A 71,602-nucleotide genomic window follows, 5' to 3' on the forward strand; every position below is an offset into this window, starting at 1 on the left:
ACTTCCGCTCCCGGTGGTCGACTAGGTGACGGCCACCCTGAACGTTTTACACCAGGGCTCCTTCCAGGCACCAAGTAGGGAATTGACCAAATTCTAACAGAGCTCAGTGCACAGGTACATCCACGCCATCAAAGAGGCCCCATACACCCGGTTGGCTCAATACATTCACTTCAATGTGGACAGGGTCCACCAGGGCAGGCAGCGGGGTTCCTGTTCCAATATCCCTTTAACCCGGTTTTATCAGAAATATATCTATGTCCATCTTGAAACCATTTAATGACTCAGATTCCTCCGCACTATGGGGCAGCGAGTTCCACAAATTCACCACCCTCTGTGAGAAGTAGTGAATCCTCATCTCAGTTTTAAATCTGGCGCTATCGGAGGGCCAGAGACAGATAGTTGGGATTTTTAAAGTGCCGTTGTAAGTGAATTGGGGAATAGGTTTTTCCAGGGATGGATACAGAAGGGGGTAGGGTTGGGGTGTGGAAGGGAGATGTGGGTGGGGAGTGATACAAGGAAGTGATCAGAGATGGTCTTATCTGTGATTGAAACTATGGGAGTAGTGAGACCACGTGAGATGGTCAGGTCAAGGGGGAGGTGGGAATATGGGTTGGAGAATTGTGATTGTGATGATTTAATCCCAGCAACTTTCAGTCTCTTTTCTGTTTTGAATCTTGTAAACTCAGAGATTCCAGATAAAACTGCTCATTTTAAAATGATTGATAATTGTCTTTGAATCCAATGTTATGCTGATGTGTCATTGATTGACAGGCCAACCAGCCAATCATGACAATCACTTGCTGAAATGCAGCCAATCAGCTGATGGGGAGGAGGGACATTTTCAAAGCACACACGAGACACAGACTGAATATTCTTTTTTTTTATAAATGTTTTTATTCAGTTTTCGTATTTTATATTGAACAAATTACAAATTGTTAGGAGAGAGAAAAAAAAAACAAACAAAAACAAACACGCAAAAATTAACATACATATTACAGGTAAGCATCTTCGTAGTAGTAACTGCGCCCCCCCCCCCCCCCTCAACATGTTTATTTAGCTTGGTTTTGGGCCTTAGCTAGCCATCGAACCCCCGTAACGAACCTGTAGCCCCCCCCCCCCCTCCCGCTACCTTCCCCCGACTATTCTTCCTCTTGTACATTGGCCACAAATAGGTCCCGGAACAGTTGCATGAATGGCTCCCACGTTCTGTGGAAGCCGTCGTCCGACCCTCGGATGGCAAATTTGATTTTCTCCATTTGGAGAGATTCCGAGAGGTCGGACAGCCAGTCCGCAGCTCTGGGCGGTGCTGCTGACCGCCAGCCAAACAGGATTCTACGGCGGGCGATCAGGGAGGCAAAGGCAAGGGCATCCGCCCTCCTCCCCAGGAATAGATCTGGCTGTTCTGAAACCCCGAAGACCGCCACTATCGGGCATGGCTCCACCCTCACTCCCACCACTTTGGACATTACCTCGAAGAAGGCTGTCCAGTACTCCACGAGTCTGGGGCAGGACCAGAACATGTGGGCGTGGTTGGCCGGGCCTCTTTGGCACCGTTCACATCTGTCTTCCACCTCCGGGAAGAACCTACTCATACGGTTTCTTGTTAAGTGGGCTCTATGTACCACTTTTAGTTGCGTCAGGCTGAGCCTTGCGCACGTGGAGGTGGAGTTGACCCTATGCAGTGCTTCGCTCCAGAGTCCCCACCCGATCTCCATCCCCAGGTCGTCCTCCCATTTCCTCCTTGTTGCGTCCAGTACGGTGTCGTCCCTATCTACCAGTCGGTCATACATGTCACTACAGTTCCCTTTCTCTAGGATACTTGCGTCCAGTAGGTCTTCCAGTAGTGTCTGTCGTGGCGGTTGTGGTACGTCCTTGTCTCCTTTCGTAGGAAGTTTTTGAGCTGCAGGTACCGTAGCTCGTTCCCCCCAGCTAGCTGAAATTTCTCTGTCAGTTCGTCCAGTGTTGCGATCCTGTCGTCCGTGTATAGGTCCCTGACTGGCAGTGTCCCCCCGTCCTGCCTCCACCTTTTGAAGGTGGCGTCGGGCAGTGCTGGTTTGAACCTATGGTTGTTGCATAGGGAGCCCTGTTCGACATTTTGGTCAGGCCAAGTTGCTGCCGCAGTTGGTTCCAGGATTGGAGGGTGGCTGTCACCACTGGGCTGCTGGAGTGTTTTTTGGGTGGGGATGGGAGTGCTGCCGTGGCGAGGGCCCGGAGGGAGGTTCCCATGCAGGAGGCCTCCTCCGCACGCACCCACTCAGCTTCTGGCTCCTGGATCCATCCCCTTACTCGCTCGGGCTGTTGCTGCCCAGTGGTAGAATTGTAGATTCGGGAGGGCTAAACCCTCCCCTGGTTTTTGTTTTTTGTAAGACCTTCTTTGGGATCCTAGCATTTTTACCCCCCCATACGAACGCCATGATGAGTTTGTCCAGCGCTTTGAAAAAGGCCTTGGGGATGTAGATCGGAATGGATCTAAACAGGAAGAGGAACCTGGGCAGTACGTTCATTTTGATCGTCTGAACTCTCCCCGCGAGGGAGAGCGGGAGTGTGTTCCATCTTTGCAGGTCCTTTTTAACTTCCTCCGTCAGGCTGGTGAGGTTCCATTTGTGGATCCCTTTCCAGTCATGGGCTATTTGGATCCCCAGGTAGCGGAATTTATGTCGGGCTTGTTTGAACGGCAAGCCCCTTTAGTGCTGCCCCCCCCCCCCCCCCCTTGCGGGTTGTAATGGGAAGATCTCACTTTTGCTCATGTTGAGTTTGTAGCCCGAGAAGGCTCCAAACTCTTTCAGGAGCGCGATGATTCCGTCCATGCTGCTTTGTGGGTCCGAGATATAGAGGAGCAGATCATCCGCATAGAGTGAGACTCTGTGCTCTCTACCTCCCCTTCGGATCCCCCTCCAATTTTTTGCTGCCCTGAGCGCGATTGCTAGCGGTTCGATTGCTAGTGCGAACAGCAGCGGGGACAGTGGGCATCCTTGTCTGGTGCCCCTGTGCAGCTGGAAGTATTGGGAGTTGGTATTGTTGGTCTGTACACTCGCCATGGGAGCGTTGTACAGGAGCTTTACCCAAGCTGGTGAACCCTGTTCCAAGCCCGAACCGCTCCAGTACCTCTATGAGGTATATTCCATTCGACTCTGTCGAAGGCCTTTTCTGCGTCCAGGGAGACGATCACCTCTTGTGTTCTCTCCCCGGAGGGGGTCATTATCACGTTCAGCAGGCGCCTGATGTTCGCGGTCAGCTGTCTACCTTTGACAAAGCCCGTCTGGTCCTCTGTGACCACCTCAGGTACACAGTCTTCTAGCCTTTTGGCTAGGATTTGGCCAGTATTTTGGCGTCTGCATTCAGCAGAGATATGGGTCTGTATGACCCACATTCCGTTGGGTCTTTGTCTTTCTTAGGTATCAGCGAGATTGAGGCCTGTGCTAACGTGGGTGGCAACGTGCCCCTAGCTAGCGAGTCTGTGAACATCTCCCGCATGTGCGGGGCCAGCGCTGTCGCAAATTTTTTGTAGAAGTCCGCCGGGAATCCGTCCTGGTCCCGGCGCCTTCCCCGCCTGCATGGAGCTAATGCTCTCCATGATCTCTCCCAGTGCTAGTGGTGCTTCCAGATCCCGTTTCTGCCCTCTCCCACAACTGGTATGTTCAGTCCGTCAAGAAACCGGTTCATCCCAGCCTTCCCCGTTGGGGGCTCTGAGGTGTACAGCTCTTGGTAGAAGGCCTTGAAGGTTTTGTTAATCTTCTCTGGTTCTGTTTCCAACGTGCCTCTGGTATCTCTGATTTGCGCAATTTCTCTGCTGGCTGCCTGCTTTCTCAGCTGGTGGGCCAACAGGCGGCTGGCTTTGTCTCCGTGTCGTATAGGGCCCCGCGTGCCTGGCGAGAGTTGGTGTACTGCTTTCCTGGTGGAGAGCAGGTCAAAGTTCCTTTGTAATTCTTTTCTCTCCGCCAGGAGTTCTACAGTCGGGGCCTCGGAGTATTTATGGTCTACCTCCAGTATGGAGTCGACCAGCTTCTGCCTAGCCACCCTTTCCTCCCTATCTCTTTGCGCTTTGTAGGCTATGATTTCCCCTCTTAGTACGGCCTTAAGCGCTTCCCAGAACGTGGAGGGTGAGACCTCCCCGTTTTGGTTGATCTCAGTGTACTCCGCTATGGCCTGCGCTATCCTTTCGCTGAAGGCCTTGTCAGCTAGTAAGGCACCGTCCAACCTCCATTTGGGGCGCTGGGGCCCTTCCCGTCTCTAGCCGCACATCCATGTAGTGTGGAGCGTGGTCTGATATCACAATTGCGGAGTATTCCACCTTGTCTATCTCTGGAAGCACCGTTTTCCCCACCACAAAGAAGTCAATTCTGGTGTACACGTTGTGTACTGGGGGAGAAGAAGAGAATTCTTTCTCCCCCGGGTGGGCGAATCTCCAGGGGTCTACTGCTCCCATCTGCTCCATATAGTGGCTGAGTCCCTTGCCATGTTTGAGGTTTTCCCCGTTCTGGGGTTTGATCTGTCCGTCGTTGGGTCCTGTACACAGTTGAAGTCCCCCCCCATGATTAGTCGGTGCGTCGCTATGTCCGGGATTTCTGCCATGGTCTTTTGGATGAAGCTCGTGTCGTCCCAGTTGGGCGCGTACACGTTAACTAGAACTACCGGCGCCCCATCCAGGGCCCCGCTGACCATGACATACCGTCCCCCTGGGTCCGTAACCGTCTTTGTCGCCCTAAACATTGTCCTCTTGCCAATCAGGATCGCCACCCCCCCTGGCCCTTGCCCCATAACAGGAATGATAGGTTTGTCCCACCCAGCCCTTTCTTACCCGCAGTTGGTCCTGCTCCCTCAAGTGCGTCTCTGGAGGAAGACTATGTCGGGCCCTCATGTTTCTAAGGTGGGTGAGGACTCTAGATCTCTTCACTGGGCCGTTAAGTCCCCTTACGTTCCAGGTGACTATTCTGGTGGGGGGCTTCTTGCCCCCTTGCTCCTGTGGGGTTAACCATATTTGTCCGGTGGACGCGCCCCTGCCCTCTGGGGTTTCCCTATGTTAGGGGGCCGTCCAGGATGTCCACTATCACTGCTCTCCCCATGCGGTCGGGTCCCTGCGCTCCGGGGTTCCCCCTTGTCCCGGGGACACCCGCCATGGCCGTCCACTTTGTGTCCGCCACGCGGGTAGTCCCCTGCACTCCGGGGGGCCCCTTCACCCACAGACCGTACTGGGTGGGTGCTTGCAGCAGTTCCCTGTTTCGAGCCCTTGTCTGTGGCACTTTGTGGCCCTATTCCCGTACTGGCCTCTTTGTCCCTTCGTCCCTGCGTTTCCCCTCCCTGGTCTCTCGCCCCCCGGGTGCCCCCCCCCCCCGCTCTATCCCTTTCGGGGATACCCCTGTGTACCCCTCCATTGCCCCTCCTCCCCATTCATGTCCCCATTTGCTCTTCCCACCTATTGATGGGTGATTCCCCCCCTCCCTGCCTGGCGCCTTCCCCCTGTTTGGGGTGCGCTGCGGCCCTGCTCTGTTGCGCGCCCCTTCGCTACCTTTCCTGCTAGCACGGTGGCTCCCCCTCTCGGAGGTTGCTGTCCCGCTTCCCTCTCCCTCTCCAGTACTCTACGCCGTTCCATCGTGCCGGGGCCTGGCCTCCCACCTGGAGCGGGCCCTAAGGGCATTGGTTGTTTTCCCGTTCTGGTGTTCCTGCCAGGGGGAGGGGCTGGCTTTGCCTCGCCCCTCCCCACCCCCCCGTCGGCATGACGTGTCTCCTTGCCATGGGCCCCTCGTCCCTACTTCCCATGGCGTTTTTTCCAGCCCGTGCTCCTCGACGAATCTATTCGCCTCGGCAGGGGCTGTAAAGAATATTCCTTGTGTTGGTATGTGACCCAGAGTTTTGCTGGGTACAGCATACCAAAACGTACTTTTCTTATAGAGAGCTGCTTTCGCTCTGTTGAACTCCGCCCGTCTCTTAGCTATGTCCGCTCCAAAATCCTCGTAGATTCGGATGGCGTGCCCGTCCCAATTGCAGGCTCTATTCTCCTTGGCCCAGCGCAGGATTGTCTCCCTATCCCGGTACCGGTGCAGTCTGGCTATAACTGCTCTCGGTTTTTTTCCCCTTCCTTGGGCTTCGGCGCAGTGACCGATGAGCTCTGTCCATTTCCGGTGGGGTGGGAAAAGTTTCCCGCCCCACTAAGGAGCCCAGCATCGCAGCCACGAATGTTGTGGGATTTCTACCCTCTATCCCCTCTGGCAGGCCCACTATCTTGATATTTTGCCTTCTCGAGCTGATCTCCTGGTCGTCTACCCTGCCCTTCAGGCTCCCCTGTGTTGCACTCAGTTTCACCATTCCCCTCTCCAGGATATGACCCGGTCGCTCGCGTCAGTCGCTGCCTTCTCCAGCTCTTTAATGGTTGCCCCCTGGGCTTCCAGTATCTTCCCTTGGCTTCCAGTATCTTCCCTTGGGCATCCACTTTCTTCTCCAATCTGGTCAGAACCTGCTGCACCCCTGACATGGCCCTGGTCACTGCTGCCTGTGCTGCGGCCTCTGCGTCTGCTTTTAACTCTGCCTTGAATGCCTGCAGCTGCTCCCTCACCACCTCGGCAAAGGCTTCCTTCCAATTCACGCCCCCCTCTAACCCCAGGGGAGGTTGCCCGCCCGTCCAGCTCTTCTGGATGCGGCGAAGCATCCTTCCCGCCGCTTCGCGTGTTGACTCGTTCGCCCGAGCTGGCTTTCCCTTTGCCCAGTCTACTTCCGGTGCCCCCTTTCTCTTGGCTCCTTTCTGGCACTTTTTTCTCCCCCTTGCCCTTCATCTTTTCTTCTCTCCTTGTTCTTTTTTTTCCCCCTTTTCCGCACCCTATTTTTATTTTATTTATTATTATACTATATAGTATATATATATATATTATATTTTTTTTTTTTTAATTTATTTCCCCTACCCCTTTTCTCTTTACCAGTTTTCTTTTGGGAAGAACAGAAATACAAGTCTCTTTTTTCTTTTTTCCCCACTCAACCAGGAGAGAGAGTCCCTTTGCTTGCCACGTGGTGGTCACAGCAGTTGGGGGGGGGGGGGGGGAGGGGCGAGTGGGCCGGTGGTCGCTGCTGGTTGGGGGGGGGCCGGTGGTCGCTGCTGGTTGGGGGGGGGGTCCCGCGGCTGCTGGGGGGAGGGGGTTGTGTCCCCGCTGCTGCTGGGGGGGGGGGGGTTGTGTCCCCGCTGCTGGCTGGGGGGGGGGGGGGGTTGTGTCCCCGCTGCTGGCTGGGGGGGGGGGGGGGGGTTGTGTCCCCCTGCTGGCTGGGGGGGGTTGTGTCCCCGCTGCTGGCTGGGGGGGGGGGGTTGTGTCCCCGCTGCTGGCTGGGGGGGGGGGGGTTGTGTCCCCGCTGCTGGCTGGGGGGGGGGGTCCCCGCTGCTGGCTGGGGGGGGGGGGGAAGAGAAGAGGGGCCGCCGCCGCCGCACCGCTCCTGGCCCGCGTGGGGGGGGGGGGGGGGGAGAAGAGGGGCCGCCGCCGCCGCACCGCTCCTGCCCGCGTGGGGGGGGGGGGGGGAGAGAAGAGGGCCGCCGCCGCCGCACCGCTCCTGGCCCGCGTGGGGGGGGGGGGGGAGAGAAGAGGGGCCGCCGCCGCCGCACCGCTCCTGGGTCGCGTGGGGGGGGGGGAGGGAGAGGGATGGACCTGCTGCTGTTGGGCCCCCCTGTCGCCGCTTCCGGCTCCTCCGCTCCGGCTCCTCCGCTCCCGCTCCGGCTCCTCGTCTCCTCCTCCGGCTCCTCCTCGCTCCTCCGCTCCGGCTCCTCCGCTCCCGCTCCGGCTCCTCGGCTTCCTCTACCTTTTACAGATTTACATTGTCAGAGAAAAGACTTGAATAAACAGCCCAGCCAGAGGAAGCTGGAGAAATTCACAGGGAGAATGGAGGTTTATTAAAACACTTGTGGAGATTTTCTCAATAACAGGAGAATGCTGTCCCTTTAAACAGTGACTAAACCTTAAATTGTAACTGCAGGGTGAGCAGGAAGGAGGTCTGCTTTCCTGAAGCACAGACTTCAGAGGGTCACATTATTTTTGTACAGCTGACAGTCTTCAGAATCTTAGAGAGGTTTTACTTGGCATCACGAGTCTACACTGTCCCATCAAACATTCCCAGGACAGGTACAGCACAGGGTTATGTACAGAGTAAAGCTCCCTCTGCACTGTCCCATCAAACACTCCCAGGACAGGTACAGCACGGGGTTAGATACGGAGTAAAGCTCCCTCTATACTGTCCCATCAAACATTCCCAGGACAGGTACAGCACAGGGTTAGGTACAGAGTAAAGCTCCCTCTGCACTGTCCCATCAAACACTCCCAGGACAGGTACAGCACGGGATTAGATACGGAGTAAAGCCCCCTCTACACTGTCCCATCAAACACTCCCAGGACAGGTACAGCACGGGGTTAGATACAGAGTAAAGCTCCCTCTACACTGTCCCCATCAAACACTCCCAGGACAGGTACAGCACAGGGTTAGATACAGAGTAAAGCTCCCTCCACACTGTCCCTATCAAACATTCCCAGGGCAGGTACAGCATGGAGTTAGATACAGAGTACAGCTCCTTCTGTACTCCTTCAGTAATGTGCCTTAACCCCTGCCCCTCAGAAGTGTCTCAGACCCAGTCCCGAGAAGGAGAGAGTTGTAATTCAGTGCTGACAATGACCTTTGCCCTCCCAGCTCACCCCTGTTCTATTTAAAGTTGTGTCTCCTCTGTGGACTGTCTCTAACACTCTACGCACATTCTGATCTCCTGATGCTCTTGCTGAGGGCAGAGGAGAGGCTCACGTGGGTGAGGGCACAGGAGAAGCGGGCGTTGGACTCCCAGGCAGAGCCAGAGAGGGTCAGCAGGCTGCTGACACTGTAGGTGTTGTCCGAAGCTCGCAGGTAGTTGCTGGTCTGAACCCCGTCCGAAATGGCTGCACCATCCTTCTTCCACTCCACCACCAGCTCATCGGGATAGAAGTGATTGGCAAGGCACACCAGGGTGGCAGTGTTCTTGGTCTTGACCTCCTCCAGGGAGGGGGGCAGCAGGGTCAGTGTGGGTTGTGAATTCTCACGGCCTGAAAGTGAAAAGCAGGAATTTTAATCGCTGCCATTGTAAAGGATTTCAACTTCCCAAATATTAACTGGGATCAAATCAATGTCAATGTATAGATGATCCTGAATTCTGACAATCCATTCAGAGGAACATTTCTAACTAGCACAAAACAATCCCAAGAAGAAAAGGGGCAGTTTTGGACAGTTTTAGGGCATGAATCTTGAAATTGGTTCAGTGTCAGAGGGAACGTTAGGTGTAAACCGGTTAAATCATTTTGAAATGTTTCTGAAACATTTGTAAAGAAGGTTACTACAAATTCAGCACTGAAATGGTTAATAGTGAGAGCATTTAAAGACGCAATGTCCCTTTAAGTGACTGTTAACCAGTCAGGAAGCTCGTACTATTGATCAGTATGTTTGAGGGAACAGGTTGAACATTAAAAAACCTCAGATCACACACAGATCTGGAAAACTTTATCCCAGAACATTCGAGCAGACTTGGAGCAACACATTTCACAAAGGATTCTGATTGGCTGTTGTGGTGAATGTAATATAGATGTATATATGTTAATTCACACTGTCTTTGTAAGCGCAGTAGCGCTATCCTACCACTACGGGGAGTAGCGCTGGGAGTACTCAGGAACTTGTGCTGGGCTCCACCCTTGGCTCCGCCCACGACTCCTCCCCCTAGTGCAGCTGTATAAATACCCATGTCCAGAGTCAGCCTGAGTTCACTACGAGTTCATCGACAGGTAACAGGCTGACTCTGAAGTAAGTCGATTAAAGCCTAGATTCACATCGGAAACACGTGGCTAGTAAATTGATGGTTCCATCAATTTAATTGACTTAAGAACAGTAAAGATCGATTATGGAATCGGCCCTCAAGCCTGGACGCCTGGAACTCAACCCGCAGGATGCAGGGCTAAAGAAATCTTTTCCCACTGGATCAGGTGCTTCAAGGCCTACCTGGCCGAAGCGAGCACAGCCAAAACTACAGAGGATCAGAAGCTAAGTCAACTGCACGCGAGGGTGAGCCACAGAATCTCTACGCAACTAAACTCGGCCAGTTCATATACTGCAGCGCTAGCAGTTCTTGAAAAAATGTATGTAAGGCCCATTAATGAAGTTTACGCTCGCCATGTGTTCACGACTCGCCGTCAGCGGCCTACGGAATCACTCGCCGAATTCCTAAGAGAACTTAATAATTTGTCCAATGCCTGTAATTACCAAGCGGTTACTGCGGCTGAACACAGGGAATTGGCGGTACACAATGTTTTTGTAGCGGGCCTCAGATCCAAATAGGTGCGCCAACGACTGCTGGAAAAGGGGGCCCAGGACTTAGAAACGACTGTGGAAGCTGCTACCACGATGGAGGTCTCCTTCCGCAGCCTTAACTCATTCCCCGCGGACCCCGCGACCCAATCATGGGTCCCCGACCAGCGACTCCCCCAGGCCTGTGCTACGCGGCCGCCCAGCCACCATGCTGCCCCAGCCAGCCACTATGCTGCCCCAGCCAGCCACTATGCTGCTCCAGCCAGCCACTATGCTGCTCCAGCCAGCCACTATGCTGCTCCAGCCAGCCACTATGCTGCCCCAGCCAGCCACTATGCTGCTCCAGCCAGCCACTATGCTGTTCCAGCCAGCCACTATGCTGCTCCAGCCAGCCACTATGCTGCTCCAGCCAAACGACTATGCTGCTCCAGCCTGCCATTTCTGCGGCCAGAGCCAGCACCCGCGGCAGCACTGCCCGGCCCGCAACGCGACCTGCAGCAGCTGCGGGCGGAAAGGCCATTACGCAAGAGTGTGCCTCGCTAAAAGGGCCCCAGCTTCCAACTCCCCAGCGACTCGCAGTAATCACTCACCTCACTCGCAGCCCTGCGGGGCCTGAAACGCTGCGGCCTATGCCCCGACTCCGCCCCCTCCAGCCACATGCGATCCATGGGGGGCGGCCATCTTGGAAAACCTCCACCACGCAGCCGGCCACATGCGACTCATGGGGGCCGCCATCTTGGACGCCATCTTCCTCGCCGCCCGCCACTTGCGACTCATGGGGGCCGCCATCTTGGACGCCATCATCCTCGCCGTCCACCACGTGCGATCCACGGGCCCAATCGGCAACTCCGCGCTCGGACAATTTAGCGGAGGAATTCGAATTAGACTATGAACTCAGAGGGCAGTCATCACGGGGCCACTCCAGCACAGCTGATCGAGCCGCCGGCTGTTTAGCACAGGGCTAAATCGCTGGCTTTGAAAGCAGACCAAGCAGGCCAGCAGCACGGTTCGATTCCCGTAACAGCCTCCCCGAACAGGCGCCGGAATGTGCCGACTAGGGGCTTTTCACAGTAACTTCATATGAAGCCTACTCGTGACAATAAGCGCTTTCCATTCCATCTCAGTCTCAGGACATTACTGCAGGAGTTCCTCAGGGTCGTGTCTGAGTACAAAGAATCTTCAGCTGCTTCATCAATGACGTTCCCTCCAAAGTAAGATCAGGAGTGGGAATATTCACTGATGATGGTTCAGTGTTCCGAGTCATTCGCAACTCCTGCAAGACTAAAACATTCTGTGTCCATGTGCAGCAAAACCCAGACACACTTCAAATCGGGGTTGGTAATGCATTCATTTCTGTGCCATTCACTGACTAAATGCCGCAAGACCTGGACAATATCCAGACTTCGGATGACCAGTGGCAAATAACATTCACACTACACAAGTGCCAGGTAGTGACCATTTGCAGGGCAGGGCAGCATGGTAGCACAGTGGTTAGCATTGTTGCTTCAGAACACCAGGGTCCCAGGTCCAAATTCCCAGCTTGGGTCACTGCCTGTGCGGAGTCTGCACGTTCTCCCTGTGCCTCTGTGGGTTTCCTCTGGGTGCTCCGGTTTCCTCCCAGAGTCCAAAGATGTGTGGGTTAGGTGAATTGGCCATGCTAAATTGCCCTTAGTGTCCAAAATTGCGCCCAGTGTCCAAAAAATGTTAAGTGGGGGTTACGGGGATAGGGTAGATACGTGGGCTTCAGTGGGGTGCTCTTTGTTAGGGCCGGTACAGACTCGATGGGCCGAATGGCCTCCTTTTGTACTGTAAATTCTATGATCTCTGACAAGTGAGGGTCTAGCCATCGCCCCTTGACATTCAATGGCATTACCATCGCTGAATACCCCACAGTCAACATCCTGGGGGTTGCCATGTAAATACTGTGTTTACAAGAGCAGGTCAGAGGCTGGGAATCCTGCGGTGAGTAACTCACCTCCTGACTCCCCAAAGCCTGTCCACCATCTACAAGGCACAAGTCAGGAGTGTGATGGAATACTCCCCACTTCCCTGGATGAGCGCAGCTCCAACATGATTCAATAAACTCAACACGATATATAAGACATATCAATCCACTTGATTGGCACCGGGGTCCTAACCACCAACATAAAAATGAATTCCCTCAGCCATGGGCGCACAGAGGCAACAGTGTGCACATCTACAAAATGCACTGCACCAATTCACCAAAGCGCCTTCGATAGGACCTTCATCAACATCAACTCAACATCACCTCCTGCAAGATCCCCTCCAATCATTCACCATCCTGATTTGGAAATCCTTCACCGTTCTCTCAGTGTCCCTGGGACTCCCTCCCTAACAGCACTGTGGGTGTACCTACATCACCTGCGGCGGGTTGAAGAAGGCAGCTCACCACCTCCTTCTCAAGGGTAATTAGGGATGGACGTTAAATACTGGCCTCGCCAGAAAGGCTCACGGCCCATGAATGGTTTGAAAATAGACGGATTTTGTAGTGAGGTTGGTTCTGAGATGAATATCAGTCTGAACTCAACAGGAGGAGAAAGTAACAGGAGTTATAGAGCTTTTACAACACAGAAAGGGGCCGTTCAGCCCATCATGTCTGTGTCGACCAGCTACTACCTATCTATTTAATCCCTTTTTCCGTAGCCTTATATATTATGGCGTTTCGAGTGCTCATCTAAATACTTCTTAAATGTTGTGAGGGTTCCCGCATCAACCACATATTCAGACAGTGAGTTTCAGATTCCCAGCACCCTCTGAGTGATAAAGTATTTCCTCAAATACCCTCTAAAACTCCATCTCCTTACCAGAACTCTGTGTCCCCAGTTATTAAGCCCTCTGCTAAGGAGAAATGGTTCCTCCTATTCACCATATCGATGCCCCTCAGAATTTTGGACACCTCAATCTGCTCCCCCCTCAGCCTTCCCTGCTCCAGGGAAAACAACCCCAGCCTAACCAGCCTCTCTGAGAATCGCAACTGAGAGTCTCCCCAAAAGCCTGGAACACTGAAGCCACTGGATTGTGAGCCCTGCTGGACCTATTTGTCATCAGAACTTTGCATTTGGTCACGGGGCGGAGAATTCGTTTTGGCGGACGGAATCGGGACCGGTGCCTATTTCGGAAGTCTCCGCTCCCCCCCCCCCCCCCCCCCCCCCCCACCCCCCGGGAATCGGCGTATCATTACCATTGCCGAAAATCAGGCCATTGCCTGGGGCCTGCCCTGCGATGCTCCATCCCCGACCGGCCAAGTTCTAACATCGTCCCACCATCTGAGATCCTCGCGTGGTGGCTGAGGACTCAGTCCAGGGCCGCCACAGTCGGGGGAGGGCCAATCGGCGGGCAGGGGGGAGGCTCCATTTGGGGCTGGGGGCAATGTGTACGGACGGTCCGGGGCGTGTGAGCGGCCGATGCGGGGCACTATTTTGCCTGTCCAGGTCCGTGGGCTGAGTCCGCCATGGAGCACGGTACGGCCGCTGGAGGCCTCTAACCCGGAAGTGCGGGGGCCGTATCGGCAGCTCTACAACAGCTGGCCTCTAGCACCCAGCAAAATAGGGAATCTGTGGCCTTTTGATGCCAGTTTTCCTGGTGTAAAAGACAGTTTCCCCGATGGCATGGGGGCATAGTCCCAAAAACGGAGAATCCAGCCTGGGGTTTCCCATTCTGTCCACCCCACGCCGTTGGTGAACCCGCGGGTGTGGGCGCACTGCCGGCAAAGCGGAGGGTCCTGCCGACAGAGAATCCTGCCGGGAAATTTTAATTTTGGATGATAAATCTTTCAGCTGCTCTTCATATGTGGACATGGAGGAAAACCTTCAGTGAGCTGTGGACACCACAGGGACTGGAGTGTGTAGTGGGCAGTGAGAATCATTTGTTCAGGTTCCTTTCTTGTATTTATTCTATAATATAGTAAACTGTGGGATGTGTCAGTACAGGAGGTGGGGCTGTGTGTATTGAGGTTTTTGTAAGGCTCTGTATCACTGTGTAGGCTTCATCTTGCAGACAGTAATAATTAGCAACATCCTCATTTTGTACATTGCTGATGGTTGGAGTGAATGTGTTGGTCTGTTGACTGCCGGTGAATCGGTCGGATATTCCTGTGAGTCGAGTTCTTGCATCATGTATCAGTAGAACCAGTTTCTGACCTTCTCGCTGTTGATACCAAGCACAATTATCACCAATGCCTTGACTGGCCGTACAGGTGATGGTTGCTGTCTGGCCCAGGCTCAATGACAACATTGATGGAGACTGGGTCATGATGATGTCTCCACTGATACCTGAGGGGTAATAGAGAAACAGAGTGAAGTAAGAACTGTCACAGAAAGAGCCTGTACAATGAGATATTGTTGGAGACACTGACGTAATGATAAAACTAACAAATAAGTTTGACACTCCACTGAACTAACTCTAGCAATAAAGCAGGAGAAATAACTGGATAAACTGTGGGCGCAATTCTCCGCTCCCCAGGCCGGGTGGGAGAATCGCAGGAGGGCCGCTCTGGCACCCCCCCCCCGCGATTCTCCCACCCCTCCCCCCCTCCCCAAATGGCGCTTTGCGTTTTGCGACACGCCGTCCGGAGAATTGCGGGTCGCCGATTCTCCGGCCTGGATGGGCCAAGCGGCCTGCCGTTCCCGACCTGTTCACGCCGGCGGCAACCACACCTGGTCGCTGCCGGCGTGAACATGGCGTGAAAGGTGAGCTTGGGGCCTGTGGGGGGGCGGAAGGGGGATTGAGCACCACGGCCGTGCTCGGGAGGGGACTGGCCCGCGATCGGTGCCCACCTATCGTCGGGCCAGCGTCTCCAAGAGACACACTCTTTCCCTCTGCCGCCGTGCAAGATCAAGCCGCCACGTCTTGTGGGGCAGCAGAGGGGAAGACGGCAACCGCGCATGTGCGGGTTGGAGCCGACCAACCTGCGCATGCGCGGCTGACATCATTAGGCGCCGCCGGCCACGTCATTCTCGGCGCGCCGCCTTAAGTTTGACGAAACGCCACTCCTAGCCCCCTGGGGGGGGGGAGAATAGGGGGCGAGGAGCGGCCTCCGACGCCGTCGTGAAACACTCCGGGTTTCACAACAGCGTCGGCCGTTGCGGAGAATTCTGCCCTGTATCTAAGCTACACGTGGTGTCTAGGCTGAGATCCTCTGTACTACACTGCTGTTATCTGGTTACTCCTGTATGGAAAGAGAGCTAGAGCTTCTGGGAGCTTCATTATATAGTGGGTCTTGTAATGTCCTCTAGTGGCAGTGCCACAGCTAGGTGTTATGATTAACCCTTTAGTTACATGTCTGTCTAGATATCATTACAAGTATCTCTCCCTCAGTCTCTCTCTCTCTCTACCACAGTCTCTGTCCCTCAATCTCTCAATCCCTCTCTCACTCCCTCCCTCAGTATCTCTCCCTCAGTCTCTCTCTCTCTCTCTACCTCAGTATCTCTCCCTCAGTCTCTCAATCCCTCTCTCACTCCCTCCCTCAGTATCTCTCCCTCAGTCTCTCTCTCTCTCTCTCTCTACCTCAGTATCTCTCCCTCAGTCTCTCTCTCTCTCTCTGCCTCAGTATCTCTCCCTCAGTCTCTCAATCCCTCTCTCACTCCCTCCCTCAGTATCTCTCCCTCAGTCTCTCAATCCCTCTCTCACTCCCTCCCTCAGTATCTCTCCCTCAGTCCCTCAGTCTCTCTCACTCCCTCCCTTAGTATCTCTCCCTCAGTCTCTCAATCCCTCTCTCACTCCCTCCCTCAGTATCTCTCCCTCAGTCCCTCAGTCTCTCTCACTCCCTCCCTCAGTATCTCTCCCTCAGTCTCTCAATCCCTCTCTCACTCCCTCCCTCAGTATATCTCCCTCAGTCTCTCTCTCTCTCTCTACCTCAGTATCTCTCCCTCAGTCTCTCAATCCCTCTCTCACTCCCTCCCTCAGTATCTCTCCCTCAGTCTCTCTCTCTCTCTCTACCTCAGTATCTCTCCCTCAGTCTCTCAATCCCTCTCTCACTCCCTCCCTCAGTTTCTCTCCCTCGGTCTCTCTCTTTCTCTCTACCTCAGTATCTCTCCCTCAGTCTCTCAATCCCTCTCTCACTCCCTCCCTCAGTATCTCTCCCTCAGTCTCTCTCTCTCTACCTCAGTATCTCTCCCTCAGTCTCTCAATCCCTCTCTCACTCCCTCCCTCAGTATCTCTCCCTCGGTCTCTCTCTTTCTCTCTACCTCAGTATCTCTCCCTCAGTCTCTCAATCCCTCTCTCACTCCCTCCCTCAGTATCTCTCCCTCAATCTCCCTCTCTCTCTACCTCAATATCTGTCCCTCATTCTCTCTACGCCTCCCTCCCTCAGTATATTTCTTTTGTAAGGGACAATGAAAGGAAGCTACACTGAGTTGTGGAGAAAACAAAGTTTATTTTATTTAACATGTTAACTATTATATACAGCTCCAGTAGTTCCCGACTGGGTCTCCTCTCATCGGTGCCTAACTTGCTGACTCTATTTAAACGAAGGCACATGAACTGTGTTAAGGGTCTCCCTGCCACCTTATCTAGGAGCTCGTATTCTCTGCAAACTCCACATGCAGTGGATAATCCCTACCCTTTGAGACCATGTGAGTTATAACACTGTCCCTCAGTTTTCCTCTCTCTCTCTGTCTTCCTGTCTGTCTCCTTCAGTATGTTTTCCTCCCTCTCTCTCTCTCCATCAGTATCTGTCCCTCAGTTTCCCTTCTCTATCTTTCTTCCTCCCTCTCAGTATCTGCCTCTCAGTTTTTCTCTCTCCCTCTCTCTGTCTGTCTCCATCTTATTCCTCGTGGTCTGAATTTTGTTCACGTGCTTCGTGCGTGATTGAGGGGTCTGGTTTTTTTTAACTTTAAAATGCCCAATTTATTTTTCCCAATTAAGGAGCAATTTAGCCTGGCCAATCCAGCTAGCCTGCAAATCTTTGGGTTGCAGGGGTTAAACACACAGACATGGGGAGAATATGCAAACTCCACATGGACAGTGACCAGGGGCCGGGAGCGAACCCAGGTCCTCAGCGCCGTGAGGCAGCAGTGCTAACCACTGCGCCATGCGCTGCTCGAGGGGTCCAGTTTTGTTTACGTGATTGGTGTGTGATTGAGGGGGTCTGGTTTTGATCACATGTTCGGTGCGTGATTGAGGGGATCTGGTTTTGTTCATGTGTTTGGTGCGTGATTGAGGGGATCCGGTTTTGTTCACATGTTCGCTGCGTGATTGAGGGGATCCGGTTTTGTTCACGTGTTTGCCGTGTGATTGACGGGACCGGAAATAGCCGTGATTTCTGCTCCTGGCTGCCCTCGCATCTGACTCGTGATGTCACACTGGACAGTCAATTAAAGGGTGGCTTGTGTGAATCGGGCCCAGAGATTGGTACCAACAGGGCCGGGCATATGGGGCGTATGGCGGGCACCGGCTCAATGGAAACCTGGTGGTTTAACTTCAGCAGAGGCATTTCCCCGATGGCTGCCAGGGATTGGTGAGGAATCTCAGGGAGCCGTCCAGCAGAGGGTATAACAATTAGCATCAGTTAGGCCTCAGCATCAACTCGCTGGGCACGCTAGTTCTCAAATGAGAACTTCTTAGCGAGAGGCCCCAGTGATCCTCCAATCACAATGCCCCCATGATAAAGCTGCCCACAGTCTCACCAGTCCATCCAGACTCCACATTGACTATGTGAAGATTGATAATTCTGACATATTGTCTTCCTCCCTCAGCTGAGCCATCCTCAAGATCCGGGACCCAGAGGACCACCGCGTGTCACCCAAGGTCGAGCAATGGACAGATCCACCAGCATAACCCCCTCTCTTGTAACCAGGCACCAGCTGAGATACAGGCAGGTCAGTGACCATTCAATCCTTTGGTCCGATGGTACTGCACAGGGCATAGGGCACGACACACTGACCTGAGGAGCTGGCGGAGGAGGAGTGAGCAGGGTGCCGGCAGTCGGAGGGTTGCAGGAAGTCAGGGTCACGCTGAGTCCAAGGCTGCTGATCAGCCTCTGGAGTTGCCAATCAGTCGGCAGATGCTGGATGTACAGTGGGATGGGCAGGAAGATTTGACGGAGATCCCTGAGGGTCTGTGTGCCGTGGTCTCTGCACAGACGAGTCCATGCGGAGAGTGAGCCTTGTGACCACTGTGGGTGTCAGTGAGTCTGATCGGGGGGAGGGAGGGAATGTGGGGGGGGGGAGAGTGGAGGGAGGGGGAGGGAGCGAGTGGAGGGAGGAGCAGGGAGGGAGGGGAGAGAGTGAGCAAGGGGAGAGTGAGCGAGGGGAGGGAGGGAGTGAGGTGAGGGAGGGAGCAAGGGGGCGAAGGGAAGGAGGGAACAAGGGGTGGAGGGGAGTGAGAGAAGGGTGGGAGCGCAGGGAGGGAGAGAGCGGGGAGGGAGGGAGCGTGGAGGAGGCAGGATGCGAGGGGAGGGGAGGGAGGGAGCGCGGAGATGGAGCGAGGGGAGAGCATGGAGAGGAAGGGAGCAAAGGGAGGGAGCGCGGGGAGGGAGGGAGCGCGGGAGGGAGGCAGGGTGCAAGGGGAGGGGAGGGAAGGAGCGCGGAGATGGAGCGAGGGGAGAGCATGGAGAGGGAGGGAGCGCGGGGAGGGAGGGAGCGCAGGAGGGAGGGAGGGAAGGGAGAGGGCGCGGAGAAGGAGGCAGGGTGCGAGCAGAGGGGTGAGGGAGCAGGGAAAGGGAAGGAGGGAGGGAAGGGAGGGGGAGAAGGGAAGGAGGAAGCAGGAGGGAACGAGGGGAAGAAGTGAGGGGAGGGAGTGAGCAGGAAGGGAGGGCATGTGGGGAGTGAACGGGGGAGAGAGGGAGTGATGGGAGTGTAGTCGCGGGAGAGGGAGGTAGAGGGGGAGGGAGGTAGCGGGAATAGGGAGGGGCACCAAGACACAGCTCTCTCAAACGCAAGGTTATAGCCTTGCCTTACAAGGATGGTCCGCCGAAGATTCTTTCAGTTCCTCAGTGTGATATGTGATTTTTGTGTGATTGTTAGAGTATGTTACGTTCTTGATTTGTTACTCTGAAAATAAATACATATTGATTTTGTTTGAATGTTCTGAGCATTATTCATGTTTTCCATTGGTGCTGGACATGGTGGTGGGAGAGATGGGAGGGGATGTAAACTTTCTGACAGAGATTGTCATTCGATACCAGGGGGGGCGAGGGCCAGAAATGTTTGGTGAGGAAGCTGTGCTCTTGGGGTGAGGTTGACGCTCTGAATCCAGGCCCCCCTGGTGTTCCTGCCTCCCTGAATTTCCTCACCTCTACCTCCACGCCCTCACCTTGTGTCTCCTGGCTCCTCATCAGATCCATCAGTAGATTCATCCGCTGTGACCTATGGAGCTGCCTCACTAACCTCATTCTCCATTGGGTAACCCCTGCCAGGGGCAGATTGTGCAGAGAAGGCAGACAGTGACTATAAGCCACGCGCTCTGGAGGATATCGAAGTGCTCACCCTGATCAGTCCAAGCAGCAGAACCTCATCTTCGCCCTTGTAGAGACATGTTGTATCTCTCCTCCACCATGGCCCTTGGATGACGGAGTGATATCATGAGCCACCTTTTCCTGGGATATCCGTTGTCTCTTGTGGTGGTTGTGTATCAGTGTAGATGCAATACAACTGAGCAAGCACTAGAGGGAGCACGGGAGAGCTATAAATACACAGGGACAGGAAGTGAGGACACACTTCACAGAAGGGGCCTTGGCAGCAGGACTGGCAGACACAGGCAGGCAGCATTTGAGGTAGCTGTAAGTTAAGCTCTGAAGACAGAACAAATTCACAATAAAGCATCTTCTCCAACTTTGAGACTACGAGCTTCATTAAGACACAAGGAACAACACATCTCCCAGCAGCCAACCATCCAGCTGAGCTGGAGCCATGAACAGCCTTGTCAACTGGGAGTGTCACAGGGTGCAGACATCATGGGAGCCAGGGTATCTCTCATAGATTTGCAGGATCTGTGTCTTGTGATCACAGACTATCTGCACGTTCATGCAGCGAAGGCACTTTCTGTTCATGAATGCACCCAGCTGACCCTCTGGCTGTATGAGTGTATCTATGACACCCTGAATGTGTGGGAACCCAGCGATTAGTGTGAAGCCTCTGGCTATCTCAGCCTTGCTGGCTTCGTCCATCCGGAAATGATTGAATGTCCTGACCCATCTGGAGAGAGTGTCAGTGACCAGCTTGATACAACTGTGGACAGGTGAATGAGACACTCCACACTGATCCCCCACTGACCCCTGGGCCGATCCGGAGGCTAAATTGTTGAGGGTTATGTGCCTGGCTGTCCACTTGGAGATAATCTACCCAATCATCTGGCCACAGTCCCCCGGGAAAGGCGGAGGGAGCCTGCTTCAGCTCGGGACCTCAGAAATGTTGAGGGAGCTGGATTACTGCCTGTGGATTCTGGCAGCAGGACAGTGGCATCTTCTGCAGACCCTTCAGCCCTCAATCCCTACTGGCCCTGTGCCTGCACCTCTCCTCCCACAGGACGCTCCCTGGGACGCTGCCCGTAGACACCTAGCCCCCTCTCCCTTCTGCCCCTCTCCCCTCTTCAGAGGAAGTCTCACCAGCAGGGAATACAAACCCCATTTGCAGAGATGCAGACGGCAGTGTCTCCTGCACTGAAGGCTGAACTCACCAGAAATCCTCCCAGAGAGTTAATGAAACAAAAGTGTCCTTAATGAAAAGCTCCCAAAGCAAATCATCCAGCTGAAACCTCAGCAATAATCCAGCAGCAAACTCTCACCGAAACTGCTCACTATTCAAACTGCCAATGCTCCCGTCTCCTGTTATCCCGCCCTGGAATGAGAAATCCAGCAAAACGGAATGTCCGTGCTGCCTGTGAGACGCCCCCAAAGTCACACAGGCAGCGGGAGATCAGATTCTGTACAATTGGCTGGGAACAGCAACGTAGAATTCTGAGCGGAGATAAACGGTGCCCTCTGGTGGAGGAGCCGGGAACAGCAACGTAGAATTCTGAGCGGAGACAAACGGTGCCCTCTGGTGGAGGAGCCGGGAACAGCAACGTAGAATTCTGAGCAGAGACAAACGGTGCCCTCTTGTGGAGGAGCCGGGAACAGCAACGTAGAATTCTGAGCGGAAACAAACGGTGCCCTCTGGTGGAGGAGCCGGGAACAGCAACGGAGAATTCTGAGCGGAGAGAAACGATGCCCTCTGGTGGAGGAGTCGGGAATAGCAACGGAGAATTCTGAGCGGAGATAAACGATGCCCCCTGGTGGTCAGGCAGGGAACAGCAACGGAGAATTCTGAGCGGAGAGAAACAAAGTCCTCTGGTGAACGGACCGGGAACAAGGACACCGAATCTTCAAACTCCAGCTGGGCCGATCAGGACTGATGTCAGCAAACATTTCTTCACTTGAAGACTTGTGGAAATCTGGAACTTTCTCACTGAAAAAAAGCTGTTGAAGTCAATTCAAAATGTTCAAACTGAGCTTGATGGGGTTTTCTTACACAAGGTTATTGAGGGTCATGGAGCAAGCTGGAGAAATGGAGTTAAGATTCAGATTGACCATGATCTAATTGAATGGTGGGACAGGCTCGAGGGGCTGAATGGCCTCCTCCTGATCCCATGGGCGGGATTTTCCCCTACTTGGCGGGACGGAGTGGCTGTGAACCACTCCATCGTCGGGCCGCCCCAAAGGTGCAGAATCCTCCGCAACTTGAGCGGCTAGGCCTGCACTTTTAAGGGTGCGGAGTGGTTGGCGCCCGGCAGGCTGGCATGGAAGGCCTTTGGCGCCACGCCAGCCGGGGCCAAAGAGACTCCGCCGGCCAGCACGGGTCCGCGCATGCAGGAGAGCGTCAGCGGCTGCTGACGTCAACCCCGCGCATGCACAGGGTGGGGTTTCACCTACGCGTCTAACATGGCGGAGGCTGATGGTCGGCGCGTAGGAAAAGAGTGCCCCCATGGCACAGGCCCGCCCGCAGATTGGTGGGGCCCGATCACGGGCCAGGCCACCGTGGGGGCACCCTCCCCAGTGCCAGATTGCCCCACGCCCCACTGGAGGAGGGGACTCCACAAATATCCCCGTCCTCAATGATGGAGGAGCCCAGCACTTCAGCCCAAAAGACAAGGCTGAGGCATTCACAACAATCTTCAGCCAGAAGGGCCGAGCGAATGATCCATCTTGTTCTCCTCTGGAGGTCTCCAGCATCACAGATGCTCGGCTTCAGCCAATTGGATTCATTCCACGTGATATCAGGAAAAGGCTGTAGGCACTGGATACTGCAAAGGCTATGGGCCCTGACAACATCCCAACAATACAGTAGTACTGAAGATTTGTGCTCCAGAACATTGTCACACCCCTAGCCAAGTACAGCTACAACACTGGCATCTACCCAGCAATGTGGAAAATTGCCCAGCTGTGTCCTGTACACAAAAAACAGGACAAAGCCAACCTAGCCAATTACCGCCCCATCAGTCCACACTCGGACATCAGCAAAGTGATGGAAGGAGTCATCATCAGCTATCAAACAGCACTTACTCAGCAATGACCTGCTCACTGACGCTCAGTTTGGGTTCCGCCAGGGTCACTCAGCTCCTGACCTCATTATAGCCTTGGACTAAAGCACTGAATGCCAAAGGTGAGGTGAGAGTGACTGCCCTTGACCGAGTTTGGCATCAAGGAGCCAAAACAAAACTGGAGTCAATGGGAACATCACTGTAGGAGTTCCTCAGGGTAGTGTCCTAGATCCAACCATCTTCAGCTGCTTCATCAATGATCTCCCTTCCATCATAAGGTCGGAAGTGGGGATGTTTGCAGATGACTGCACAATGTTCAGCACCATTCACGACTCCTCAGATATTGAAGCAGGACCTTGGCAGAGAAGTGGCAAGTTACAATCGCGCCACACAAGTGCCACGCAATGACCATCTCCTACAAGAGAGGATCTAACCACCACCCTTTGACATTCAATGGCATTACCATTGCTGAATCCCCACAATCAACATTGTGAGGGTTACCATTGACCAGAAACTGAACTGGACAAGCCACATTAATACTGTGGCTACCAGGGCAGGTTAAAGGCTAGGAATCCTACAATGAGTAACTCACCTCTTGACCTCCCAAAGCCTGTCCACCATCTACATGGCACAAGTCAGGAGTGGGATGGAATACTCCCACTTCCCTGGATGAGCGCAGCTCCAACAACACTCAAGAAGCTCAACACCATCCAGGACAAAACAGCTGCTTGATTAACATCCTATCCACCAGTTTAAACATTCACTCCCTACCCCGCAGACGCACAGTGGCAGCCTTATGTACCATCTACAAGATGCACTGCAGTAACTCACCAAGGTTCCTTCGACAGCACCTTCCAAACCCATAACCACTACCATCTAGTAGCACAGGAGCAGCAGATATATTGAAACACCACCACCTGGAGGTTTCCTTGTGTGACTCAAATCACATCATCCTGGGTCAAAATCCTGAACCTCCCTCCTTAACAGCACAGTGGGTGTACCTACACCACATGGACTCAGTGCTCAGTGAAGGCAGCTCACCACCACTTCTTCAGGGGCAATTAAGGATGGGCAATAAATGCTGATCCAGCCAGTGACACCCTCATCACATGAATGAATACATTTTTCAAAGTGTAGCCTCAGCCTCTTCTCTATTCTGTGTGTGGAAGTCTGGACCCTGTCGCCAGGATATTTGACAACAGGAACCATCACCACTTTGTCCAATTCTGTCCCCAACCAAAATTCCCCGCACAACCTGAATTTATCTTGTGCCGTAATGTATAAAACCTCTGACTTCCGGGGGTGCGGGTGTGCTGGGCAGTCACAGGAAAGGTGTCTATCCTCTAAACTTCAGATTAATTACTTTAGACCTGAAGATTGGCCTCTGAGCCAAATAAAACCCTTCCCACCCTCCCCCAAAAGCACCACAGGCCCAAGGTATGCCCGCAAACATGCAAAGGGGCCGAAAAGATAAAGAGGGCAGCAAGAGCCGGGAAAGGAAGGATGAAGCTGCAGACAGGGGGAGTGAGGCAGAGAAAGTCATGGGAGAGAGAGGAATGCCGCCGAGACAAACACCAATTTACTCACCAATAGGACAATGGATGGAGCTCCCAACACAGGAGATCCTAAAATACACAGACACCATAAAGAAAGAAATCATGGCAACGGTAAAGTCAGCGGTTGCGGACACCTTCAAAGAGGCGCTGGTGACGACGGGTGCGAGTTCTCGAGAAGGCAGCCACCGACCAAGGAGACCAATCGACCCGCTGGAAGCGAGCCCAGGGAGCGCTCAAGTGGAAGGTGGAGGACCAAGAGAACATGTCTCGCTGTCAGAACCTCAGGATTGTGGAGCTACCGGAGGGCACCGAGGGCAGAAACCCAACAGGCTACGTGGCACGGATGCAGGGTAAGCTGGTCGGGGATGAAAGCTTCCCCAAGCCCCAAAGTGGACATAGTCGACAGGTCGCTCCATCGAAGCCTAATTATCGGCATCTCCAGCAGTTCCAGGACAAGGAACGGATCCTGAACGGGGCACAGACTACGCAGTCCTGCATGTGGGAAGGGCACTGAGTCCGTGTCTATCAAGACATTGGGGCAGTCCTGGCCAAGTACAGCTGAATTTAAAGGAGCCAAAAGAGCAAGGTATAAGGTATGTGCCATACAACCTGAAGGCTTCTCTATTCACCGGGCGGACCGCACGGCATCTTCAGGCAAAGCGAAGGGTGGAGGGGTTTGCCTCCTCATCAACTCCTCCTGGTGCTTGGATGTGGCGACCCTGGCGACCTACTGCTCCCCAGACCTGGAAGGTGTGGTGATATGCCTGTATATAGTTACCAATGTGACCTCTAATCAGCTGGTGGCGATAGAGATCTACCATGTGACTTGCGACGCCCACCAGTTGGTAGTAAGTCGTACAAGAGGATAGTCGCACTTCGAGTAGCTCCGGGAGGATTCACTGAATGCATTTAGTAGCCATCGTCTCTATTATAGTCTGTTAATTATCTTACCATGTGTTTGTTAATAAATCATTTTTTCTAGTTAAAGAACTAGATGTTCTGTGTAAATCATTACCACGGTTATAACACAGAACACAACAGAAGGGACAAAGGGCAAGAACTGACCACAACGGTGAGTCCTAATCACGGCAGGCCAACGCCAAACAAGCCCACCCGATCCATTCCCAGTACAGTTCAGTGCCAGGGGGAAACTATAACGGGGGGGCAAAGCTACGCAGCGGTGGCAGCCGATCGCCAGGGGCTCACAAACAGGGGCTCCAACACCTGTACGTAGGCTCTATCTCAAGGGAACACAGTTAGATATCTGCTCTACAAGAGCTCTTGGGTCTCCCGTTGGCATCGGTCGGTTTTGTCCTTGCTCCCTGCTCTGTTCCTTCATTTCCCCTAACATTGCACTCTGTAAGTATCCTTTTTGTTTGTTTTCATGTTGATTTTTTAAAACGTTTTTATTAAGGATTTTTTGATATTATACAGAACAATGGTGTGAACATACATTGAAAACAAAAATATATACATCGGTCATCTTCCATTATTTACATCAGTTGTCTTTCGTTATTTACAAAAGTTACAGCTTCTTGCTTTACGTTCTCCAATCGACGTTTATTTCTAGCTGGACCCCCTCCCTCCCTCCTTCCCTCTCCCCCTTTTCCTGACCCCCTCCCCTTCTAGTCCTCAGGCGTGCTCTCATCAGTTCTTATATCCAGTTCCTGATTGGTTAGTGTGAACCATGTATGATGTAATGTGCTGGGCGTGGTTGGGCTCAATGCCTGTTTATATCCCCAAATCTCACCCCCCCCCCCCCCCCCCCCCCCCCACCCTCTTTTGTTTGCATTCATTATTGTACCATGGCTTCCATCTCCCTTCCTCTGTCTTATTGGCTGTTGGCAACAAACAATCTTGGAACAACTGGGTGAATGCTCCCCACACGTTTTGTGGAATCTCTTTTCCGACCCCCGGATGGCAAATTTAATTTTCTCTACCTGGAGAAATTCCGATAGGTTGGACAGCCAGTCTGCAGTTTTGGGTGGTGGTGCTGATCGCCAAGCAAGCAGGATTCTCGGGCTGGTGATCAGGGAGGGAAAGGCAAGGGTGTCAGCCCTCCTCCCCATGAAGAAATCTGGCTGGTCTGATACCCCGAAGACCGCCACTCTCGGGCATGGCTCCACCCTCATCACCACAACCTTGGACATTGCCACAAAGAAGGCTGTCCAGTACCCTACTAGTCTGGGGTAAGACCAGATCATGTGGGCGTGGTTGGCCGGGCTCCCTTGGCACCGTTCGTATTGGTCTTCCCTCTTCTGGTTAAGTGGGCTCTGTGCACCACTTTCAGCTGCTTTAAGCTAAGTCTTGTGCATGCGGGGAGGGGGGGGGGGGGGGGGGGGGGGGGAATTGACCCTGTGCAGTGCTTCGCTCCAAAGTCCCCACCCTATTTCAAACCCTAGGTCTTCCTTCACTTTTCCCTTGTCTCGTCCAGTGGTCTACCTGCCCTTCCTATTAGTTGCCCATACAGGTCGCCACGGTTCCCCCTCCCTAAGATGTCCACGTCCGATAAGTCCGTCCTCCAACAGCGATCGTTGCGGGGGTCGTGGATATGTTTTTGTTTCCTTACTTAAGAAATTTACCTGCATGTCTGAGCTAGCAACCCCCCACCCCCGGTCAGCTGGAACGTCTGTTAGTTCCTGTAGTGTTGTCAGTCTGTTGTCTGCGTAGAAGTCCCTAACTGTCAGTGTCCCCCTGTCCTGTCACCACCATTTGAAGGCGGCGCCCATTGTCACCAGAGTGAACTTATGGTTGTTGCAGATGGACATTTCGGTTAATCTGAAGAGCTGCCGTGGTTGGTTCCACGACCGGAGTGTTGCTACCACCACTGGGCTCGTTGAGTATTTGCACGGTGTGGATGGGAGCGTAGCCATGGCCAGTCTTCGGGGGAAGGATCCTGTGCCACAGCACTCCTTGATTCACACCCACTCGGCTTCTGGCTTCTTTATCCCTTTACCCTCTCTGCGATTGCCGCCCAGTGGTAATATTGCATGTTTGGGAAGGCCAGCCGCTTCCCCCCCCCCCCCCCCCCCCCCCCCCCCGGTTCTCTGCAGGACCTTTCGGGGGATTCGGGATTTCTCGGGGGTTTTAGAGATGGGGCCTTAGGGATGTAGATCGGTATGGATCTGAACAGGAAGAGGAACCTGGGCAATATGTTCATCTTGATCGTTTGCATTCTCCCTGCTTGGGAGAGTGGGTGCATGTCCCACCTCTGCAGGTTCCATTTATGGGTCCGTGTCCAGTCATGGTAAATTTGGATCCCCAGGTAGCGGAATCTGTGTCGGGCTTGTTTAAATGGCAATCCATCCAGCTCTGCCCCTCCCCCTTGCGGGTTCACCGGGAAGATCTCACTTTTGGTCAGATTGAGTCTGTAGCCCGAGAAGGTGCCAAACTCTTTCAGGAGCGCCATGATTCCCTCCTTGCTGTTTTGCAGGTTCGAGATCTAGAAGAGTAGGTCATCCACATAGAACGAGACTCTGTGCTCTCTACTTCATGTTGATGTTATGTGCTCTGTTATACGTAAAATTCTTCTCTCAATAAAAATATTTTTAAAAATATGTACAAAACATCCCAATATGTTTCACAGATCAACAATAAGGGGAATGGAGGAGGGGATGGGGAGACTTTAGGACAATTGATCAAAGGATTGGGTGAACGGATGGAGTTTGATGGAGGAGAGAGAGACCTGGAAAGGGGGAAGGATTAAGGGTGAGAGTTCAGAGAGCATAGAACCATAGAGTTCCTACAGTACAGAAGGAGGCCATTTAGCCCATCGGATCTGCATCAACCCTCTGAAAGAGAAACCAATGAGGCAGGCCCCCCACCCTATAACCCCATCTAACCTGCACATATTTGGATACTAAGGGGCAATTTATCATGGCTAATCCACCTAACATGCGCATTTTTGGATTGTGGGAGGAAACCAGAGCACCCGGAGGAAACCATGCAGAGACAGGGAGAAAGTGCAAACTCCATGCAGGGCCTCAGCATCTGAAGGCTCTGCTGTCAATGGTGGGATGAAGGAAGTAGCGATGGGCAGGAGACCAGAGTCAGAGGATGGAAGGGTGAGGGAGGGAATGTGAATCTGCAGCAGGACACAGAGGTAGGGAGGAGTGAGGCCATGGAGGGAACTGGAGGTCAGTGAGGTCAGAGGTTTAGGTCAGCAACATCAGGATTAACAGTTCAGTGGTCAGGGGTAACAGATCAATGAGGTCAGGAGTTGTAGGTCAGCCAGGTCAGGGGTAACAGCTCAGGGTTAACAGGTCAATGAGGTCAGGGTTAACAGGTCAGTGAGGTCAGGGGGAGTGCTGGAATGGCACTTTGTGAGACAGGGTCTGGACCCACTGGATTTGGGACAAGTTGGAGATTATGAAGCGTGGATGAAGGAAGCCAGGAGACAACATTGGAATAATGGAGTTAGGAGGCAGGACAAGCCGGGATAAGGGTTTCTGTGCGCAAGGGGCTGATGTAGTGTAGAGACGGACAATGTTATGGAGATGGAAATAAGAAGCCTCTGTGGTGGACAGGATGCGGAGCCTGAAACTCAGCTCCTGGAGGACCAGGGGGTCCAGTGGGAAGGAAGCTCATGTTTACTGGTCCGTATTGGAGGGTCCAGTAGGAAGGAGTCCCATGTTTACTGGTCCCTATTGGAGGGTCCAGTGGGAAGGAGTCCCATGTTTACTGGTCCCTATTGGAGGGTCCAGTGGGAAGGAGGCCTATGTTTACTGGTGGAGGGTCCAGTGGGAAGGAGTCCCATGTTTACTGGTCCCTATTGGAGGGTCCAGTTGGAAAGAAGCCCATGTTTACTGGTCCAGTGGGAAGGAAGCCCATGTTTACTGGTCCTATTGGATGGTCCAGTGGGAAGGAGGCCTATGTTTACTGGTCCCTGTTGGAGGGTCCAGTGGGAAGGAGGCCCATGTTTACTGGTCCCTATTGGAGGGTCAGTGGGAAGGAACCCATGTTTACTGGTCCCTATTGGAGGGTCCAGTGGGAAGGAGGCCCATGTTTACTGGTCCCTATTGAAAGGTCCAGTGGGAAGGAGTCCCTTGTTTACTGGTCCCATTTGGAGGGTCCAGTGGAAAGGAGGCCCATGTTTGCTGGTCCCTATTGGAGGGTATAGTGGGATATGGACAGAACAGTTGATGTGCAGCAGTTTCTTTATGTTATAAATGTGTGATTGTCCATCTTTGGAGAAGTCACAAGATGGATAAAGGGGAACCTGTAGATGTAAAGAACACGGAATTCCAAAAGGTATTTGATAAGGTGCCACATCAAATGTTACTACACAAGATACGATCTCATGGTGTATGGGGTAACATCTTGGCATGGATAATAATAATAATCTTTATTAATGTCACAGGTAGGCTTACATTAACACTGCAATTAAGTTACTGTGAAAATCCCTGTTCGGGTACATGGATTCAGAATGTCCAATTCACATAACAAGCACGTCTTTTGAGACTTGTGGGAGGAAACCGGAACACCCGGAGGAAACCCATGCAGACAGGGGGAGAATGTGCAGACTCCACACAGACAGTGACCCAAGCCGTGAATCGAAATCGGGACCCTGGCGCTGTGAAGCAACTGTGTTAACCGCTGTGATAATGGATTGGTTAGTTAACAGGAAGCAGAGAGAGGGGATAAATGGGCCTTTTTCAGCTTGGCAAACTGTAACAACTAGTGGAGTGTCACAGGGATCAATGCTGGAGCCTCAACTATTCACAATCTATGGGCGCATTTTAACAGAAATGTCTCTAAGTGTCATTTGTGGCGGGTTTTGTTGGGAGTTTCCACCTGCCTCTGTCGGCGAGTTCCCACCGCTATCTAACCATACTTAGTCACCCTTTTGGGCTCTGGAGAGTTTTTCACCGGTTTACCTCACACTTAGAATTATTCTCATCACTGGGGAGCTGAACTCAGAGATCGAGCCTGAGTTCCCTGGAAAGGATGCCCCAATCTCAAAGTCAGCTTGTGGGTCGTCCCCCCCCCCCCCCCCCCCCCCCACCCACCCATGGCCAATGTCATCCCCCACACACAAATGGGCACTACCCTACATTTTGGAGTATAACGTGGGTAAATGTGAACTTGTCCACTTTGGCAGGAAGAATAGAAAAGCAGTAAAGTATTTAAATGGAGAGAGATTGAGGAACTGGCTGCTACAGAGGAATCTGGGTGTCCTGGTACATGAATCACAAAACGTTAGTCTGCAGATCCAGCAAGTGATCAGGAAGGGAAATGGAATGTTGGTATTTATTACAAGAGGAACGGAAAATAAAAACAAGGGGGAAAAAATCCATTGAAGCTTTGAAGAATGAGACATGATCTTATTGAGACATATCAGATTGTGAGTGGAGTTGATCGGGTGGCTATCAGGTGGTTGTTCCCTCTTCTGGAGGAGAGAGAGAAAGAGGAGGAGACAGAGGGACAAAAGAAAGATAAAGTGAAGGGGAAAGATAGAGAGAGACATGGAGAGAAAGAGAGGGGGTGAGTGCAAACATGGAACATTGCAGGAAGAACAAGGCAGAGAGAGAGAGAGAGAGACAGTCTGAGGAAGATAGTGAGGGTTGGAGTGAGTGGGAAGAGGAAGTGAAGGTGCTGACGTAGTGTCTCTGCCTCATACCATTTACATACTGAGGAACGGGCAGTCAGACTCTCACAGGCTGCAGCTTTATAAAGCAGAGCCCAGTGAAGGGAGAGTTTATCAGTAACCAGGCACAGGGACAGGAGCAGACACCATGATTTCAGCCATCCAGCTGATCTGGCCTCTGGCATTCTGCATCGCAGGTACAAATCTCTCTCCTTCCACCTTGAATATTTTCCTGCTCTCCATTTCAATCCAATTCTACTGACTTGTGATTGAAGGGAAAATGCTGAAAGCAGAGGAACAGTCAGTGTCTCCAACAATATCTCATTGTACAGGCTCTTTCTGTGACAGTTCTTACTTCACTCTGTTTCTCTATTACCCCTCAGGTATCAGTGGAGACATCATCATGACCCAGTCTCCCCCGGTGCTGTCAGTGAGCATGGGCCAGACAATCATCATCACCTGTACGGCCAGTTAGGATGCAACTGGTGATGTTGAATGGTATCAACAGCGAGAAGGTCAAAAACCCACTCTGCGGATCTATAATGCAGTGGGCCGATTCACAGGAACATCCAAACGATTCACCGGCAGTGGATCTGGAACACGATTCACCCTGACAATCAGCAATGTGCAGAATGAGGATGTCGCTGATTATTACTGTCAGCAAGGAAGCAGCTTCCCCATACACAGTGATATAGGGCCTTACAAAAACCTCAATACACACAGCACCACCTGCTGTACTGACAAATCCCACAGTTTATATAAAATATTATAGACACACAATCCCACCTCCTGTACTGACACATCCCACAGTTTTATATTATATAATAAACACAAGAAAGGAAACTGTACAAATGATTCTCACCGTCCACTACACACTCCAGTCCCTGTGGTGTCCACAGCTCACTGAAGGCCTCAAGTTTCCATCTTACTCTCCATGTCCACATATGAAGAGCAGCTGAAAGATTTATGATCCAAAGATAGAATTCTAAACTCTCCCAACAAAACACAGAGACATTGAGAGAAACAGAGAGTGAGAAAGAGTGAGAGAGAAAGACATGAGTGAGTGAGAGACACAGAGAGAGACAGAGAGAGGGTGAGAGTGAGTGAGTGAAGCAGAGAGCAGAGGTTTTTGTACAGCCCCTGCACTGGAAGCTGTCAGTGTGGCTTACGTTCGGTAAAGGAACCAAGCTCAGACTGAGTAAGTAAACCCCAATCCTCCGTTATTAACCCTTTCAATACTGAAACTTTCTCAAACACAAATGCTGAATAGTTGAAGGTGTTAGTGGGGAGCTGCAGTGAATGAAATGGTTCATTGAAGAACACTGTGTAGAACAGGGTGCCCAGCTGTATTTCTTTAGTTCCATTCCCCCCCTTTAAGCAGCAAGATATAAGTAAGCAGCTTTTACCCACCGTGTGGAGGAGATCTGGACGTTTGCAGACTGTGTTCACATTCCTGGACCATGGAGTGAAATCACTCACTAGACTCCTGTCAGTCTGCGTGTGACAGACACGGGCAGAGTTTGATGTGAGCTCTGGCTCCCTGTCACACTCTCTGATATAACTGATCACAGCAGCAGCAGCAGCACAGTGAGACACCGAAGTCCCACTTCCCCCAGCTTTAACTCTGCTCTCTCCACTCCCTGCTTATCTCTTAGCAAAGTTCTGATGACAAACAGGTCCAGCAGGGCTCACAATCCAGTGGCTTCAGTGTTCCAGGCTTTTGGGGAGACTCTCAGTTACTTTCTCTTTGGGTCGAGTACAGTCCGATATTTATCCTCAAAGCAACTTTACTAGAAATGCTCATTTATCTCATCGCTGTTTGTGAGATCTTGCTGTGTACAAGTTATGACAAGTCTTCAGACGAGGTTTCCTCATTTGTTAACTTCTGGATTGGGACCCCAATTTTGTTTTGCTCCCGGGTGAGGAGGTATTAGTTGGCTCCCCTTCTTTATTCAATCCCACCTTCAGTTGGTTGCAACAAGCTTAATTTAAAATGGATCCCTTTCGCTGTGGATACCTTGAGCAGTCCAACTATAATAAATTTTTAGAAGGAGCCAATTTAACTAGGCTTTCTTGAATAAGTTGATGAGTTACTAAAAACCCGAGAAAATAATAAAATCGTTACACATCCTGACCAGAAATGAAAAGTTAAAAGTACAGATAAAAGGTAAATAAATACAAATCCATCTTTGACTTGTCTGTGTGTGTGGACGGCACAATGTTGCAGCCATTAAGTTGGATGATTCCGGTAGAGCTGGCTTTGACAGTTTACCAGTTAGCTTGGAGACAATGGGTTCTGCAGGGTGGTTGGATAGCTGTCCAATTTTCTTTCGATGGTTATGGCTGCTGAACTTTCTCCCAGCAACAGCAGGAGAGAGAGCCTTTGTCTGTTTGTCTTTTGCTGGGTTGACTTGGTTGCCTTCTTGTTTCTGTGTCACTCACACTCTGACACACCAGTGCACTCAGGCCAAATGTGCATTTAGCTATTTAACCCATTTCCCAACAAACAGACATGTCTTTCTCCCCAGAGTCAGTTTACTTTGAACTCAGACCATTTCCACATTCTGAGAGAAAACACAACAGGAAATGGGTTTTAGATGTCTGCTCAGATGTGACAAATCAGTCTCCATAGTCTCCTTAACCACTGGAGGTCAAATTCACTCTTTTGCATCCTTTCTATCTCCGTTTCTAACCCTGTTTGATGAAGTCCCTGACACCTTTCAGGAGCAACATTCCATCTTCAGTCGGGACTAGTCAGTCAAGTGTGATCCACAAAGGGATTTCCCAGAAGGTAGCCACTTTAAATTCTCGACCATCTTGGCTCAGTCATAGAGATGTAGGGCACGATTTACCAGCCAGTTGCGCTTGAAAGGCAGTGCAGCACACCCGGTAGATGCTGGGAGAACCCTCTTCCGGAATCTATCCAGCTTGCCACATCTCACGAGATCTGACGTGATCTCATGAGACGCCGCAATCTGAATCCCGTCCATTGTGGGTGGGATCACGATCTGGCAAATCTGCATATTAGAGTAAGACAGCTAGTCTCACACTAAAATAAAAGCAAATTACTGCGAATGCTGGAATCTGAAACCAAAGAGAAAATGCTGGAAAATCTCAGCAGGTCTGGCAGCATCTGTAGGGAGAGAAAAGAGCTAACGTTTCAAGTCCAGATGACCTTTTGTCAAAGCTCAGCTGAGATTTTCCAGCATTTTCTCTTTAGTCTCACTCTAATATGCACTCGCTGGATCTAAGGCCCTGGGATCTAACCCCTTAGCCTTCGAGATCTTGGGTGAGCAACTTTCAGTGCTGATCCCTACAAATGGGAACCAGATGGAATGGCACATGTGGGAGTATCCCAGGTGATCGGAGGTCCCCAGATACTTGCCCTCGGGGCACTGCTGGGCATTCCAGCCTGGCACCCTAGCAGTGCCACCTTGATAACCTGGCACTGCCAAGGTGTCTAGATGGTGCTGACAGGGTACTGTCAGCGTGCCAGTCTGGCATTAACCCCATGCCTGGGATTGGGCCCAGGGTGCTGCATGGGTGAGGTGGGGCCCTGAGGACCCCTTATAGGGGACCTCTTGTAGTTGGGGCATGGGGGTTTCGGGGCTCATGTTAGGGGGTCGAGAGATCAGGACACCATTTAAAAATGGCGTCCCAATCTCTTCCTGCACTGAGGAGTTTCAGCGAACGAAGCTCCTCAGTGCAGGAAACGGGTGTGGCCTCGGCAAGACGTTCCCCGCTGAAGTCCCGAATTGAAACAAAGTCCCGATAGACAGCGTGGTGTTTCCCGGCGCTGGCATTGTCTCGGGACTCTGTTCCACTTTGGTTAGATTGCGTCCATAAAATTTTACAGCACAGAAAGAGGCCCTTTAGCCCAAAATGTCTGCGCCGACCATCAAGCACTTGTCTATTGGGCATGGTGGCACAATGGTTAGCACTGCTGCCTCACAGCTCCACGGTTCCGATTTCAATTCCAGCCTCGGATGACTGTCTGTGTGGAATTTGCACATTCTCCCCGTGTCTGCGTGGGTTTCCTCCGGGTGCTCTGGTTTCCTCCATAGTCCAAAGGTGTGCAGGTTAGGTGGATTGACCATGATATATTTCCCCTCAGTGTCCATAGGTTAGGTGGGGTTACTGGGTTATGGGGATAGGGTGGAAGCATGGGCTTAAGTAGGGTGCTATTGCAAGGGCCGATGCAGACTTGATGGGCCAAATGGCCTCCTGCACTGTAAATTCATTGATTCCATGATTCTAATCCCATTGTCTTGCACTTGGTCCAAACCTTGTATGCCATGGTGTTCCAATTACTCATCTAAATGCTTCTTGTGTGGTTTCCCGTCTCTACCATCCTTTCAGGCAGTGAGTTTCAGATTCCCACCACCCTCTGGGTGAAAAAGGTTTTCTTCAAATCCCCTCGAACCCTCCTGTCCCTACCTTAAATCTATGTCCCCTGGTTATTGACTCTTCTACTAAGGAGAAAAGCTTCTTCCTTTCCACCCGATCTACGCACCTCATAACCTTTTACACCACAATCAGGTCCCTCCTCAGCCTTCTCTGCTCCAAGGAGTACAACCCCAGCCTGATAACACATTAGGTGTCCTCCAGTCCTCTGGCACCTCACCTCTGGCCAGAGAGGATTTGAAAATGAACGTCAGTGTCTTTATTTGTATTTATTTTACAAACACATGTTTCCCTTAATAAAGTTCAATATATCTGAAAGTAATTTGGGGATGTACTACAATGTTGTGACATACACATTGGTGATGATCTTTCAGGAATCACTGGAGGCAGGAAGGGTCCCAGAGGACTGGAAAGTGGCTAATGTAACACCACTGTCTAAAAAGGGAGAGAGGCACAAGACAGGAAATTATAGGCAGGTTAGCCTGACTTCGGTCATTGGTAAGATTTTGGACTTCATTATTAAAGATGAGATCGTGGAATACTTGGAAGCGCATGATAAAATAGGACTGAGTTAGCATGGCTTCATCAAGTGGAGGTCATGTCTAACAAATCTGTTCAAGTTCTTTAAGGAAGAAGGAAGTTAGACAAAGGAGAACCAGTGGATGTGATTTATTTAGATTTCCAGAAGGCCTTTAACAAGGTGCTGCATAAGAAACTGTTAAATAAGTTAAGAGCCCATGGTGTTAAGAGTATGATCCTGGCATGGATAGAGGATTGGCTGACTGGCGGAAGGCAGAGAGTGAGGATAAAGGGGTCCTTTTCAGGATGGCAGCTGGTGACTCGTGGTGTACCTCAGGGGTCTGTGCTGGGACCACAACCATTCACAATATACATTAATGATCTGGAGGAAGGAACTGAAGGCACTGTTGCTAAGCTTGCAGATGATACAGATGATCTGTAGAGGGGCAGGTAGTATTGAGGAAGCAAGGGGGCTGCAGAACTGGTTGGACAGGCTAGGAGAGTGGGCAAAGAAGTGGCAGATGGAATACAATGTGGAAAAGTGTGAAGTTGTGCACTTGGAAGGAGAAATGGAGGCATAGACTATTTTCTAAATGGGGAGATGCTGAGGAAATCAGAAGCACAAAGGGATTTGGGAGTCCTTGTTCATGATTCTCTTAAGGTTAACATGCAGGTTCAGTTGGCAGTTAGGAAGGCAAATGCAATGTTAGCATTCATGTCGAGAGGGCTAGAATACAAGACCAGGGATGTACTTCTGAGGCTGTATAAGGCTCTGGTCAGACCCCATTTGGAGTATTGTGAGCAGTTTTGGGCCCCGTATCTAAGGAAGGATGTGGAAAGGGTCCAGAGGAGGTTCACAAGAATGTTCCCTGGAATGAAGAGCTTGTCATATGAGGAATGGCTGAGGACTCTGGGTTTGTACTCGTTGGAGTTTAGAAGGATAAGGGGCGAATCTTATTGAAACTAACAGGACACAGCGAGGCCTGGATAGAGTGGACATGGAGAGGCTGTTTCCACTTGTAGGACACAATCTCAGACTAAAGGGACAATCCTTTAAAACAGAGATGAGGAGGAATTTCTTCAGCCAGAGGTTGGTGAATCTGTGGAACTCTTTGCCCGCAGAAGGTTGTGGAGGCCAAATCACTGAGTGTCTTTAAAACAGAGATAGATAGGTTTTTGACCAAGAAGGGGATCACGGGTTATGGGAAGAAGACAGGAGAATGGGGATGAGAAAAATATCAGCCATGATTGAATGGCGGAGCAGACTCGATGGGCCAAGTGGCCTAATTCTGCTCCTATGTCTTATGGTTGTCACATTTCCGACATTATAACAGTGAGTGTTGTCAGCCAAGTCCTCCATTATCAGTAAATGTCTTTAGGAGATTCTAATGTGTGAAATACACAATATAAACACACATCTTTCTTTTCTGTTTGAAAACTGGGAACTCCCACAGTATCCTTGTTGATTATTTTTCATTAAGGGAGGTGGGCTTCACTGGCTAGACCAGCATTTATATCCCATCCCCGATTGCTCTTGTGAAGATGGTGCCGAGCTGGTTCTACTTCCACGAGTACAAACCTAATCTGCTCAACCTTTCCTCACAAGACAACCCCTTCATCAAAGGAATCAGCCAAGAGAACCTTCTCTGAACTGCATCCAATGCAAGTAAATAAGGAGAGCAACACTGTTCCCAATAGTCCAGGTATGATTTTCCCAATGGGCTGTACTGCTGTAGCATTGGAATGAAGACCTACATTCCATTGGCCTTCCTAATTTCTTCTTGTTCCTCGATGCAGAGATACCCAGATCACTCAACAGTGGTCTGTATTCTCCACCGCTGGCATGGTAGCGTGGTCCCCGATGCCTAAAAATCAGGATTGGCACCGGGCGCCTCCAGGCGATGATAGAAACCTGATGCTCTGACCACCCCACTGGCAGCGGGGTCGAGATTTGCGCCCGCACGCCAGCGGGAGGATGTAAATAAATGCAAATGGGCCATAATGATCCATCTGCATCCATTTAGCAGGCCAGGCACCCTATTCTTCGGCACTCCTACATCCTCTGGAAGGGGAAAAGCTGTGACCTGTGTTTAAACCCCTCAGATCAATTAGCTGCAAACCATTCATTCATTTCAAGTAGTTACCTGCGATTGACAGCTTTCACAAAACAACTGCAGCCTTGATTCATTCATCTCCCTTCATGGATGAGTCACTCTAAGTGCTGAAACCCCAATGTTCACAAACATCAACCACATCAAAGACTGGTAAATGCACTGAAATAACACACTTGATTAAATGCACTTATTTCTCTTTAGTCAGGGGGTCCATGGCGCTGCTCCCTGTAGTTATGAGGACCCTGAGGGGTGGGGTGGGCTTTGGTTAAGGGGTCCATCTAGTTAAGGGGTCCCTCTGGATAAGGGGTCTCGGGTTAGGGGGTACCTGGGGGCCTCACTATTGAGGGGGTCCCTGAGGGGTCTCCCTATTCATGTGTTCCCTGGGGGGTCTCCCTATTAAGGGGGTCCCTGAGGGGTCACCGTATAAAGGAGGTGCCTTGCAGGTCTCCCTATTAAGGGGGTTCCCTTGGGGGTCATCCTTTTAAGAGGGTCTCCATATTAAGAGGGTCTCCCTATTAAGCAGGCTCCTGGGGATCTCCTTATTCATAGAATTTAAAGTGCAGGAGGCTATTCGGCCCATTGAGTCTGCACCAGCCCTTGGAAAGAGAACCCTACCCAAGCCCACATCTCCACCCTAACCCAGTAACCCCACCCAAACGTTTTGGACACTAAGGGCAATTTATCATGGCCAATCCACCTCACCTGCACATCTTTGGACTGTGGGAGGAAACCGGAGCACCCGGAGAAAACCCACGCAGACACGGGGAGAACGTGCAGACTCGGCACAGGCAGTGACCCAAGTTGGGAATCAAACCTGGGACTTGGAACTGTGAAGCAACTGTGCTAACCATTGTGGTACCATGCTGCCCTACCACTGTGCTACCGTGCAGCTGCATGTGTTCCCTGGGGGGGTCTCCCTATTAAGGGGGTCCCTGAGGGGGTCTCTCTATGAAGGGGGTCCCTTGCGGGTCTCCCTATTAAGGGGGTCTCCCTATTAAGGGGCTCCCTGAGGTTCTCCCTATTAATGGGGGCCCTGGGGGTGACTCCCTAGTTAAGGAGTCCTGGGGGAGGGGGAGAGGCAGGTCTTGTTAACCCCTGTACTTGGTGGAGGGGCACCCAGGAAATCGGGAGCTGGGTGCTGACTTGTGATGCGAGGTGGAGGGTGGCTGGCCATGAGACTTTGTTATCAGGCTGCCCGCTCAAAATGGGGTCCCGACAGGGGGATTCCCTCCGGAATCCCTCGTATTCCTTGCCATGCATTATTTTGCAAAATCCTGGCCACCCTCCGCACCCACAATGCATTACATGTCCACCCCATCTCTATCAGAACCCCGCAAAGCCACCCCCCCCCCCCCCATAAGGAAACCTGCGATAGGGAGACCACCCCAGGAACCCCTATAATAGAGTCCCCCCCCCCCCCCCACAGGAGTCCCTGTAACAGAGAGAGCCCGCCCCCCACCACCCTCGGGGTAAGAAGAGCATGAATAGACAATACAAAATAAAGGTTACAATTATATAGGGGGTGCAGATGTAGAGGAAATGGGTGTATATGTGCACATATGAAGAGAATGTTACTGCCATTAACGTGGCATCAAGAACCAAGGAAAACTGGAGTCAATGGGAATCGGGAGACAACTCTCTGCTGGTTGGTGTTTAACCAGCACAAAGGATTGTGGTTGTTGGAGGTCAATCATCTCAGCTCCAGGACAATCATTGCACGGGTTCCTCAGGATAGTGTCCTGTGCCAAACCATCTTCAGCTGCTTCATCAATGACCTTCCTTCCAGCTACAAGGTCAGAAGTGGGGATGTTTGCGGATGACTGCACAATGTTCAGCACCATTCACGACTCCTCAGATAATGAAGCAGTCCATGTTCAAATGCAGCAAAACCTGGACAATATCCAGCTTGGGCTGACAAGTGGCAAGTAACATTCATGCCAACCATCTCAAACAAAAAAGAGTCTAACGACCGCCCCTTGACATTCAATGGCATTACCATCACTGAGTCCCCACAATCAATATCCTGGGGGTTACCATTGATCAGAAACTGAACTGGACTAGCCATAGAAATGCTGTGGCTACCAGGGCAGGTCAGAGAGGCCTAAGTCAGGAGTGTGATGGAATACTCTCCATTTGCCTGGATGAATGCAGTTCCAACAACACTCAAGAAGCTCAACACCATCCAGGACAAAGCAACCACTTGATTGGCACCCATTTCACAAACATTCACTCCCTCTACCACCAACGAACAGTGGCAGCCATGTGTACCATCTTAAAGATGCACTGCAGGAACTCACCAAGGCTCCTCAGACAGCACCTTATAAACCCAGAACCAATACCATCTAGAAGGACAAGAGCAGCAGATACCTGAGAACACCACCACCTGGAGGCTCCCCTCCAAATCACTCACCACCCTGACTTGGAAAATTATTGCTGTTCCTTCACTGTCACTGGGTCAAAAATCCTCAAACTCCCTCCCTAACTGCACTGTGGGTGTACCTACAATGGTTCAGGAATGCAGCTCACCACCACCTTCTCAAGGGGAAATTAAGGACAGACATTAAATGCTGAAACAGCCTGTGACACCCATATCGCTTGAATTAATATAGAAAAGTAATTGAAAACGGGGGAGGGGGGCGGGACGCCCTCTGATCCGGTTGGTCACCTGGAATGCGAGAGGGTTGAATGGGCCGGTGAAGCGGTCGAGGGTACTGGCTCACCTGAAGGGGCTAAAGGTAGATGTGGCAATGCTTCAGGAGACCCACCTGAAGGTGGCGGAACAGGTCCGCCTGAGGAAGGGATGGGTGAGGCAGGTTTTCCACTCTGGGTTGGATGTGAAGAACCGGGGAGTGGCGATTCTGGTGGGGAAAAATGTGTTGTTTGAGGCATCGGAGGTGGTGGCGGATAAGGGGGGTAGGTATGTTATGGTTAGGGGCAGGCTACAAGGAGAGAAGGTGGTACTGGCTAGTGTGTATGCCCCAAATTGGGACGATGCGGGCTTTATGAGGCGTATGTTGGGACGGGTCCCGGGTCTGGAGGTGGGAGGTCTGATCATGGGGGGGGGGACTTTAATACGGTGTTGGATCCTTCACTGGATCGGTCCAGCTCTAGGACGGGTAGGAGGCCGGCGGCGGCCAAGGTACTGAGAGGGTTTATGGATCAGATGGGTGGGGTGGATCCATGGAGGTTTGTGAGGCCGAGGGCACGCGAGTACTCTTTCTTCTCCCACGTACATACGGTCTACTCTTGGATAGATTTCTTCGTGGTGAGTAGGGGACTGATTCCGAGAGTGGAGGAGGCCGAGTATTCGGCCATTGCAATCTCCGACCACGCTCCGCAATGGATAGAGTTGGAGATGGGGGAGGTGCGGGACCAACGTCCGTTGTGGCGGTTGGATGTGGGGTTGTTGGCGGAGGAGGAGGTGTGTAGGAGGGTCCGGGCAAGTATTGAGGGGTACCTCGAGGTGAATGATACGGGGGAGGTTCAGGTGGGGATGGTCTGGGAAGCCCTGAAGGCAGTGATTCGTGGGGATCTGATATCCATCCGGGCACACAGGGAGAGGAGCGAGAGGAGTGAGAGGGATAGACTGGTAGGAAAGATGCTGGAGGTGGACAGGAGGTATGCAGAGGCACCAGAGGAGGGACTGTTGGGGGAGAGGCGCAGCCTACAGGCTAAATTTGATTTGCTGACCACTAGAAAGGCAGAGGCACAGTGGAGGAAGGCACAAGGGGCAGTGTACGAACATGGTGAAAAGGTGAGTAGGATGCTGGCTCATCAGCTCCGCAAGCGGGATGCGGCTAAGGAAATTGCTGGAGTGAGAGACAAGAGTGGGAATGTGGTGCAGAAGGGGGTAGAGGTGAATGAGGTCTTCAAGGACTTTTACGGGGAACTGTACCAGTTGGAGCCAACGGGGAAGAGGAGGGGAATGGAGAGGTTCCTTGACGGGCTTTCTTTCCCGAAGGTGCAGGAGTAGAAGGTGGAGGGGTTGGGTGCGCCGATTGAGCTGGAGGAGCTAGTTAAGGGGATCGGGCAGATGCAGTCAAGGAAGGCACCGGGGCCGGATGGGTTCCCGGTGGAATTTTATAAAAAGTTTGTGGGCCTAGTGGGCCCCTTGCTGGTGCGGACACTCAATGAAGCGTGGGAAGGGGGGACTTTGCCCCCGACGATGTCGCGGGCGCTGATCTCGTTAATTTTAAAGAGGGATAAGGACCCCCAGCAGTGTGGTTCATACAGGCCCATATCTCTCCTCAACGTGGATGCTAAGGTCCTCTATCAGGATAGAGGACTGTGTGCCAGGGGTTGTGCACAAGGACCAGACAGGCTTCGTGAAGGGAAGGCAGCTGAACACGAATGTGCGGAGATTGTTGAATGTCATCATGATGCCGGCGATTGAGGGGGAGGCAGAGATAGTGGTGGCGCTGGATGCGGAGAAGGCCTTCGATAGAGTGGAGTGGGGGTACCTATGGGAGGTGTTGGGGAGGTTTGGATTTGGTGAAGGGTTCATTAGATGGGTAAGGCTGCTATATGAGGCCCCAATGGCGTGCGTGGCCACGAATAGGAGGAGGTCGGAGTACTTCCGGCTTTACCGAGGGACCAGACAGGGTTGCCCCCTGTCCCCCTTGTTGTTTGCACTGGCAATCGAGCCTCTGGCGATGGCGTTGAGGGATTCAGAGAGGTGGAGAGGCTTGGTGCGAGGTGGAGAGGAACATAGGGTGTCGTATGCCGATGACCTGTTACTGTATGTGGCGGACCCGGTGGGAGGGATGCCGGGAGTGATGGAGTTGCTGGCTGAGTTTGGGACCTTTTCAGGTTATAAATTAAATTTAGGCAAGAGCGAGGTGTTTGTGGTGCACCCTGGAGACCAGGAGGAAAGAATTGGTAGGCTCCCGCTTAGGCGGGCAGGGGAGAGTTTTAGGTACCTGGGGGTGCAGGTGGCCAGGGACTGGGGGACTCTTCACAAGCATAACTTCACCAGACTTGTAGATCAGATGGAGGAGGAGTTCAAGAGGTGGGACATGCTGCCATTATAATTGGCGGGGAGGGTGCAGTTCGTCAAAATGACGGTGCTTCCGATGTTCTTGTTCCTTATTCAGTGCCTGCCCATCTTTATCCCCAGGGCCTTCTTTAGGAGAGTGACCAGCAGTATTTTGAGCTTTGTGTGGGCACATGGGACTCAGAGAGCGAAGAGGGTGTTCCTGGAGCGAAGGACGGATAGAGGCGGGCTGGCGCTGCCCAACCTTCTGGGGTACTATTGGGCAGCCAATGTGTCAATGGTGCGTAAATGGGTGATGGAGGGGGAGGGGCGGCGTGGAAAAGAATGGAGATGGCGTCATGTAGAGGTACGAGCCTGGGTGCCATGGTAACGGCACCGTTGCCGCTCTCCCCTAAGAGGTTTACCATGAGCCCGGTGGTGGCGGCGACCCTAAGAATCTGGGGACAGTGGAGACGGCATCGGGGGGAAGCAGGGGGCTCGATGGAGGCTCCACTGGGTGGCAACCATCGGTTCATCCCGGGGAACAAGGATGGGGGATTTAGGGGGTGGCAAAGGGCGGGCATCAGCAAATTGAGGGACCTGTTTATTGGCGGGAGGTTTGCAGGCCTGGGGGATCTGGAAGATAAATTTGGCCTTCCCCAAGGGAACATGTTCAGATACTTGCAGGCAAAGGCGTTTGCTAGGCGACAGGTAGAGGGATTCCCTCTGCTGCCGTCGCGGGGGATAATGGACAGAGTGCTTTCGGGGGTGTGGGTCGGAGAGGGGAAGGTGTCTGACATCTATAAGGTAATGCAGGAGGTGGAGGAGTTGTCAGTGGAGGAGCTGAAGGCTAAATGGGAGGAGGAACTTGGGGAGCAGATAGAGGACGGGACTTGGGCGGATGCCTTGGAGAGAGTCAACTCTTCCTCCTCATGTGCGAGGCTTAGTCTCATCCAATTTAAGGTGCTGCACCGGGCCCACATGTCCGGGACTAGGATGAGTAGGTTCTTTGGGGGTGAGGACAGGTGCACCAGATGTTCGGGGAGTCCAGCGAACCACGCCCATATGTTCTGGGCATGCCCAGCACTGGAAGAATTCTGGAAGGGGGTGGCGGGGACGGTGTCGAGGGTGGTTGGATCCAGGGTCAAACCAGGGTGGGGACTCGCGAATTTTGGAGTTGCGGTAGAGCCGGGAGTGCAGGAGGCGAAGAGGCCGGTGTCCTGGCCTTTGCGTCCCTAGTAGTCTTGATGCAGTGGAAAGATGCGAGGCCCCCAAGTGTGGAGACCTGGATCAGTGACATGGTGGGATTTATAAAATTGGAAAGGGTCAAATTTGCCCTGAGAGGATCAATACAAGGGCTCTATAAACGATGGCAGCCTTTTCTGGACTTTCTGGCTCAAAGATAGGTAACTTGGTCAATAGCAGCAGCAACCCGGGGGGGGGGAGGGGGGGGGGGGGGGGGTTCCTTATTGTAGTGTCTACTCTGTTACTTTATATTGTGCTAATTTGCATTGCTGTTAAAATGCTGTGTTGTTCATGGAGGTGGGGCGAATGTTTGTGATTGTTAATATTATTGTTATTTTTGGTATTTTACTGTGGTGCGTTATTGTTGTATAAATTCAAAATTTTTCAATAAAAATTATTTTTTAAAAAAAGAAGAAAAGTAATTGAAGATTGCCGTACTGGCTGAGGTCATTCATGAAGGCCGCGCCTTCTCAACCTTGCCTCAAGTGCGGTAATGGTCAGGGTAAATTACCGCCAGTCAGTTCTCCCCCTCAAAGGGGAAAGCAGTCTGTGGACATCGGGGACTGTGGCGGCTTTACCTTTTACAATTTGAGAGCAGTTAATAAAGCATAAGGTGTCCTGGCTATATTAATAGGGGGACTGGTCAGATTCCAGCCCAACCCACCATCCAGGTCCTGCTGAAAGTCACTGGACTGTCGAATCCCGTGCAGCGAGTCATACCATGGCCAGGCTGGAAAATCTTGGAAAATATAGCCAGAACACAAATATACACAGAGCACACAAATATACACAGAACACACAAATATACAGAGCACACAAATATGCACAAAACAGAAATATACAGAGCACACATCTGTACAGAGCACACAAATATGCATAAAACACAAATATACAGAGCACGCAAATATACAGAGCACACAAATATACACAGAGCACACAAATATACACAGAACACACAAATATACAGAGCACACAAATATGCACAAAACAGAAATATACAGAGCACACATCTGTACAGAGCACACAAATATGCACAAAACACAAATATACAGAGCACGCAAATATACAGAGCACACAAATATACACAGAACACACAAATATACAGAGCACACAAATATACACAGAGCACACAGATATACACAGAGCACACAAATATACACGGAGCATACAAATATACACTGAGCACACAAATATACACAGAGCACACAAATATACACAGAGAATACACAAATATACAAGGAGTACACACAAATATACACAGAGCACACAAATATGCACAGAACACATAAATATTCACAGAACATATAAATATACATTGAGTACACAGAAATACTAAGAACATACAAATATACACACAACACACAAATATACACACAAATATACACAGATCACACAAATATACACAGGGTACACAAATATACACAGAACGCACAAATATACACAGAGCACACCAATATACACAGCACATAAATATACACAGAACATATAAATATACACTGAGTACACAAATATACACAGAGCACACAGAAATATTGAGAACAGGGCAGCACGGTGGCGCAGTGGTAGCACTGCAGTCTCACGGCGCCAAGGTCCCAGGTTCGATCCCGGCTCTGGGTCACTGTCCGTGTGGAGTTTGCACATTCTCCCCGTCTTTGCGTGGATTTCGCCCCCACAACCCAAAGATGTGCAAGGTAGGTGGATTGGCTATGCTAAATTGCCCCTTAATTGGAAAAAATGAATTGGGTACTCTAAATTTATTTAAAAAAAGAAATACTGAGAACACAGAACACATAAATATGCACGAAACACCACTCCCCACGTTGTCACTCTGAATAACCACCCTTTACTCCCATCTCCGCTTTCTGTTTTGAAGACCGCGAGCAATCCATACCATCACATTTCCTCTAACTCAATATTCTCTGATTCATTCATTAGTCTGTTTTGGGGCACCTTATCAAATGCCTTTTGAAAATCGAGGTAAATTATGGTCACGATTCCCTGGGAAAATGCCTAAGTCTGGTTTTGGGTGTGTTTGACGCCGTGTTTAATGACGGCTGCAGTGCCAAGATGGAGACCACTATTCCAGTAGCACTCAGCCACGTTCTGGGACCTAGGGGAGTTTCTCCCGTCAGGGCGACACTTCAAAATTTCTCCGGCACTGGGAAACTGAGCTCGGCAGCAGGATCGGCTCCTCACAGGTCATTCAGAAAGGAAGCCGCGATCTCGATCATTACATGGATCACAGCCAGCGAGGCCATGATCCAGCTCACGCTGGGTGCCATGAGTCAGATAACTCACCTGAGACTTCCCGCCCACCAGATCTCGATTTGGGGCTCTCCTGCTATGCCCACATTGTGCCCACTGCAGAGCCGGGCACAACGTGGTGGGAAACTGATGCCCCGCATTGACTACATTCCCATTGTCTACTCACTCTGTTACCTCCTCACAATATTCAGTCAGGTTAGTCAGGAAGATTTTCACTTTTGAAATTTATACTGACTTATTCTGCTGTATATTCACCAGACAAAATATAGAAAAAAATTCACAATGTACACGCGATTCATAAATACACCAGGATTAAAATTCCTTCTTTTCTCTTCCAGCCCGTGAGAATTCACAACCCACACTGATCCTGCTGCCCCCCTCCCAGGAGGAGGTCAAGACTAAGGGCACTGCCACCCTAATGTGCCTTGCCAATCACTTCTATCCCGATGAGGTGGTGGTGGAGTGGAAGAAGGATGGTGCAGCCATTTCGGACGGGGTTCAGACCAGCAACTACCTGCGAGCTTCGGACAACACCTACAGTGTCAGCAGCCTGCTGACCCTCTCTGGCTCTGCCTGGGAGTCCAACGCCCGCTTCTCCTGTGCCCTCACCCACGTGAGCCTCTCCTCTGCCCTCAGCAAGAGCATCAGGAGATCAGAATGTGTGTAGAGTGTCAGAGACAGTCCACAGAGGAGACACAACTTTAAATAGAACAGGGGTGAGCTGGGAGGGCAAAGGTCATTGTCAGCACTGACGTACAACTCTCTTCCTTCTCGGGACTGGGTCTGAGACACTTCTGAGGGGCAGGGGTTAAGGCACATTACTGAAGGAGTACAGAAGGAGCTGTACTCTGTATCTAACTCCATGCGGTATCTGCCCTGGGGGTGTTTGATGGGACAGTGTAGAGGGAACTTTACTCTGTACCTAATGTTGTGCTGTACCTGTCCTGGGAGTGTTTGATGGGACAGTGCAGAATCATGATGCCAAGTAAAACCTCTCTAAGACGCTGAAATCTCTGCTTCAGGAAACCAGACCTCCTTCCTGCTCACCCTGTAGTTACAATTTAAGGTTTAGTTTAAAGGGACAGGATTCTCATTGAGAAAATCTCAGCAAGTATTTAAAAAACCTCCATTCTCCCTGTGAATTACTCCAGCTTCCTCTGGCTGGGCTGTTTATTCAAGTCTTTCTTCTGACAATGTAAATCTGTAAAAGGTAATAAACATTAAGAATATTCAGTCTGTGTCTCGTGTGTGCTTTGGAAATATCCCTCCTCCCCATCAGCTGATTGGCTGCATTTCAGCAAGTAATTGTCATGATTGGTTGGTTGGCCTGTCATTCAATGACACATCAGCAGAAGATTGGATTCAAAGACATTTATCAATCATTTTTAAATGATCAGTTTTATTTGGAATCTCTGAGTTTACAAGATTCAAATCAGAAAAGAAACTGAAAGTTCCTGGGATTAAATCATCACAATCACAATTCTCCAACCCATATTCCCCACCTCCCCCTTGACCTGACCATCTCACAAGGTTTCACTACTCCCATAGTTTCAATCACAGATAAGACCATCACTGATCACTTCCTTCTATCACTCCCCACCCACATCCCCCTTCCACACCCCAACCCAACCCCCTTCTGTATCCATCCCTGGGAAAACCTATTCCCCAATTCACTTACTCAGGCACTTTCAAAATCCCAACTATCTGTCTCTGGCCCTCCGATCACCACAACATTTCTTTTTTTTTAATATAAATTTAGAGTACCCAATTATTTTTTCCAAGGGGCAATTTAGCGTGGCCAATCCACCTAACCTGCACATCTTTGGGTTGTGGGGGTGAAAACCACGCCAACATGGGGAGAACGTGCAAACTCCACACAGTGACCCAGGGCCGGGATCCGAACCCGGGTCCTCAGCGCCGTAGGCAGCAATGCTAACCACTGTGCCACCGTGCTGCCCCCACCACAACATTTCTTCAACGACTGATTTACTGAACCTCACCCTCACCACCACCTTTGATATCCTTGTTCCCAATAAAACCATTACTCTCTCTCACCCTGGCCGTTCCCCCTGCTACGGTCTCATATCCACTCACTTAATCCAAGGCACATAAACTTGAAAGGATATGGTGGAGAACTGGTTTATCCATCCACTGTCAGATCCGGCTGGACCACTTCAAACACTCCCGGCTCCTACTCCCATCTGCTAAAACTGTTCACTATTCCAGGATCATCCTGGAATGTAAAGATAACCCCGGCTTCTTTTCTCAACTGCAGACCATCTTCTTAAACCCCTCTCCCCTGTCCCCTCCACCCTCACCTCCAACAACAAGTGGGAGGGGCTCATGGACGTCTTTGTCACTAAGATTGAGACGATCCAATCAGCTGCCTCGGCCACGTCCCTCCCGGTCACTCGCCCGTCTGGACAAACTTCCTCTAATTCTCCCCCATGCCCGGGCCCTGAACTCACATCTTTCTCTAGTTTCTCTCCTATCTCCCCTCATGCCCTCTCTGAGCTCATCTTGTCCATGAGACTCACCTCCTGTTCCTTCATCCTATTCCCATTAAATTGCTGATCACCCATCCTCCCTGCCTGGTTGCCATGTTAGCCCACATTAGAAATGGAAACTCCAGGCCTGTTGCTGAACATGTTATAGGGAAAGTGGTAGAAGCTATTACTAAAGAAGCCATAGCAGGGCACCTGAATGAGTTCAAGGTAATTAGTAGAGTCAACATGGTTTTATGAAAAGCAAATCATGGACTTTCGGCAGTGATTGTGGAGCGACTGGTCACATATTTGGAGGCTCCCGCTCAAGGCGTTTTTTTTTGGTCTCTCTCCTGCTCAAAGGCCAAAGTATTTGAGGGCAAAAAGTAGAGGAATGCCTGGGGAAGGTAATGCTCCTCTGGTGTGGCTGGAGGATGGATCCGCAGACAAGGAGTGGTGTAAGGAAAAAATAGCAGCTAGAGCAGGAGAGACTTTGTGGTGCACCACAGGTAAAGATAGCGGAGGGCATGCTGTCCGCCCAGTGGTCGACGGAGCAGTTGGCAGAGTTCCTGAATAATAAATTTCAGCAACAGAGGAAAGCGACCCTGGAAGACCTAGCCAGGTTGTCAGAACCATTGAGATCTGGGATCAGGGTCCCAGGGCCAGGTGATCCAGAAAGTGGAGGAGGTGATGAAGGAGCATGAGGAGCAGTTGGCCTCATTGGTGACTGAGATGGGAGTGATGTGGGAGAGCCAGAAGAGGCTGAGGGAGAAGGTGGAGGACCTGGAGAATCCCCGAATTGCGATTAAATGGATTTTATGAAGCGGGTGTTAGGGAAGGTTCTGGACTTGGGCGCACATAGGTTGATTATTGGGGGGATTTTAACATGGTCATTCATCCTAATTTGGTCCAGTCGAGTCCCAAGTCGTTGAGGGTGTCAGCAGTGGTGAAGGAGTTCAGGAGGTTTATGCAGTGCATGGAGGGTGGACTCGGAGAGGCTTGGGAGGCGGCGGGCGAAGGAGTTTTCATATTCCTCCCATGTGCACTGGGTGTACTCCCAGAGTGGGGGGGGGGGGGGGTGCGCTGTATGTGGGGTTGCTGGCAGATGAGTGGCTGTGTGAGCGGGTGAGGGCTGCCATTCAGGGCCACTTGAAGCTGAATGACATGACGGAGGTCACAGCCGCAACACTGGTGGAGGCACTCAAGGCTGCTGTCGGGGAAGAGTTCATGTCAACTCGGGAGCATAGGGAGAAAACGGAGCTGGGGGGGGGGGGGGGGGAGGGAATACTGGTGGACGAGATTTTGAGGGCGGACAGGAGATATTTGGAGACAGGGCTGTTGACAAGGCAAAGGCTCCAGATGGAGTTTGGGCTAGTTTCTATGGGGAAGGCGGTGGGGCAACTGTGGAGTGACAGAGGGCCAGTGTATAAGTATGGGGAGAAGGCGAGTAGGATGTTGGCCCATCAGTTGAGAAAGCAAGAGGCGGCGAGGGAGTTAGGGATGATAAGAGCAAGGTGGTGATGGATCCAGAGGGGGTGAATGGGGTGTTCGAGGCATTCTATAGGAGGGTCTATGAGTCAGAGCCTCTGGCCGGGGAGGAGGGGGATGGGGTGGTTGCTGGATGGGTTCGTTTTTCCCAAAGTGAGGAGGAGCTGGTTCAGAGATGGGGGCCCCAATTGGGCTGAGGGAAGTGATGGATAGTATGGGGATGATGCAGGCAGGGAAGGTCCCAGGGCTGGACGGATTCCCGGTAGAGTTTGATAAAATGTTTGGAGCAGACCTGGGGCCACTGCTGTTGAGGGAGTATAATGAAGCAAGGGAGAGGGGAGAACTCCCTCCGACATTATTACAGGCTTCCATCTCTCCGATTTAAAGAAGGATAAGGATCCAGAGCAGTGTGGGTCGTACCGCCCAATATCACTATTGAACGTGGACGGCAAGTTATTGGCGAAGCTGTTGACATCGCAAATTGAGGACTGTTTCCTGGGGGAATATGGGAAAGAGTGAGGTGTTCTCGATTGAGGCCAGGGGGCAGGAAAGGAAATTAGGGAACGTGCCCTTTAGGGTGGTGGGGGCGAGTTTCAGACACTTGGGTATCCAGGTGGCGTGGAGTTTGGCGCAGTTGCATGAATTGAACTTGGCTCAGCTGGTGGAGCAGATGAAGGTGGACTTTAAAAGGTGAGATGTACTGCCGCTGTCACTGGCAGGTGGGTACAGACAGTGAAAATAACAATGCTGCCAAGGTTTCTGACTGTATTTCAGAACCTCGCGATCTTTGTTCCCAAGTCAACCCTGTCCCACCCTCCACCCAGACACATACAAGACAAATGGTAGGAGGGGTTGGGAAAAGATTAAAAACAGGGATTAAAAGGGTATGAGAGATTTGACGGTCTTTGCTGCTGATGTTGAGGCCCTTGTAGGCGGTGATCTCTTCAGAATGAGAGGTGTTTCAAACCATCAGTGAGTTTGGATCTTTTTAAGAACTACCATCCATTAGAATTGCCTTCTCTGGAGATTCAAATCTGTGCAATTCTATCATGCGACCACCAGATGGACTCTGTCTCCCTGAGATAGTACTGGAGTTTTCTACTTTCGAGTTTACAGCAGATTTTTAATCCACTCTGACATTCAACTGCTTATCTACTCTGTGCAGAGATTCTGGCTGTATCGTGATGCGAGTTCTGAGACTGGGCTTTTCCCAGTCATTCAGACAGAGGATTAAATTGTTACAGACCTGGTGGGAGAACCTGCTTGCAGTTTTCACAGGTCTGGTTACTGTCTGCAGTCCTTTAAATAGGAGTGCCTTCCACAGGTGTGGTTGGGAGAGAGAAAGCTGAGAGCGTGTGCCTTAAAGCTGCTTCTTGCGTGGAACTTTCAGAGCTGACAAAATGGGACTTGCTTCTCCTGTTCCAGAAGTTTATCCAAAGTCCACCAATCAAAAATGAGAATCTGTCCAAGGCCCAGATTTCAAACAGGCTGATTGGCTGCTTGCCAAGTCCATCAACAGTACATTACCAGCTATGCCACAGAGCATACTGAATCAGAGGGGATCTGCTGGATCAGTCCACATTGCAGCTTGCAGCTGGGATTTTCAGTTCAAAAACAAAAGTTAATGATTTTAAAACCAGCCAATAGGACAGGCATTAAATGAGGAACAAGAAACAGATCAGGATTTTAGCAAGTTCCTTCCAACATGGGTGCATGTCTCCTAGAGTGGGTGTGTTACTCAGTGCTGTCTGTAGGGAATAGTTGGTGATGAATCGGGGAAGGCGCTACATCAGGAACAGTTGGTGATCTGAGACCCAGATTATTGGAATTCTGTGATTGGTTTGTGTATAAACTGGAAGCTGTTTATGAAGAGCATTGAGCAGTCACTGAGTGACTGTACTCGGTGCTTTAGTCCCACATCCCCAGCTCTCTCCCACGGACTGCAGCCAAAGGTTTGATGATACGTCTGGAGTCCTACAAATGATGCCAATTGAATGGCCTGTTGAACATGAAATGGAAGCAATTGATCTTACTGTGTAGCTATCGGAAGGATGCGCACTGCAGAGCGATGATAGAACACAGGCAGACACAAGTCACAGTGAGTTAGTTTATTGTTGAAAATACAATTGTTACAAATACAAGCTGCCCCCGAGGTGGCCGTAGCACTGACCAACCAGGGAGAGCAACTTGGCTTTACAGATAAACACACAAACTAAAGACGTCTGTTGACCAGGTCAACAGACTGTAAGTCTAAGCATAAATTTCCCTTATTTTTAACTATTTTCAAATCGAACCTGTTTGAAAATTAAAGAAACAAGATAGATCATTTATTTGTTCTTTGTACAATGTGCAAATGGAGTCTTTCAGCTGTTTCTCTGCCGTGTCCGCGCAACACCAGTTTGTAAAGAGTGAAAGGGAAGAATGTTGGCCTGTTCTGCAGAAGGATCCAAGCAGCCCAGTTAGTGTGTCAGACAGTGCGTCCAGAGAGTGACAGTGAGGCTTGAGAACCAACCTGAGCAAAGCATCTCCAGTTTTGGGGGTTAATTGATGGGAGCAGCAGGGTACTATCAATCTGGACTGAGAGAGAGAGAGAGAGAGAGAGAGAGAGGGAGGGGGGACTGAGCGAGAGGGACAGAGGGGGGACTGAGTGAGAGAGAGAGGGGACTGAGCGAGAGGGAGAGAGGGTGGACTGAGCGAGAGGGAGTGAGGGGGGACTGAGCGAGAGGGAGTGAGGGGGGACTGAGCGAGAGGGAGTGAGGGTGGACTGAGCGAGAAGGAGAGAGAGGGGACTGAGCGAGAGGGAGAGAGAGGGGACTGAGCGAGAGGGAGAGAGAGGGGACTGAGCGAGAGGGAGAGAGAGGGGACTGAGCGAGAGGGGGACTAAGCGAGAGGGAGAGAGAGAGTGGGGGACTGAGCGAGGGGGTACATGAACGAGAGGGAGAGGGGGGACCTGAGCGAGAGAGAGAGAGAGAGAGGGGGGGACTGAGTGAGAGGGAGAGAGGGGAGAACTGAGCGAGAGGGAGAGAGGGGGGACTGAGCGAGAGGGAGAGAGAGAGGGGGCGGAGCGAGAGAGAGAGAGAGGGAGTGAACGAGAGAGGGGGGCGACTGGAGCGAAAAGAGAGAAGGGAGAGGGGGCTGAGGCGAGGTAGAGGGGACTGAGCAAGAAGAGAGAGGGACGAGGCAAGAGACGGAGGGGGACTTGAGCGAGAGTGGATGGAGAGGGAGGGACGTGAAAACGAGAGGGAGAGAGGGGGGGGCTGAGCGAGAGGGAGAGGGAGGGGACGGACTGAGCAAGAGGGAGAGAGGGGGGACTGAGCAAGAGGGAGAGAGAGAGAGAGGTGGAGAGAGAGAGAGGGAGACTGAGCGAGGGGGGACTGAACGAGAGGGAAAGAGGGGGGACTGAGCGAGAGGGGGGACTGAGCGAGAGGGAGAGAGGGGGGACTGAGCGAGAGGGAGAGAGGGGGGACTGAGCGAGAGGGAGAGAGGGGGGACTGAGCGAGAGGGGGACTAAGCGAGAGGGAGAGAGAGAGGGGGGGACTGAGCGAGAGGGAAAGAGGGGGGACTGAGCGAGAGGGAGAGAGGGGGGACTGAGCGAGAGGGAGAGAGGGGGGGACTGAGCGAGAGGGAGAGAGGGGGGACTGAGCGAGAGGGAGAGAGGGGGGACTGAGCGAGAGGGAGAGAGGGGGGACTGAGCGAGAGGGGGACTAAGCGAGAGGGAGAGAGAGAGAGAGAGAGGGGGGCTGGTCTGAGAGAGAGTGAGGGGGGGGATTGAGAGAGAGAGAGAGGGACTGAACGAGAGAGGGGGCACTGAGCGAAAGTGAGAGAGGGGGGGACTGAGCAAGAGAGAAGGGAGGGACTGAGCGAGATGGAGAGGGGGACTGAGCGAGAGAGAGAGAAGGAATTGAGCAAGAAAGAAGGGCTTCAGAGAGAGAGGGTACAAGAGAGAGAGGGTACAAGAGAGAGAGGGGGGCAGAGAGGGCGAGGGGGGGGCAGAGAGGGAGAGGGGGGGCAGAGAGGGAGAGGGGGGGCAGAGAGGGAGAGGGGGGGCAGAGAGGGAGGGGGGGGGGGCAGAGAGAAGAGAGAGAGAGTGTGTGAGAGAGGATGGGCTGAGAGAGGGGGTGGGGGGGGGGCTGGTCTGAGAGAGAGTGAGGGGGGGGATTGAGAGAGAGTGAATGAGGAACATCCACAGCCAGTCCAGACAGGAAGACTAAACAACAAACACCATTTGCTGACAGGCCCTCATTGCTCAAGCTGCCTGTAGAATTGATCCATTCACTATTTTAACCAATGACATTAACAATCAACTACTGATTCCAAAGAAACTGACAAGGTATTGTTTCCAAAATGCAATAACATCTCTTGTTGTACAAACTAACAAATAGTAAGGTTGGATTAAATAATGAGGATGTATTTGAAGTGAAAGCTGAGCAGATCATCCTAAGCTGTCAGTCTTGAGGACGGTATGCGAGTGTTTGCTAAGAGTTGAGGTGGTAGTACTCAGGCTGCTGACCCCTCACCATCAGGGGAAGGAGGGGACTATGTGCTTTCTTTGGGAGGGGTAGGCGGAGGAGGAGGGGGCTGGGTGCCAGTGGCAGTTTTGATCGAATTGAGAGTTTTGCTTAGCCAGGAGTTTTTGGCAGCTTGGATCTCGTTGAGGAGAGCCCCTCGGTGATGCTCCAGCTCCTGTGAAAGATAGAAACAGAAAACAGTGATTGTAACTAATTCATCAACCCAGAGATAGTCACCAACACCAGAGCGTGTACACGTTCCCGGAGCCAGAGACCACCCTGTACGCGTTCCTGGAGCCAGAGACCACCCTGCATACAGACACACACAGCCAGAGACCACCCTGTACACGTTCCCGGAGCCAGAGACCACCCTGTACGCATTCCCGGAGCCAGAGTCCACCCTGTACACGTTCCCGGAGCCAGAGACCACCCTGCACACAGACACACACAGCCAGAGACCACCCTGCACACAGACACACACAGCCAGAGACCACCCTGTGCACGTTCCCGGAGCCAGAGACCACCCTGTACGTGTTCCCGGAGCCAGAGACTACCCTGTACACGTTCCCGGAGCCAGAGACCACCCTATACGCGTACCCGGAGCCAGAGACCACCCTGTACGCGTACCCGGAGCCAGCGACCACCCTGTATGCGTTCCCGGAGCCAGAGACCACCCTGTATGCGTACCCGGAGCCAGAGACCACCCTGTACGCGTTCCCAGAGCGAGAGATCACCCTGTACGCGTTCCCGGAGCCAGAGACCACCCTGCACACACAGCCAGAGACCACCCTGCACACAGACACATACAGAGCCTGAGACCACACTGCACACACACATAGAACATACAGTGCAGAAGGAGGCCATTTGGCCCATCGAGTCTGCACCAACCCATTTAAGCTCTCACGTAACCCTATGCCCGTAACCCAATAACCCTCCTAACCTTTTTGGTCACTAAGGGCAATTTATCATGGCCAATCCACCTAACCTGTACATCTTTGGACTATGGGAGGAAACCGGTGCACCCGGAGGAAACCCACGCAGACACGGGGAGAACGTGCAGACTCCGCACAGACAGTGACCCAGCGGGGAATCGAACCTGGGACCCTGGCACTGTGAAGCCACAGTGCTATCCACCTGTGCTACCGTGCTGGCCCAAAACACAGAGCAGGAGACCTCCCTGTACACACACATCCAGCCGGAGACCACCCTTTATACATACACAGAGCAGGAGAAGACCCTGAACTCACACACACAGCCTTATCCTCCACCCCCCCGCCCCCCCTCTCCCTCCCCCTGGCGCCTCTCCCTCATCCGCCCCCACCGCTCCTCTCCCTCATCCTCCCCCTGGCCCCTCTCCCTCATCCTCCCCCACCGGCCCTTCTCCCTCCCTGACCTCTCCCCCTCATCCTCCACCCCAGCCTCTCTCCCTCATCCTACAACCCCCTCCCCCCCTGACCATCTCCCACATCCTTCCCCTACCCCTCATCCTCCCCACTACCCTTCTCCCTCATCCACCCCCCCCCCCCCCCACCCCCCCCCACCCCCCCAACCACCACCACCACCACCACCCCGGGCCCCTTTCCCTCATCTCTCTCCCCAGGGCCCCTTTCCCTCGTCTCTCCCCCCGGTCCTCTGTCCCTCATCTCTCGCCCCAGGGCCCCTAGGCCCCTTTCCCTCATCTCTCCCCCCAGGCCCCTTTCCCTCATCTCATCCCCCGGGTCCCTCTCCCTCCCCTGCCTCTCCCTCATCCCTTCCCTTCTCCTTCATCCTTTCCCCTACCACTCTCCCACATCTCTCCTGCTGCCCTCTGCCTCATCCCTCACCCACCCCTCTGCCCCATCCCTCACCCACCCCTCTGCCTCATCTCTTCCCCTACCCCCGCTCCCTTCCTTGGGCACCCCCTTTCACTCCCTGTCCTCCAGGTGCAGGTGGAGCCCCCATTTTGGGCAGGTACCTGTATTTTACACTTGGCCTCCACCAGCTGCAGTTTAGTCTGTGCCAGCTCCAGCTCCATCTCCCTCAGCTGCTTCTTCAGAAGCTCCTTCTCCTCGTCCACATCCTGGTCTGAGAGATCCTGGCCTTGCTCTGGGAGCTGGAACTCTCCATCCTTCCTGAAGAGCTCACAGCACCGATCACAGGACATCACTTTACTCTGCAATTGAACAGAGAGATCACTCAGTAAAGACGCTGGCAAAGGGCTTTCATTAACCCAGCAGAAATATTTTCATACCACCCCTCTGCCAGGGGTACAGATATCACCGTAAAATTATAGGCTGGCTGTTCAGGGGGTGACATCAGGAAACAATGTTCACAGAATTGTGGAAACATGGAACCCAAAGGGCTGCTGTGGCTAGGGGTCATTTCAAACCAAGCTCAATAAATTTCTCTAAGACAAGGGTAAAGTGTGTTATGGAAGCAAGGCAGGTCAATGAAGTGAAGAGACAGATCAGCCATGATCACATAAAAATGGCGGCATAGGTTCAAGGGGCTGAATGGTCTCTTTACTCCTTCATGGGATATGGGTGTCACTGGGTTGCCAAAATTTATTGCCCATCCCTAATTGCCCTTGAACTGAGTGACTGGCTAGGCCGCTGCAATAGTGGAGAAAAGACTGAGTTAAAGCCCGAGAGTCAGAATGTGCGCAGCATTTGTAACACAATAAATGAATTGTTAGCATAGATAGAAATAAATATGTGTAACCGGAGAGCCATCACAAAGACATGGCTGCAGGGTGGCCAGAGCTGGGACCTAAATATTAGGGTCATTAGTCTGTGAAATCCGCTTCCCCAGAAAGTTGGATTGTTGAGTTTATTCACGGCGGAGTTAGACTGATTTTTGACAGACAAGGGGAGTCGAGGGTTATTAGGGGTAGGCAGGAAAATGGAATTGAGACCCCAACTAGATCAGCCATGGTTGTAGTGAAAGGCAGAGTAGGCTTGAAGGGCCAAAGGGCCCAATCCTGCTCCTCAGTCCTATGTTTCTACTGCAGGGAAAATTTAAAGAGTCATCCACGGGCAGGATTCTCCAGCCTCCCAGCCGCGTTTCGCAGCAGTGGGAGGCTGCGTGCCTTTCGCTGGCGTCAGAATTCTCCCCTCCCTCTGCTGTCAATAGGAGTCCCCTACCGGGAAACCCGTGGGCCGTAGCAGAGAATCCTGCTGCCATCGAACGGCCGGAGAATTCTGGCCCCCATTGTTGTAAGTTTAGACTCATGTCAGTTAGCCCAGGAAAGGATTGTAGATTCAGCCCATCAAGTCTGCACCGAATCTCTGAAAAAGCACCTACCCGATTCCCGTAGCCTCACCTAACCTGCACATCATTTAACACCAAGGGGAAATTTAGCATGGCCAATCCACCTAACCTACACATCTTTCGACGTTTTACAATTGATGATAATTTCATGGTGACTATTACCAGATTTTATGAATTGAATTAAAGTTCTACCAGCTGCCATGTGGGAGGGGGGTTTGGGGGATTGTCTATTCTCTAAAAGGACACTGCTTGGTTCTGTAGTTTCTGAGAACCAATCCTCTATTTGCAGCAAGTGTTCACACATTTGGATCCCTATACGGGGTTGGAGTGTCTCCTTCATCCCGATCTATCTGACGCCCGAGTCTGTGATCTGACATCATTAATACATCAGCATCAGAAATGTTAATGCTTTACTCTACATCTCTCGCTTCCCCCAATCATACTTCCATCCTCCTGCAATTATAGTCAGACAGGCGCTGCCTGAAAAGGTGTTTGAAATAGATTCAATACAGTTGCCAGAATGGAAGTGTATATATAATTGAAAAGGAAGGACCAAATATCTTTCACAAAGCAGGCAACAGGGTCTGTGTTGTTTGATTTTATTTTAAAATATCATTAATAGATGTGGGCTTCACTGGTTAGGCCAGCATTTTTATTGTCCATTCCCTAACTGCCCTTGAGAAGGTGGTGCTGAGCCACCTTCTTGAACAGCTGCAGTCCCCGTGACATAAGAACATAAGAGTAGGCCATCTGACCCCTCGAGCCTGCTCCACCATTCAATGAGATCATGGCTGATCTTTTGTGGACTCAACTCCACTTTCTGGCCCGAACACCATAACCCTTAATCCCTTTATTCATCAAAAAACTATCTATCTTTATCTTAAAAACATTTAATGAAGGAGCCTCAACTGCTCCACTGGGCAAGGAATTCCATAGATTCACAACCCTTTGGTGAAGGTTCCTCCTAAACTCAGTTCTAAATCAACTTCCCCTTATTTTGAGGCTATGCCCCCTAGTTCTGCTTTCACCCACCAGTGGAAACAGCCTGCCCGCATCTATCCTATCTATTCCCTTCATAATTTTATATGTTTCTATAAGATCCCCCCGCATCCTTCTAAATTCCAAAGAGTACAGTCCCAGTCTACTCAACCTCTCCTCGTAATCCAACCCCTTCAGCTCTGGGATTAACCTGGTGAATCTCCTCTGCACACCCTCCAGTGCTAGTACGTCCTTTCTCAAGTAAGGAGACCAAAACTGAACACAATACTCCAGGTGTGGCCTCACTAACACCTTATACAATTGCTAGTCTTAAACTCCATCCCTCTAGCAATGAAGGACAAAACTCCATTCGCCTTCTCAATCACCTTTTGCACCTGTAAATCAACTTTTTGCGACTCATGCACTAGCACACCCAGGTCTCTCTGCACAACAGCATGTTTTAATATTTTATCATTTGAATAATAATCCCTTTTTGCTGTTATTCCTACCAAAATGGATAACCTCATATTTGTCAACATTGTATTCCATCTGCCAGACCCTAGTCCATTCACTTAACCTATCCAAATCCCTCTGCAGACTTCCGGTATCCTCTGTGGTTTTTGCTTTACCACTCATCTTAGTGTCGTCTGCAAACTTAGACACATTGCACTTGGTCCCCAACTCCAAATCATATGTGCTGTTCGGGAGTGCCAGGACTTTGAGCCAGGCACAGCGATATATTTCCAAGACAGGAGGCTGCGTGGCTTGGAAGGGAATTTGAAAGTGGTGGTGTTCCCATGTGTGTGCTGCCCTTGTCCTTCGAGGTGGTAGAGGTTGCAGGTTTGGAAGGTGCTGTCGAAGGAGCCTTGGTGAGCTGATGAATTTCTGACCACATGTTCTGCCAATTTCTCCCCCTGTAACATCACTCTGTTCCAGCTCAACCTCAGCTGACCCCCTCATTGGTACTGTTGTTACCTCTGGACTCGACTATTCCAACATGTTCCTGGCCAGCCTCTCACGTTGTATGTATTGTTTTTTTAAAATAAATTGAGAGTACCCAATTCATTTTTTCCAATTCCAATGGGTCACGGACAGTGACCCAGAGCCGGGATCGAACCTGGGACCTCGGCGCTGTGAGGCAGCAGTGCTAACCCACTGCGCCACCATGCTGCCCTATGTTGTACCTATTGTAATGGTCTACACCACATTAGACTAATTGCTGAGTTTTCAGTGAATCTTACTCACGGGTCATCAGTCACCACTGCATTACCTGGGTAAGGGTTTAATGTGACTTAGTAAGAGGTCGTAGAGAGGTGAGGACTAGAAAGGAGACGAGAGATAGTCACTGGCCAGCAATGCTCACAGCCCAAGAATAAATAAATAAATAAGTAAAAGCTGTTGCTGAACACGGCCTGTTCAATATATCATTGCTGATTTGTATCTGAATTCCATCCAGCTGTCTTGGCTCTATATTGCATGAGGTCCGTACAGTCTTAGAACCATAAGCACAGAAAAGGCCCTTCAGCCCATCGCATCTGCGCCGCGCAAAAACAACCACCTAACCATTCTAATCCCATTTTACAGCACTTGGCCCATAGCCTTGTGTGCCCTGGGATCGCAGTGTGCAGCTAAATATTTCTTAAATAGAAGTATTTAGATCTCTGCCACCACCACCCTTTCAGGCAGTGAGTTCCACATTCCCACCATCCGGTGGACATGCACACTGATTCTCGGTGCTTCCCAGGGTCCTGCCATTTATCATGTATTCCCTTGCCTTGTTTGTCCTGCCCAAGTGCATCACCTCACACTTATCCGGATTGAATTCCATTTGCCACTGATCGGCCCATTTTGTTTTTGTTGTTTTTTAAAAAAGAAATTTAGAGAACCCAATTATTTTTTTCCAATTAAGGGACAATTTAGTGTGGCCACTCCACCTAACCTGCACAGCTTTGGGTTGTGGGGGTGAAACCCACGTTGACACTGGGAGAATGTGCAAACTCCACACAGATAGTAACCCAGGGCCGGGATCGAACCCAGGTCCTCAGTGTCGTAGACAAGAGTGTTTAACCACTGCGCCACCGTGCCACCCATTTGATCAGATCATCTGACCAGCCAGTCTATATCCTCCTGTAATCAAGGCTATCCTCCTCACTATCACCCACCAATTTTCATATCATATGCACAATTACAGATCAACCCTCCTACATTCATATCTAAATTATTTATATAACACAAACAGCAAATATCCCAACACTGATCCATGTGGGAACCCGCAGGACACTGGCTTCCAGTCAGGAAAACACCCCTCGACCATTGCCCTCTGCTTCCTGCCACGCAGCCAACTTTGGATCCAATTTGTGAAATTCTCTCTACTTTCCCTCTTGTTCGGTACTCCCCCGCCAGAGGGAATCATTTCTCTCTCAAACCTATCACATCCATTGACCATTTTAAACACCTCAGTCAGCTTTTCTCTCAATCTAGTGAATGTGAGTATATATAACCTGAATCTAGGCAACCTGTGCACGTAATGTAACCCTCTAAACCCCAGAATCATTCTGCTGACTTTACCCTGCTCAAAGCCAGACACAAATGCTTCTTGCGGTATGGTGCCCAGACCCGAAGAAGGCTTAAATTTAAATAACGCCTTCCACTATCTCAGATCCCAAGGCATTTTAAAACAGTCGATGAAGTGCTTTAGAAGGATAGTCACTGTTGGCACATAGACAGCCAATCTCAGCACAGCAGGATCCCATAAACAGCAATGTGATGTCCGTTGGCGGAGGGATAATTGAGAATACCAGGGAGAACAAACTTTGCTCTCCTTGACATGGGATCTTTTACACGCCCCTGAGCAGGGTAGAGGAGGCCTTAGTTAATGCAACATCCCAAAGGCAGCACCGCCAACAGTGCAGCACTCCCTCGGGACCGCGCTGGAGTGATAGACACCATTCTTGTGCTCAGTCTCTGGAGGAGGAGTTTTATAAAGCTTCCGCTTGTTTCTATTCCAGCGCCCAAGGTACAGGCTGATATTCCATTAGCTTTTAAAGAATAAAAACAGAAAATGCTGGACAGCATCTGTGGAGGGAGAAAGAGTTAAAGTTTCAAGTTAATGGCCTTTCATCAGAATGGGGTCTGTCAGAGTTTCTCGAAAAGCCCAAAGCTGTATATCCTACAGCATAGGGTGCGGTTCGGAGGAGGTTATCAAGGTACTGGCACACTGAATTCTGAGCTTGGTTCATCTAGAACATAGAACATAGAACAGTACAGCACAGAACAGGCCCTTCGGCCCTCAATGTTGTGCCGAGCCATGATCACCCTACTCAAACCCACGTATCCACCCTATACCCGTAACCCAACAACCCCCCCCCTTTACCTTACTTTTTTTTTTAGGACACTACGGGCAATTTAGCATAGCCAATCCACCTAACCCGCACATCTTTGGACTGTGGGAGGAAACCGGAGCACCCGGAGGAAACCCACGCACACAGGGGGAGGACGTGCAGACTCCACACAGACAGTGACCCAGCCGGGAATCGAACCTGGGACCCTGGAGCTGTGAAGCATTTATGCTAACCACCATGCTACCCTGCTGCTAGAGAGGGCTCAATCCCACAACTCACAATGAGGGTGTTGCTTGGAGTGAAGATCGCCTGGGGATGAGGTGACTTGAAGATGGCACTGTTTCAAGTGGAAGATAGAGAGTTCCAAAGACTCAAAACGTTAGCCCGATTTCTCTCTCCACAGATACGACCAGACTGGCTGAGTTTATCTAGCATTTTCTTTTACAATAGCAAGACTGACTCGAGTTCCAAGCAGATGTTCTATCAGAGCTCTGGGCCTGTACTCATTGGGTCTTAGAAGAATGAGAGGTGACCTTATTGAGACGTCTAGGATTCTCAGAGGCCTTGACTGAGTAGATGCTGAGAGGTTGGTTCTTCTTGTGAGAGAGTCTAGGACCAGAGGGCATAATCTCAGAGTAAACAGTCGCACAATTAAGAATCTCTTCTCTCAGAGGGTAATGAAATCTTTATGCCTCAGCTAATAAAGGTAAGTATACCATATGTCTTCTTAACCACTGTATCCACCTGCTCCGATGCGGTGTACATGCACACCAAGGTCCCTCTGATCCATAGTTCTTCCCATGGTCCTGCAGTTTACCATGTATTCCCCTGCTTTGTTTGTCATGCCCAAGTGCATCACCTCACACTTATCCGGATTGGGCTAAAGGCAGGAATTCTTTACCATGGAGGGTTGTAGAGGCTGGGTTGTTAAGTATGTTCAAGGCTGAGATAGACAGATTTTTAATAAGCAAGGGAATCAAGGGTAATGGAGATAAGGTGGGAAAGTGGAGTTGAGGATAGTCACGATCTCATTGAATGGTGCAGCAGATCCGATGGGCCGAATGGTCTACTTATGCTCCGACATCTTATAGTACTACTCTGCATGGTCGATTTAACTGGTTAAACTCCAGTGATTCTGTCCTGATGTCACTGGGTATTTGGATGTTTACTAATACTGCGTGGGTTTCCTCTGGGTGCTCCGGTTTCCTCCCACAGTCCAACGACGTGCAGGTTAGGTGGATTGGCCATGATAAATTGTCCTTTGACCAAAAAAGGTTAGGAGGGGTTATTGGGTTACGGGGATAGGGTGGAAGTGAGGGCTTCAATGGGTCGGTGCAGACTCGATTGGCCAAATGGCCTCCTTCGGCACTGTATGTTCAGGGGCTGGTTTAGCACAGGGCTAAATAGCTGGCTTTTAAAGCAGACCAAGGCAGGCCAGTTGAAGCCTACTTGTGACAATAAGCAATTTTCATTTCATTTCATTTTTCATTTCATTTCTATGTTCTATGTAATACACTTAAGAGGTCACACAATGTACCACAGACCTTACAATATGAAGCAACACAAAGACAAATGCAGGAGTGGGCCATTTAGATGCTTTTTAAAAAAAATAATTCACAGCAAGTTAACTTCGCTGGCTATGCCAGCATTTAGAAACATAGGAGCAGGAGTAGGCCATTCAGCCCCTCGAGCCTGTTCCGCCATTCAATGAGATTGTGGCTGCTCTGTGACCTAACTCCACAGACCTGCCTTTGCCCCATAACCCTTAATATCTTTTTAAACACCTCAGTCAGCTTTCCCCTCAATCTAGTGAATGTGAGTATATATAACCTGAATCTAGGCAACCTGTGCATGTAATGTAACCCTCCAAACTGCCCACCCCAGTTGCCTTCAGAAGGTGGTGAACCGCACCAGTCCCTGGGTGTAGCGGCACCCACAATGCTGTTAGGGAAGGAGTTCCTGGATTTTGACCCAGCGACAGTGAAGGAACGGTCAATATATTTCCAAGTCAGGGTGGTGAGTGACTTGTGAGGGGAACCTCCAGGTGGTGGTGTTCCCAGGCATCTGCTGCTCTTGTCCTTCTCAATGGTAGTGGTTGTGGGTTTAGAAGGTGCTGTCAAAGGAACCTTAGTGAGTTGCTGCAGTGCATCTTGTAGATGGTACACATGGCTGCCACTGTGTGTCGGTGGTGGAATGAGTGAATGTTTGTGGATGCGGAGCCAACCAGGCGTCTGCTTTGTCCTGGATGGTGTTGAGCTTCTCAGTGCTGTTAGAGCTGCACTCATGCAGGCCAGTGGGGAATATTCCATCACATTCCTGACTTGTACTGCTCACTAATAGCCAGCTGATTCCTACCTTCACGATCTCCAGTTCCTCCTTACTTGCCGCCTGCTGCTTCTCCAACCGTGTACTCAACTGTGAACAAATCTGGACAGAGGAGAGAGAGAGAGAGTCACTGCTGTTCCTGTTAGTCAACATGCTAAATGAGTATATCATAGAATTTACAGAGCAGAAGGAGGTCATTCGGCCCATCAAGTCTGCACTGGCTCTTGGAAAGGCCACCCTACCCAAGCCCACACCACCCTATCCCCACAAACCAGTAACCCCACTCTACCAACACCAAGGGAAATTTTGGACACCAAGGGCAATTTAGCATGGCCAATCCATCTGACCTGCACATCTTTGGACTGTGGGAGGAAACCGGAGCACCCGGAGGAACATACGCACACACGGGGAGAACGTGCAGACTCCGCACAGACAGTGACCCAGCCGGGAATCGAACCTGGGACCTTGGAGCTGTGAAGCAATTGTGCTAACCACTAAGCTACCGTGCTACACAGGAGAGGAGTGCGTGGGAGAGCGGGGGTCCTCAGGCCCATTGCGAAATCTGAACCACAATACTTATTACCCCACACAATCCACTCCGATGGTCACCGGCTGGAAGGTGGGGCTATTTGTAACAACACCATTTGGAGGAGGGTGGGGCCCTCTGGACCGGGGAGACACTGTATGGTCAAGAATCCTCCAGACCGGGGACACCGGGGACCAAAAAAGGTTAGGAGGGGTTATTGGGCTACGGGTACAGGGTGGAAGTGAGGGCTTCAGTGGGTCGGTGCAGACTCGATGGGTGAAATGGCCTCCTTCTGCTCTGTATGTTCAGGGGCTGGTTTAGCACAGGGCTAAATAGCTGGCTTTTAAAGCAGACCAAGGCAAGCCAGCAGCGCGGTTCAATTCCTGTACCAACCTCCCTGAACAGGTGCCGGAATGTGACGACTAGGGGCTTTTCACAGTAACTTCATTTGAAGCCTACTTGTGACAATAAGCAATTTCATTTCATTTTTCATTTCATTTCTATGTTCTATGTAATACACTTAAGAGGTCACACAATGTACCACAGACCTTACAATATGAAGGAACACAAAGACAAATGCAGGAGAGAGACCCTTCAGACTTGTGCAACACTGCCTGGGGGAGGGGAGACCTTCCGGACCGGGAGGAAGGTTCCACCACTTGTGATCCAGCTTTTTATGTTGGAATAAACCGGAGAGCTGGGCCCAACAAACTGCAGAGTTTTGAGCTGGTTTGGAATTGTCAGACCATTGAAACAGGCAAAAAAATACAGACAAGTCCCAGACATGCTCGGAGCCTCAAACACCCACTCAATAAACTGACACTTTTACTTCCTGTGGCAGCCATGAGCTGAGCGATCGCACAAAAGGTGGCTCTCGTCCAAGAACTTGGGTTATGGCCGTTTTACCCCAACAAACGGGCACGAAAGGGGAGAAAATCCCCCGAACCCCAACCCCCCATCAACAGCAGTGCCAACCAACATGCCGAGGAACCAGCAACCCAGCCGGAAAAGCAGCAAATGAGGAGAGAGAAACCTCAGCCTTGGGGCAGATAAGCCCGCATAGCAGCACGGAACCAGCGACGGCCGCCCCCACGGAATTTCCAACGCACACTCGGGCGCTGATGGCAAAAATGATGAGTTTCATCACCTCCAAGGTGATGACACTCAGGGAGGCAATGAAGAAGGATCTCATTGAAGTTGTGAGGGTGGCAGTGGAGGCTGCGACAGTCTCCATTAATGAGGGTATGGGGAAAATGGAGTGAAGGTTTGTGGCCCAAGAGGTAACAACGTGAGACCTCTAGAAAGCCTCCATGGATCAGGGTGATCGGATTGCAGCACCTAGCCAAGGTGACGAGGCTGGTCAGGAGTCAGGAAGGACTGAGGGGAAAAAGTAGATGACCAGGAAAATAGATCATGTCAGCAAAACATGCGGATCATGGGGCTACCAGAGAGCATGGAGGGGAGGAATCCCATGGAGTATTAGCAGCGATGCTCAGGAAGCTGGTTGGCGAGGAGGGCTTTGCCAAGCCCCCAGAGGTAAACTGCGCCCACAGATTGCTCCAGCAGTGGCACAAGCCTGGTCAAAAAGTTATATCTAAATCTTTCTTGAAATTACACAACGTTTTGGCCTCAAATTACTTTCTGCGGCCTCAAACTACTTTCTGTGGCAGTGAATTCCACAGATACACCCCTCTCTGGGTGAAGAAGTTTCTCCTCACCTGAGTCCTAAAGGTTGTGGGTAAAATGTTGGAAAAGGTTATAAGAGATAGGGTTTATAATCACCTTGAAAAGAACAAGTTGATTAGCGATACTCAACACGGTTTTGTGAAGGGTAGGTCATGCCTCACAAACCTTATTGAGTTTTTTGAGAAGGTGACCAAACAGGTGGATGAGGGGAAAGCGGTTGATGTGGTGTATATGGATTTCAGTAAGGCGTTTGATAAGGTTCCCCACGGTAGGCTATTGCAGAAAATACGGTAGTATGGGACTGAAGGTGATTTAGCGGTTTGGATCAGTAATTGGCTAGCTGAAAGAAGAAAGGTGGTTGATGGCAAATGTTCATCTTGGAGTTCAGTTACTAGTGGTGTACCGCAAGGATCTGTTTTGGGGCCACTGCTGTTTGTCATTTTTATAAATGACCTGGAAGAGGGTGTAGAAGGATGGGTTAGTAAATTTGCAGATGACACGAAGGTCAGTGGAGTTGTGGATAGTGCTGAAGGATGTTATAGGTTACAGAGGGACATAGATAAGTTGCAGAGCTGGGCTGAGAGGTGGCAGATGGAGTTTAATGCGGAAAAGTGTGAGGTGGTTCACTTTGGAAGGAGTAACAGGAATGCAGAGTACTGGGCTAATGGCAAGATTCTTGGTAGTGTAGATGAACAGAGAGATCTCGGCATCCAGGTACATAAATCCCTGAAAGTTGCCACCCAGGTTAATAGGGCTGTTAAGAAGGTATATGGTGTGCTAGCCTTTATCAGTAGGGGGATTGAGTTTCGGAGCCACGAGGTCATGCTGCAGCTGTACAAAACTCTGTTGCGGCCGCACCTGGAGTACTGCGTGCAGTTCTGGTCACCACATTATAGGAGGGATGTGGAAGCATTGGAAAGGGTGTAGAGGAGATTTACTAGGATGTTGCCTGGTATGGAGGGAAGGTCTTACGAGGAAAGGCTCAGGGACTTGACGTTGTTTTCGTTAGAGAGGAGAAGGCTGAGAGGTGCCTTCCTAGAGACATAGAACATAGAACAGTACAGCACAGAACAGGCCCTTCAGCCCTCGATGTTGTGCCGAACAATGATCACCCTACTTAAACCCTACGTAACCCGTATACCCGTAACCCAACAATCCCCCCCATTAACCTTACACTACGGGCAATTTAGCATGGCCAATCCACCTAACCCGCACATCTTTGGACTGTGGGAGGAAACCGGAGCACCCGGAGGAAACCCACGCACACACGGGGAGGACGTGCAGACTCCACACAGACAGTGACCCAGCCGGGAATCGAACCTGGGACCCTGGAGCTGTGAAGCATTGATGCTAACCACCATGCTACCGTGAGGCCCCTGCTACCGTGAGGCCCCTAAGATAGTCATATAAGATAGTCAGAGGGTTAGATAGGGTGGATAGTGAGAGTCTCTTTCCTCGGATGGGGATGACCAACACGAGGGGACATAGCTTTAAATTGAGGGGTGGTAGATATAGGACAGATGTCAGAGGCAGTTTCTTTACTCTAGAGAGTAGTAGGGGTGTGGAACGCCCTGCCTGCAACAGTAGTAGACTCGCCAAATTTAAGGGCATTTAAGTGGTCACTGGATAGACATATGGATGAAAATGGAATAGTGTAGGTCAGATAGGCTTCAGATGGTTTCACAGGTCGGCGCAACATCGAGGGCCGAAGGGCCCGTACTGCGCTGTAATGTTCTATGTTCTATGTTATCCCTTATCCTCAAACTATGACCACTAAATCTGGACTCCCCCACCATCGGGAACGTTCTTTCTGAATCTACCCTATCTAATCCTATTAGAATCTTGTAAGTTTCTATGGGATCCCTTCTCACTCTTCTAAACTCCATTGAGTATAATCCTAACCGACTTTGCCTCTCCTCATATGGCAGTCCTGCCATCCCACGAATCAGCCTGGTAAACCTTCGCTGCACTCCCTCCATAGTAAGAACATCCTTCCTCAGATAAGGACACCAAAACTGCACACAATACTCTAGGTGTGGCCTCACCAATGTCCTATACAATTGCATCTCTATTCCTGTAAATCCCGCTGAAGCATCTCTGTATCCTCCTCACAGCTCACCCTCACATCCAACTTTGTATCATCTGCAAATTTGGAGATAATACATTTATTAAGTTCCCTTGTCCAAATAGTTCATATATAATGTGAACAGTTGGGGTCCTAGCACAGATCCCTGTGATACCCCACTGGTCACTGCCTGCCAATCAGAAAAAGACCCATTTATTCCAACTTTTGCTTCCTGTCTGCTAATCAGCTTTCTATCCATCTCAAGACACTACCCATAATTCCATGCGCTTTACCTTTACATATGAATCTGCTATGTGAGGCCTTGTTGAAAGTCTAAATAAACCACATCCACCGGTTCTCCCTGGTCAACCCATGGAGGTTCAACCGCCCAAGGGAAACAGAGTTATTCTTCTTCTCCCATGTGCACATGGCCTACTCTCGTACAGACATTTACATCATAGGGAAAATGGTGCTTCCAGGGGAAGTGAGGGCGGAATACTCCGCAATCGTAATCTCCCACCTCGCACCGTACTACATGGACATGAGGTTGAAGAAGGCCGGCCCAACGCCCACCATGGAGGCTGGATACAGCCCTCCTCATCGATAAGGAATTCTGTACAAAAATATCCCAAGCCATTGCGATTACGTAACCTGCAATCATAATGGGGGGGGGGAAATAATAGCTTATTTTCCCTTAGGGAAAAGAAGAAGAGGATAACCAGGCAGCGGTTGACTGACTCCATACTGCATGTGAATCGGCGGTACTCCGCGGCCCCAACTGTGGAACTGCTGGTGAGGAGGAAAAAGGTTAAATGGAATTAGATCTGCTCTACACGGGGAAAGCAGTCCACCAGCTCCGCCAGTCACAGGGGCCGATTCACAAACATGGAGACAAGGCCAGCCACATGCTGGCGCATCAACTAAGGAAGCAGGATGCTGCGAAAGAAATAGTGCAAGTCAGGGACAGGAATGGTAGGATGGCTGCGGTCCCAAATAAGGTTAATGAAGCTGTTGCAAATATTTATTGAGTCCTGTACATCTCGATATGGACTGGATATACTGGTGGTGGGGAGAACAAGAAGCAAGGTCTGAAAGCACCGCTAGGGTTGGATGAGATCATGGAATGCATTAATTCCATGCAGTCAGGGAGGGCGCCAGGACCAGATGGGTTCCCGGTAGACTTTTGCAACAGTGCTAGCCCTGCACCTGTGGGAGATGTTCAATGATTCACAGTCGAAATGGGAAGAGGAGCTGGGTGAGGAGATTGAGGGGGGGACGTGGGCGGACGCCCTGGAGGGAGTGAATTCCTCCTCTTCCTGTGCGAGGCTCAGCCTCATACAGTTCAAGGTGCTGCACAGGGCCCACATGACTGGGACAAGGATGAGTAGGTTTTTCGGGGGCGAAGACAGGTGTGCTAGGTGCTCGGGGAGCCCAGCGAACCATGCCCATATGTTCTGGGCATGCCCAGTGCTGGGAGAATTTTGGAAGGGGGTAGCAAGGACGGTGTCGAGGGTGGTAGGATCTAGGGTCAAGCCAGGCTGGGGACTCGCAGTTTTTGGGGTTGCAGTGGAGCCGGGAGTGCAGGAAGCGAAAGAGGCCGGTGTTCTGGCCTGTGTAGACCATAAGACCATAAGACATAGGAGTGGAAGTAAGGCCATTCGGCCCATCGAGTCCACTCCGCCATTCAATCATGGCTGATGGGCATTTCAACTCCACTTACCAGCATTCTCCCCGTAGCCCTTAATTCCTCGCGACATCAAGAATTTATCTATCTCTGCCTTGAAGCCATTTAGCGTCCCGGCCTCCACTGCACTCCGCGGCAATGAATTCCACAGGCCCACCACTCTCTGGCTGAAGAAATGTCTCCGCATTTCTGTTCTAAGGCTGTGCCCACGGGTCCTCGTCTCCACGCCTAACGGAAACAGTTTCCTTGCGTCCACCCTTTCTAAGCCATGTATTATCTTGTAAGTTTCTATTAGATCTCCCCTTAACCTTCTAAACTCCAATGAATACAATCCCAGGATCCTCAGCCGTTCATCATATGTTAGACCCGCCATTCCAGGGATCATCCGTGTGAATCTCCGCTGGACACGCTCCAGTGCCAGTATGTCCTTCCTGAGATGTGGGGCCCAAAACTGGACACAGTACTCCAAATGGGGCCTAACCAGAGCCTTATAAAGGCTCAGTAGCACATCGCTGCTTTTATATTCCAACCCTCTTGAGATAAATGACAACATTGCATTCGCTTTCTTAATCACAGATTCAACCTGCATGTTTACCTTTAGGGAATCCTCAACTAGCACTCCCAGATCCCTTTGTACTTTGGCATTATGAATTTTCTCACCGTTTAGAAAGTAGTCTATGCTTGGATTCTTTTTTCCAAAGTGCAAGACCTCACATTTTAAATGTACATGGGTTTGTGGGATGTGGCGGGTGTTATCTCTTTCCCTTTTGTTGGGTGGGTGTTCTTTTGTTTGTAGTTGCGTTTGAAGATGGGTGGGTGTTGTTCTTGGGGTGTTACCGCAGTTGTT

General features: G+C 51.2%; 1 protein-coding gene, 1 pseudogene and 1 gene segment (V, D, J or C); 1 reads left to right on the forward strand and 2 right to left on the reverse strand.

Moving 5' to 3' along the window:
• Positions 1–8,434: 8,434 nt before the first annotated feature.
• Positions 8,435–32,502, reverse strand: LOC119964992. The segment is given in 3 exon segments: positions 8,435–9,035; positions 14,445–14,576; positions 32,314–32,502. Coding segments are annotated over 3 exon segments (513 nt in total).
• On the forward strand, positions 30,927–47,116 carry LOC119964991 (annotated as a pseudogene).
• Positions 47,117–54,477: 7,361 nt separating this feature from the next.
• Positions 54,478–71,602, reverse strand: part of rabgap1l (RAB GTPase activating protein 1-like) — a 698,291-nt gene continuing 681,166 nt past the window's right edge. For 2 of the 6 annotated variants that reach the window (XM_038795182.1, XM_038795181.1), the window contains 3 exons: positions 64,825–64,896; positions 56,856–57,053; positions 54,478–55,076 (listed from right to left, as the gene is read on the reverse strand). In XM_038795182.1, coding sequence (XP_038651110.1) covers positions 54,930–55,076; positions 56,856–57,053; positions 64,825–64,896 — 417 coding nt within the window. In that variant the 3' untranslated portion in view covers positions 54,478–54,929. The remainder of the gene's footprint in view (positions 55,077–56,855; positions 57,054–64,824; positions 64,897–71,602) is intronic. The other 4 variants (XM_038795177.1, XM_038795178.1, XM_038795180.1 and 1 more) reach the window with 3 other exon arrangements.

The sequence above is a fragment of the Scyliorhinus canicula genome, chromosome 4, assembly GCF_902713615.1.
Source record: "Scyliorhinus canicula chromosome 4, sScyCan1.1, whole genome shotgun sequence".
NCBI lineage: Eukaryota > Metazoa > Chordata > Chondrichthyes > Carcharhiniformes > Scyliorhinidae > Scyliorhinus > Scyliorhinus canicula.